The sequence below is a fragment of the Amia ocellicauda genome, chromosome 17 (genome assembly GCF_036373705.1).
Source record: "Amia ocellicauda isolate fAmiCal2 chromosome 17, fAmiCal2.hap1, whole genome shotgun sequence".
Taxonomy (NCBI): domain Eukaryota; kingdom Metazoa; phylum Chordata; class Actinopteri; order Amiiformes; family Amiidae; genus Amia; species Amia ocellicauda.
This window is the reverse complement of record NC_089866.1, coordinates 18,335,553-18,407,641: the sequence shown is the minus strand read 5'-3', so window position 1 is coordinate 18,407,641 and position 72,089 is coordinate 18,335,553.

The following is a 72,089-nucleotide window of genomic DNA, read 5'->3' as shown; positions in this document are numbered from 1 at the left end:
AATTTGTAAAATGTATTATTTTGAATTGCTAAGTTGAATTTGTAATGATTGATGCCTTGTACTTCTCTGTATTTTTGCACTTATGTTGTAAGTTGCCCTGGTTAAGGGCGTCTGCCAAGAAATAAAAATAATAATAATAATATAGCCCTAAACACTTCAGAATTCATCCTGCTGCTTTTGTCAGCAGTCACATCATCAATAAATACAAGGGAACCAGTTCCCTTGGCAGCCATACATGCCCATGCCATAACATGCTTCAGAGATGAGGTGGTATGCTTCGGATCATGAGCAGTTCCTTCCCTTCTCCATACTGGTCTCTTTCCATCATTCTGGTACAAGTTGATCTGTCCATAGGATGTTGTTTCCTGAACTGTACAGGGTTCTTTAGATGTTTTTTGGCAAACTCTAATCTGGACTTCCTGTTTCCTGTTTCCATCTTGTGGTAAACCCTCTGTATTTACTCTGGTGAAATCTTCTCTTGATTGTTGACTTTGACACAGATACGCCTACCTCCTGGATGGTGTTCTTGATCTGGCCAACTGTTGTGAAGGGGTTTTTCATCACCAGGGAAATAATTCTTCTGTCATATACAATACGTTAATGGACAATATGAAACTTGACGAACACAAATTGTGATGAGCAGTTCATGGTCATTCTTGAAAATATTTTGAATTACTTAGGAGGTGTCCTGTAAGAACATGCAGTACATTTCTGATTTTATTTTCCCTGCCTCATGAGTTATTCATGGCTGCTTTGATGAGTGTTCTTGAACTAAATTAGTAAATTCTTCCAAGACATTCATGGAAATGCACGAACCATCCCTAACCTTTTATTAGGGGATTTTCTTTAATGTTTCTATGTTATATATTTATTTAACAATTCAGCTTTGCAAATTACATTACTGCTTTACTGTTACTAATACAATTAATACTTTTTTATAATACTAATTTATACAGCATATTCTGAGAATGCTGGTCTGCCTCTCAGGTTACACTGAGTGTGAATGTATACAAGCTTAAATGGTTCTCCAAAGTCCTGTTGACGACAAACTTATAAAGTACAGAGAGCTTTTTCTCTGTCAGGCAAAAGTAATGATCATCTAAACAGTGCAATTAGGACAGGCAGGGGAAGTTACCCCAGTTGCCTTTTTTGTTAATGAGAGGCATAAGGTGCAATGGTTTTTGCTGCTATCCCACATTACTCACAAAACTATGTCTAAATGAAATGTGACAGGAGGCTATAAGGAAAATTTCCAGTGATCGACATAGATATTGGCCTCCTAGGAAATAGGAAGCTTTTTTGCATTTAAATCAGATTTTATCCATGCATTATTGAGCATGTATAACATATTCTGGATAACATCTGTTAGAAATAATGCAAGTCCTTTTTACTTAAGAACCCATCTTAAGACCTGCCTCTACTGAATTTTTTTGCTAAAGCGTTAAAAAAGAGAACATATACATGGACAATTCTTGCGTTTGCAGAACGGACATGGCTTGAAAGTGTGTTAAGATAATGAGTTTTGAGAATATATTCCTGGCTCCGTTTCCTGTTCTCATGAAGCGAATTAGAATATTGCATTGAGATGTGTTTGATATGTTCATCTAAATGGAGTCTCCTTTTGTATGATAATGATCCTTCACTTTTATGTTCAACATGGGGAGTTTAGTTATCTGGGCACAATGTACACAAATAAATTAGTTTGGAAATATGGGATAGACTTTCTGGTTCCTCTCACCTCGCCTCCAATGTACCGAACAGGCTGAACGCACAGTGGGTTTTGATTTCCTTTTGGGAAGGGCAGCATAAGCATACATTACTGAAGAGTCATTGAGTGTGTGCAATATGTGTCAAACAAAAAGATGATTCCACTGTGAAAAAAGAAACACGGTCTCATTATTTCAGTGACCTTGTTAAAAGTGATAACAAGACAAGGCCAGCGTATATTACATGCTAATCATTCGAGTTTCTTTTGTGCTCTGGTATCAGGGAGCCTGGATACAGATTGTGAGTTTGCCGGCATTTGATGAGGGGATTAGGGTTGCACAGCTGTTGTTCTTGCCTGATCTTTGGGTTGGAAATTGATTTTGATTTTATTTAGTCTTAACTTTTTTCCTTCGTAGTAATATTGTATTTTTAATGATTCCAAAAAGCATCAGTATGTATGTGATTATAGAAATAATTGCATCGTTCAGCAGTAATCCTTGCATATTCCCCAACTACGGTTTTGTTTATATTGTGTAAGTGGGGCGATGAAAGCTTTATTATCATCTTAATTCCAAATTAGTGGATACTGGACTGGTAACTATTAGTTCAAATATTCATACAGATTAAGGTAAGTGTCTGCTTCCAGAGGGGACTGACTGAAGTGCACGGAGAAGCCATGCATGAAATTGACTATGACGTTTTTGTATAGTAGTGATGCAGAAATAGACAGACTTAACTGCATTCACAATAATAATTTATATATAATACAATGGTTTCTGGATTTTGCTGATTAAGTATATATGTATGTATGTGTGTGTGTGTGTGTGTGTGTGTGTGTGTGCATGTGTATGTAGTTTTTTTTTTTGCTTTGTTTCTTCAAAAGCTGGATCTTTGACACAGACATTTCATGACGGATGCTTCTGTCAACTGGTAGATATTCAAATACGTTGCCTAGGTGTTCCCAATTTATGACGAGCTGTAAGCAGAGGAAAGATGACATTGTAATGACATTTAATCTAAAATGTGGTGGTGGGGGGGAGTGCTTGAAACTTAAGGGCTGGATCTGGCAGGTTTTAAGGTAATCCATCACCTTAATCCATTCAGCTTTAATCCATCGCCTGTGTAAAACCCAAGGGATATGGTAATTGGTACCAATGAAATAAATAATAAGTTAAGATAAGTTTTTAAAAAAGAAGGTTGGAATTAAAGTCAGCGTTGCCAACTTGTAACACCAGGTATGCGGGACCACAAACTTAAAGCATCAACGTAAAGTCAACCAGAAACTATTCTTGTTTGAGCAAATATCATTTAGCCATTTTATGCATTCGTTCCACATTGACTATTATAATTACAAAGGGATTGTTATAGAATTAAAAGCAAAATGAATATGAATATACCTGAGATTCAACTGTGAAACTGGAAGTCTTCATGAGCATGTCAGTCTTTGATGTAGGCCACAGCCCCTTTTCTCTCAGGAGTGGGTATCTACATCCAACAGGGGAAGAAAAAAGTATGTATCTATCAACCTCTCTCTGTACTGTGCTTCTGGGTGACACGAAGAATACAATATTAATACACTTAAGATCCTTGAACCTCTTGTGATCATATGAGACTCTCTCCAGACTCACATGTTCTCCATTCTACAACTTAAATACCTAACAAAATAAAACAACACAAATTATTGTAACAATTTTCCAGCAAAAAAAATATATATGTATTTATTTTAAAATAAAGGATAATTGTTAATAACTAGATTAATTACATTTAGAGGAGACTACATGGGGACTTCAAGATCATGAAAGGCATCGACCACATCAAACCAGAGGAGCTTTTCCAGATCAGCAGGGACACACGCACCCGGGGACACAAATTGAAATTGGGCTTCAAGGCATTCAAGACAGAAAACAGGAGACACTTCTTCACACAGAGAGTTGTCACAATCTGAACAAACTCCCCAGCGATGTGGTTGAAGCTGAACATTTGGGAACATTTAAAAATAGACTTGATAGGATCCTTGGATCACTTAGTTATTAATGGACAACAAACGAGCACAATGGGTCAAATGGCTTCCTGTCGTTTGTAAACTTTCTGATGTTCTGATTTAAAAAAGGTCTGGGTTTGGGAAATAGTTTTTATTTACAATTATTTCAGAGGTCACAAAATAGAAAGACCTTATATGACATTTCAATGCAGAAGTGTTGAATTTTCCATCCACTTGTCCTGAAAGCATCCTGGTGTTCAAGCATTCGCTCTTCCTCACAACACAGACATCAAACACAGAAAGCCCATATTCTGTTGACATTTCCAGCAGACATTTTATAATATAAGTCACATAAACTGTAAACCAAGAGTGTGAAACTTCACATTTTCCATTTTGACTTTAAATTGTTGTGAGTGCTGGCTCCAGGCAAGTTGCCTTTTTGCAGTTTTCTAGGAATTCATATTGGAATACATTGACATGCTTGAATAATATATAAACTCCCCCAAAACTTTTAATCTGTGCAGTGGCAGTTAGGAGTGTCTGAAGGCTGCACTTCCAGTGATGGAGAGTTTACCAATCAGAGATGATGATGAATTTCTGGGGCAGCTGATGAGTGGGTTGATTTGCGGCACCTTTGTGGATTATATATTTCCTCTGTATTGAAGCTGTTATCAAGGAGGAATTCCTTACATCTATAACAGTTGTGATCTCCCATTGCACAGAGCCAGAGATACATGGGTACAGAATGATGAGGGAATACCATTATAAGCTTAAAATATCTGTGTTCTTTCAAGCATGATCAAACTGTTTATGAAGTTCTGTGGTTATGTAAGATAATATGTTTACGCATTAAATGTAATTGCTTTTAGTGTTACAATCCCTTATAAACAGTTAATGAAGTAAATTTGCACGTTATTCCATGGTTTTCTCATGTGTACGACGTGCATTTACTTACACCACACGTGTGATGCATTTGCCTCCTTTTGTGTAATGCAGAATTGAAAAGTTCCAATACATCTTGCTTATCGGTCTTAAAAGAAATACAAGTGTGGGATATTCAGGGACATCCTGAAATTATAAAACTCACAACAAATTGCGCGCCATTCAGAATGAGATCACCCACAATGCATTGCCTCTTTATCACGAGGTCAAAACACAAATGACAATAGGAAATTGACAGTCATGTCACGTGCCATGATTGGTGTAAAGCAGGAAAAGGTCTTAAGGTTACCACGACAATGAGGTTTGCAAACTTAGGCACCGCTGAACAGCAGAGTAAAATGCAGAATGGCATGGTTTCAAGGCAGAAGGATAGTAATGACAAGCCATTGAAGTATTAAATTGCTTTTGCTTGGGAGATAACAAAGTAAAACTCTCCAGGCTTTCCGCCTTGGTTAGCCCCACTGTAGGTTTATGGGGAGAATGGAGCATGAAGGGCTTTGGGACTGAATATCAGATCAAGGACCACAGTAGCTCAATTAAATCTCTATCAAATCTTGTGCACCTTTTTTTTTTTGTATTTGTATTTTTTTTTATAACTGATACATCCTTAAATTATTTCTCCACCCCTCTTGGCTGATAAACTTTTTCTTATTTATATATGAGAGAGAAAAATCCAATATATACCTATATATAAGAAGGATCAAGCTAGGTGCGAGATTATAATGATTCTGGGAATGTTACTTTGAAAATAAAATTAAACCTCCTTTGCACTTCTTTACAAAGAAGGTAGGAGAACTCAGGGAGGAATATTTTACTAATGAAAACCCTCAGAAACTATCCAAAAATGTTCACAAGAATACTCTTCTTTTAGACTTTAAAAAAGCTCATTATGCCACAATTACCATATGACAGTTTTACCATCTGAAAACTATACACCTTTTGAAAACATGCAACACTTCTGAGACTCGAAAAGGAGGGAATTAGTCACAAGGTAAAACCTCAGTTCCATGGCAACCCTATTATATACCAGGCCTTAATCATCACTTCAAATGTAACCCTATTAACACATCTTTACAGTTTAAATCAAGGATCAGTAACCACATGAAGACCTGTGGTTCATCTGGGGTCATGGTATGCATCTAAATTTCAGCTAAACGTGGATCTTATAGGGAATGGAAACACATTGTGAAATATTCGTTTCTTAGTTATAAGTTTTCTGTGTTTCATATCAGACACCTTAAGTTGTCCCCAACTCCTTTATAATTTAAGTATTAAATTAAGTATTTCAACACACTTAACCATTAAAGATTGATTGAGCTTATTCGTAAGGAATTCGAAGTGTAACTCTTTTAATGCATTAATTTATTCATAGTTAAATATATGGTACTTGTTATGTCCAGTCCTAGAGGAAACAAACTTGTATTACTATGGTTATTTCTATGATTATTGCCACTACTTTTGCTTCCAACAATTTAATGATTTCACAGAGCAATGTTTTTCATTAAACATTCATAATAAGTAAATATATTCATGATATTATGAAAAAAAACAGCTTTGTTTTGCCATTGGATAAATTACTTTTTCTTTCGATATTAAAAGTAAATTCTAGTATATACATTTCAGGACAAATGATAACTGTTTAGGGTTTACAGTTTTGTAGGCCATGTCCCATATCCCTCAGTCCGCCGTTAATTAAAACACCTGTGTCTACATCTGGGGATTGCTATAGATTATCATGTTTACTTATTATTTTTTAATTTCTTATTTTTCCTAGAAATCTTTGTTCAGGTCAGGCATTACAGGACAAGAATATGCAGTACCCAAACAGAAAAATACATATCTTAATCCAATATGGTTTATTCAGTGTTATCACATAACATAATTTAGTCTCAAATGCACTTTTAATTATGGCAGTTCTTCAGGCCTTATTATGTGTCTAATAAAAAGTATCATATTTTTTCCATATCTGTTTTATCTGTTTTTCTTATATGTTAGAAAAGTATGATTTATTCCATATGTTTCTCCTCACAATAATATAAAAGGCAATTGAGTCTCAATTTCAGTGTTTCAGGAAAAAAAAAAAAAAAAACTAAAAACAACAGTTACTACTACTACTTGTAACGTGCCATGGAGCATGGGAACAGAACACCCAGTTACGATGTTCATTGGGGTGGTTAGACAGACGTAGGTCGGGTACCAGCAGGACAGGGGAGGAGGAGGAGTAGGAGAAGAGGCAGGCTGAGCAGGAGCAGGCGAGGGATCTGACACCACCGGCTTCAGGAGGGAGACGTGGAAAGTGGGGGCGATCCGGTAGTGTGGGGGCAACTGCAGGCGGTAAGTAACCGGATTGACCTGGCACAGAACCGGGAATGGACCGATGTACCGGGGGCTGAGTTTCTTGGAGGGGAGCCTCATCTTGATGTCCTGAGTAGACAGCCAAACCTCCCGTCCCGGTGGATATTGAGGCGCCGGGCAGTGATGACAGTCTGCTGCGGTCTTCTGGCGGCAGATCGCGTGTTGCAGCTGGGTGTGCGCTGCTTGCCAGACCGCAGCACTGCTGCAAAAACAATCATCCAGCGCCGGGACATCTATGGATTCCTCATCCCAGGGGATGAGTGCCCTCCAGCCAATGTCTCCACTCCTCGAAAGCCAGCTTCACGGCGAGGAGCTCACGGTTGCCGATGTCGTAATTGCGCTCCGCAGGTGACAGCTTGCGGGAGAAGAAAGCGCAGGGGTGCAGCTTGGGTGGCTGTCCGTGGTGCTGGGAGAGCACAGCCTCGACTCTGGACTCAGAGGCATCCACCTCCACGATGAACGGCAGAGAGGGGTCCGGGTGCCTGAGGATGGGGACTGTTGTGAACAGGGTCTTGAGGCGGGTGAATGTGACAGAGGCAGCATCAGTCCAGGTGAATATCCGGGGGGATCCCTTTAACAGAGAGGTCAGTGGAGAGGCAACAGTGCTGTAATTGTGGATAAACCGTCGATAAAAGTTGTCAAAGCCCAGGAAGCGCTGCAGCTCCTTCACAGTGTGGGCCTGAGGCCAGTCGGTGACAGCGCTCACCTTCTCCACGTCCATATGCATGCCGCTGGCATCGATGATGTAGCCGAGGAAGCTCACACGCTGGTGGTGGAACTTGCACTTCTCCGCCTTTACGTTGAGTACATTGCGCAGCAGACACTGGAGCACCTGGCACACCTGGGAGACGTGCTCGGAGAGGGAGGAGGAGTAGATCAGGATGTCGTCAATGTAAACGATGACGAAGCGATGCAGGAAAGACCTCAGTGCCTCATTGACGAACGTCTGGAAAACAGAAGGGACATTAGTGAGACCGAATGGCATGACGAGGTACTCATAATGGCCAGTCTGGGTAAGGAACGCCGTCTTCCACTCATCCCCCTCTCTAATCCAGATGAGGTTGTATGCGCTGGGCAGGTCCAGTTTAGTGAAGTAGCGGGCTCCTCTCAGTTGCTCCAGGGAAGCCGGCACTAAGGGCAGCGGGTACCGATACTTAACAGTCACTGCATTGAGCCCCCTGTAATCAATGCAGGGCCGTAGACCGCTGTCCTTCTTGGATACAAAGAAGAAGCTGGCCGTGGCTCGTGACGTGGAAGGACGAATGATTCCCAGGTCCAAAGCCTCCTTGATGTATTCCTCCATTGCCTGTGACTCTGGGAGAGAGAGAGGGTAAATATGGCCCCTTGGGGGAGAGGTGCCCGCAAGGAGGTCAATGGCACAGTCCCCGGATTGGTGCGGTGGTAATCGTGAAGCCCGGGTTTTACTGAACATCGCTGCCAGGTCTGCATATTCGGGAGGAATCGGTGTCTGAACAGAGAGAGGAGGACTTTAAATGTGCGTAGCCCTGCAAGGGGGAGACAGACATTCGGTGAAACAACGCTGCCCCCAGGATATTATGTCTCCGTCAGTTCAGGAGATGACTGGATTATGGTGAGTGAGCCAGCGTAGCCCAAGGATCAGATCTGCTCCAGGAGAGTCGAGAACCACAAAGGACAGTTGTTTGGAGTGCAGCAGACCGACAGACATGGTGAAGGGAATTGTTTTATGGGAAACCGGACCAGAACCAATGGGCTGGTCATTGACTGCATGGACACGAAGAGGAGGTACACACGGTGAGAGTGGGATGCTGAGGTGATTCACCGTATTCCGGTTGATGAAGTTCCCCGAGGATCCAGAATCTAGCAGCGCAAGTACAAACACAGATTTAGAACCGAGCTGAATCCGAGCCTGAACACGACACTGTGCAGGGGTTACTAGAGTACATAGAGTTATACTCACGGAGTCATCAGGGGTAACCGAGGAGGAGCCAGGACGAAGAGAGCAAGCATCGCGGAAGTGCCCAGACTGTCCGCAATAGAGGCATAGGCGTTGCTGCACTCTTCTCTGTCTCTCTTCTGCCGATAGATGGGTCCGACCCAGTTGGATGGAGCTGGATGGATGGCTGAATCCGGACGGTGGAAGGTGGAAATCAGAAGTGGGACGCTGCCGTCTAGTCCAGCCAAAAAAACAGTTGGATGAGTTCTTCCATCCCCAGGACCTCATCTTTGCAGGCAAGTTCCACTTGCAAGTCAGCACGCAACCCCAGGTGGAAAACAGTGATGAGTGACCGCTCATTCCATCCACTATTTGCAGCCAGTGTGCTGAACTTCAGGGCATAATCCACAGCAGATGATGTGCCCTGGCGAAGAGAGAAGAGTCGTTCCCCAGCGTCCCTTCCTGCAGCTGGGTGGTTGAACACCTCCTTAAAGTGAGTGAGGAAGGTAGTCAGGGACTGTGTCACTGCTCCTTGTTGCTCCAATATCTCGGACGCCCACTGGAGCACTTTCCCAGTGAGGAGTGTAATAACAAAGGCAATTTTGACTGCATCAGTGGGGAAGGATGTGGGGAGGTGTGTGAAATAAAGGGAGCACTGGAGGACGAACCCCTTATAGCGGTCCGGGAAGCCATTGTATTTTTCCGGCAGAGTTGGCTGGACAGGACTGACTGGTACTGCAGGAGTGGCAACTGCTGCCGGAGCAGCAACTGTTGTGGGAGCAGCAGCTGACGGAGGTTGGGGAGATTTGTCAGGAAGCCGCTTGAGGATTTGATCCAGGGTGCTCCTGACCTGCTGGAGCATCCTCTCATGCTCACCAAGCATGGTTCCCTGGGTGGTGAGGGCAGTTCTCATCTCCGGGAGATCCGCTGGGTCCATAAAGGTGAAGTTTTCTGTAACGTGCCGCGGGGCACGGGAACAGGGGACCCAGTTGCGGTGTTGTTAGGGGTGGTCAGACAGGCATGGGTCGGGTACCGGCAGGACAGGGCAATCAAGGGCAAGGCAAAGATGTGGTCATGGTCACAAACAAGGGTCGGGCGATCAGGCAAACAGAGTCAAGTGGAGAGTCCAAAGTCATGGTCAGGAGGTCAGGCAAGTAATCCAGGGAACAAGGCAATAAACAAAGTACGGGGAATAATGCTTATAATAATAAAGATGTAGTGCAATACTGACAAAACTTCTTGAAGTGTGATAGACAGTGTGGGGTTTATTTGTGGAGCAGAGGGCAGCAAGTACCAAGTTTGGAGGTGCAGGGCGAATAGGAGCAGAGGGTGATTGAACAAGTGCACATGGTGTTCAGGAATGTTGATTGACTGATTGAAGGGAGCTGGGGGAAGTGAATTGTAAGAAAGGTTAATGGTGACATTTAGTGGGGAAAAGTGGAAGTGCTAGATGGTGCCGTGACACTGCTAATAATGTTATTACTAATAATAATAATGCAGTGAATGTATTACTGGTCTGGACTACTATAACTTTCTTTAGCTATAATGCTTCTAGAAAATATTGTTTCCAATTATTAAAATTGATGTCATCACAAAATGAAAATACAATTTACGTTTTCCTGTTATTATACTCCTCATTATAATTTAACTTAACATTTTAACAGACAGGCTAGGAAGACAGTCCAACATCTTCCTATTTATTACATACACCCACTCTTTGAAGGCAACACTTGAGTTTGCACTATTTGAACAAAACCCAGACAATGGAGTTCTCTTTCGCACAGCTGTACAGGTTAAAGAGGTTATTCGGGCCATTTCTGTCATAAAACCATAGCTTTAGAAGATCATAAATTTAAACATTTGTTTGTGCAACGCCAATGAAGACAAATAAAACAACAAAAAGGCTTATTCTAGCCATACCTCTATTTAGTGGTTTAGATATTTTTTTTGTACTTTACAAACTAAATAGTAAGAATAAGAATTAGAAACAAAACAGATTAGTATATAAGAGATTATGGGCCTGATATGTATGCCGCGCAACATTTATTTATTTATTTTACTTAAGCGTTATTAAATTCAGTGCATATTCGTATGCCCTATTATTATTAATGTATTGTTATAGATTTCTTACATTTAGTTTGGCTGAATATCTAACTGGATATCAATTAGTTAATTTACCTTGCTTTGTCTTACATTTATAGGAGTTCACATTCACCGTTTTATTGAATTAATTAAGAGAAGCTGTGTAAAAGCCTTATTAACTTATAATTGTTCATTCTACTCTGATACCATTTAACTTCTGGAAAAAATAAATATAATAAAAAATATATATATATCATACCCCCCACTTCAGGAATCAAACCCACAACACCAATGTCACAACACTGTTCCTTAACCACTGTGCCAACAGAGATAGGAAGTTAAGTGTGAAACATGTTGTAAGTAGCCTACAGCCACCTCAGCCAACTGTCCTTATTAGTTTCATATGACTCAAGTACTGGAATTAGTCACAAATATATAAAAAAAATAGGAAATAAGAAAAAAATAAGACCTATATATGTATATGTGTATATTCTATGGCTCTATGATAAGTGAATGCACTTGTGGTTACAACATATTAAGGGGCAAATTGTGTTTGTGTGAGGCCCGTCACCCTGCAGCATGTCAGAGTTGCTGTTGCTGGGTGTACATTGCAGCAATACTGTCAATTGGCAATTCAAATGTCCACAGACACACTGCATGATACAAACTATGCTTCCTATATATCTGATGAAGCTTATAGAAGCAGTCTTAACAATGAAGCTATGCAATGATGATGATTAGCAAAGTGCATGAGGTAGCTGTATCATTCAGCCAAAGCAATAATCAATGGCCTGGTATATCTTGATAATAAATGATGTAAAGAATGTTCTAAAATAGTTCAGTCAGGACAACTCATATGATAACGTGATGTTTATTAGCAGTAACAAGCATTTACATAGACATTGGCATTGGCCTCACATTCCAGGGGGCCCTGCCCGCCATTACTTTTGGCAACGCTTACATGCCTGACTGACTTCAGTTTCAGGCAGGGGGTAGTGCAGCTGCCAATCCCCATTGACATGGGAGCCAGGACACAGGTGGAGGCTGGGGAGGGGGTGGGGAATTCAAAGTCACGGCAGGGGACGCTGTTTTAGGTGAGTTTAAATACTTGTTTTCCCCTACTTATTTTCTGAAACAGCCAATAGACTTTTGCCTTCTGTGTACAATTGTGAGTTTCCTGCCTGAACCATCACTTTGCTGAATTTATCAATATTAAGTCACTTAAAAAAATCTAAACTGAGCTCTCCATTTCAATTCTTAACCCCCCCCCCACCACAGCTCAACTTTCAAAGAAAAAAGATCAGTACTTTCTCATAATAAAAACAAACAACATTTTTAAAATTTGAATTATATCCCACACTTTCTTCAATGAAACCAAAATCATGTTTTTTTTCTAGATGGATTCAAACTGGAATGTTGGAGTTGCTGGCAGTCACCTCCGTTGTGCTGTCTAATCATGCTGCTTCATTTGTACCATACTGTGTATAATAGTCATCAGGAGGCTGCTACCTTCACCAAGGGTGACACAAACATACTAACAATACTTTGTTTCCATGAAACAGAGAAATCTGAAGGATCGTGTAATTTGCCATATTCAAAAGGGTCTGTACATCTACATCAAGCCTTCAGTCCTGAATATTGTATACTATCTGATACAGTGTCTCATCGGTTCTTGTCATATTTGTATCATTCGCCTTGTGAGCAGAGTCCTTTGAAGGAATTTGCATGCTCTAATGCTGTTTGCAAGTCAGGGAATGGAAAATAAGGATTTGAAGAGCATCCTCAATCAAACTGACACAGCCAGGTCACAGGATAACCCACTAATCCCAGCAGATGAAAGAGAAAAGCAGATTTCACAGATTCTGGGAGATAAAAGCCACAGGGCAGATACACACATCTCGTCCTGAACAAAAATTCACATCTTCCTTTTTCTTAACCTGCTGCTTAAGACCAAAAATGTGTGAATATGCTGACTGTGTACCTGCTCTTCAGGACTTGTTACTTGTATGTTACTTATGTATTTACTATGCTCATTTTACCTGAGGAAGCTAATGTATAAAACACTTTCCTTGAAAATCATGGACATTGTGTGTGTCTAATATACATACACAAAAGTAAAACATTGTATTTATATTGCTGAAGATTAATTTACAGAACAAATTGCTACATAGCCAATCTGCTTTCAGCTTTCAACACTTTTTGTGCTGTGAGCCAACTGAATTTTATATTAAAGCTTAATCCTTTTTTTTATTTTTCTGTTTGATTCAGCAAGCAGAATTTGCTTCAGGTCTTGAACTTTTCCCTGAGCTGCAAATACCTATCTTCTAAACCCTGCAAAATGGGGAATATGCATTTTCATAAAATCCACAATATAATTTATATTTTACATATGCAATTTATTTACTATTACTTTACTATAACAACAACAATAATATAATAGGTCACACAAGTAACTAATGATATAATTAATCATAATATACATTAAAAAAATCCAAGACTTGTGGAATGATTGTCAGAATCTCGAACATCAAGTTTAAAAGAAGAGGACAATGTTACATAATTAACAATATAATCAATGGATTGTAATGATATAAGAGCCTCAAATAGCCTTGCGCCCCCCTACATCATGTTGCCAAATGGAAAAAACATCCTTATAAGGGGGTGGGAGTCTGAACCCCACCTCAACCCATTTGGTCCAATGATACAACCATTCAATTTACAAGGCAAATAAAAATAAAACATAATTTTACCTATTTCACTTACTGTGTGTGTGGGGGGTGGGGGGTTCGGGGGGGGGAGTTTTATTCATAATGGAGTAGTTTTTCATTTTCTTTTTCTTCTTTTTAAGTGAACTGAACTGCAGGCAGCATTAAGACCTTTCACCAACTGTAATGATTACCAGTGCTGAAAGGTCCAGCAGACAGAGCCTCATTGCGACCAAGTGACTAAGATCTCAGGCACACAGGCAGGTCAACAGCAACATTTCTGAGTCTGAAGAGCTAAGAAAAACAATCCGAAGTGGTGCTCTGGCCATCAACACCGGACCCGAATGCCATTAAATCATTGTGGAAGGAAGGATGCTTTCTGAAGGAAGTTGTGGTTGCCAGGAAACCCACCAGTGTTAATGCACTAGAAATGGCTTGCCTGGAAGAGTGGGAGATGTGGGGAACTCGTCTCAGAGCGGCAAAAGCTTCTCCCTGGTGGAACAGAAACCGCAGGAACACACACTGAACTCTCACTTACAGCGGGTCAATGCTTTTGTCTGTGCATGACGTGCATATTTGTAATGTTGTGTTAATGAACGTAACCCGATCTCTCGTCAACCAGCAGTTACACCAGCTTGAAGACAGGCTGCTGGCAATTACTGCATAATCAGTTTTGTTCCAGCCTTTGTTCTATAAATTACTCAACCTATAGCTTTTTACATAAAGTAATTTACCCAAATATAGTAATCATAGTGTCTTTATAATTATTATTTTAGTGTCTTGGGTGTTAAGTAGAAAGGGAGGCATATAATACAGTGTCACATGGAATTAATGTTGTACTGCAGTGAAGGAACTATTCATGGAGATGTGTCAACAGTCTCTCGGTTTAACAATGCTGCACATAATGACTAGCTTCCTGAAAATGTCATGGAACAAAATCTCTCAGATCTGCCTTTCGTAGTACGTTTGTGCGATTAATTGAGAGTTTCGTTAATTCATCTCAATATAAAGCATTGTCAGTCTTTATTTTATTTTTTGCATGTGTGTTTATGAAAGTCATGAGCTCTTAGTAACAGAACTAAATTTATAACACAAATATTGTGTTAATATGTAGTTTTCCCCTTAGTGCTCGTACTGCCTCACGATCTTGCCTCCTCTGAGTGCCAGACGAGGCAGCCGGTATAAGCTGCAAGGTGACAGAGGATGAAGAATTGTGTGGGTAGCATTTTAAATGATTACACCCACATTGTCTATTAAAATGAGATGGTGAACCGTCACACAGTAAGGTTTCTCAACAAAGTGTGGACACGCTTTCTTTGCAGCTCAGTTATCTTTATAAATGGGGATCATTATAAGGGTTTTCCTTTGGTTTTGGTTGCTTTCTTTAAATTGGTTTCAGAAGCACAACCATGACATTTAACTATTTTTAATTCTCTATTATGCTAACAAATAAAACAAAATAATGTCTTAGTTGTATACAGTAACAGTAGTATACAGCAGGTATAGTAGTTGCCACAGTAAGTAGTCTACATTCATATAAATATATGTGTGTGTATGTGTGTGTGTATATATATATACAGTGAGGGAAAAAAGTATTTGATCCTCTGCTGATTTTGTACGTTTGCCCACTGACAAATCAATTTATAACTTTTTTGAAATGTGTTTTTCTGGATTTTTTTGTTGTTATTCTGTCTCTCACTGTTAAAATACACCTACCATTAAAATTATAGACTGATCATTTCTTAGTCAGTGGGCAAACGTACAAAATCAGCAGGGGATCAAATACATTTTTCCCTCACTGTATATTTATATATATATATATATATATATAAAAATTCCACTGTATTTTTGTTTATTATAGATGACTAATAACAGTGGCTTAACGTGTTGATTTAATAAGCCAAACTGATAAGCTTCCAGGGATATTTTCAATCCGCTTTGCCCTTTAGTTATCACACCATTATATGTTTGTAGATTTAGTAAAAAGGCTAAGTAATGGAAGGATTTTACCATATTAGTGTTTTGAGATAAGTATGATTTCATTAACTTAAATAATGCCTATGTATAATTGAATATGTTGGCCCTTTGTTGCTGAAGATGAGTAGTTTATTTTACCAACATGACAATGCACTTTTGTGGGTCTGTAGAATTGATATATCATCTCCATTCATGATCAACTTAGAGTCCTTCTGAAGGGCATATTTTCATTAGGTCTGACAAGAATCTTAGACACGATGCTCTCATCATCCCCAGCCTTTAAACATACAGATTTTAAAACAAGATCAATTATCCGTTATACCACTCAAGCTTTGGAAAAGAGTTCTGTATGACATTAAACACATTATACTGAGAGGTGTCAGCGAGTGCTAATCAATGAGACGCACTATTCATTGAAATGGAAAGACGTGAACAAGGGAAGTCTTTTACTAGCTTCGCTTCATTGTCTGCCTGGTGACTCCGTCTTTAGTTGGGCATCACATTCTGAAAGTATGACAACTCATGGGTAACCAGACGTATTTCTGATTATACAAAAAATCCCTCCTGAGACGGCAGTAATGAAAGGCATGATCACAACTGAATTCATTCTGATTTAATACGTTACCATCAAATATTCATAATTCAGTACTAATCTACTCACACTTGTAGCCATGTTCCTTTCAGAATGTTACTGATGTCTGGTTAAAAAGCTCTGATGTCATATTGATGTCCAGAACGCTTCCTGTCATTCCTGCACTATGATACGCTTTCTGGCAGTTTGGTCATAAGCTTGGGTTCTCAGTATGGCTTCGGAGGTTTATGCGATAGACTGCTGACTGTCTGCCTCCCATGGGTGCTAATTATTCCTCACATTTGTCCATTGGGCGAGCAAAGAAGGAGACAGATGAATGGAGTTTATGGAATGGCAGAAAAGAAACACTATCCAAATATCTTGCCAGCATGCACTGCAACAACGCCAGCAGAAATTGTCAGGAAAGCATCAGATGCACCAGTTCCTGTTGATGCCGATAGAGTCAGAAGGGGCTGGAATATCAATGGCAGGATACGTATACCATTACTGACAATTCAGTGCAGCAGGCAATCATACACTTACTGTAATAACTCTTGCATTAATTACTATTTTAAGGTACTACCATTGCCTTTTATTTTTGTAATGGCTTGCTTTCTGCTTGCTTCTCAGAAACGTACTTCCCTCCAGGGCTATATTTATCAGTTGTGTGTAAAAACATTGCTGTTAAAACATCGCACTGTTATTAAACTTTAGCTTTTGGAATTTGCATTTAATTTGCCATATGTGGTGAATCACTGTGGCTACATGTGCATGATGCAACTGAGATAGCTATCAAAAGGAAAACAGAATTATTGTAGAGCTATCTGAAGTAGTGGTGAAACAAAAACAAAATACAACTAATATTTGGGTCACTCAAAAGCGGGCTAAACAACCTGGGATAAAAAAAGCTGGCAGGATATAATAGAAAATCACTTTCCTCACAGTTAATAAATGTAATTACTATTTAATTACCCATTATATTTAATGTGCTTAATGTGTAAATGTACACAGGCTTGTATAGCCTTTTCCCGACAAATCCTTTAATTAACTGTTTATAATGAATTTATGAAACATATTTCTTAATTTGGCCTACATGGTCTTATAGCTGGGATGTAATGCTTTTATCTTTTTTAATCTCATTTGTTTACTTTTACCCCAAACCATAGTGATGCTCTCACACTCATAGCATGAGATTCAGTTACCGTGCTTCTTCATAGAAAATGTCTGCTTTGACACCATAAACGAGAACTCCTGACGTGTGAGAGACTGTTGCCCGTTTCTGAACAGCAGCTTGACTTTCCCATTCATGAACCTGTATCCGCACAAGATATCGTTTCTAATTTCTGAGGGGAGCAACTTGCCTCAATGCTGTCCTTTGTCTCAAACACGCTTCCATGCGTCTTTGCAAAGGCTGCTGCTTTGTGTAACAAACCCCATTCAGCTTCTTCACATCCCAGTACCCATGTTTCTACATTCTTAATCTAACACTTAATGCTTGTTGTAAACCCAAGAAAAGCATGGAATTCAATGTGCAATTACCAATTTGCACTTCTCGTTTTAATTAGCATATCCCTTGTCTTAATTAGCAGTCTGCTGTTTGGAATGCTCTATTTGAGGATGGTTTATTTTAATCCAGTGTCTTCTGCTGCCACAATGTAGCTAAATATTAAGTCATTATACAGCCATATATGGCTAAAGTTTTGTAGATATAATGGAAATGATGATTTGTTAGCTGGGTATTTTTAGAATCACCTTGCTATATTGTAAATACTGTAACATGGTGAGTTTAAATCCCACTAGCTGAGGCTTTGCCAAAGCTTTTTACTTGAGCGTGGTGTTTGGCCAATTCATGAAATGTGTTATTGCGTTATAGGAGAAAAAGGAATATCAGGATTTGTCCTTGCTTTTGCAAACTATACAGAGACACAGTGATACTTACCCCAGCTCATCGAGAGCCATGTCCCAGCAGATTTCATCAATCACTTTAAATCCGTGATGTCTGAAGACCTGGAAAGAGTGATTATATACTCTGTGAAAGTCAAAAGGCAATTCAATTAGCTCATTCAAAAACTCAGGTAAGATGAAATCAGAATATTCTCTCTCTTCTGGAGCAGGAGTAAAAGCCTATCGTTTCTACTTTCAAGGGACTAGAGTATTTTAAGTAACTGTACATCCAGTACTGTTTAATAGAGCAACTGTTTTTGAATGATGTTGAACTTGATAGGTGAGCATAACACATCACCACAGAAGTGACACAAGCCTTCAGGAACCACACAAAGGTCTCCTGCTCAATGTACCTGTCTGCTCATAACTGTGATGCATCTAGGTCTACTTGTTAGTCATAAAGTACACTAAATCGGTTCTTCAATTCTAATTTGTACTCCTCTTTACGATTCTGGTAACACTTTAAGTGTCCCTAATTAGTGTGTATTATTCCTATTACACTGTATTGACACTGTAACAAGTAATTACAGTGTAAATACACAGTAATTAGGGGCACTTAATGTAAAGTGTCACCACGATTTCTGAGGTTCATGATGTTGATTGGCTTTCCTTTGTTAGTTTTCTTCTTTTTCCACTTTGGCACTGAGATTAATTCACCACCAAATACACACACACACACACATATATATATATATATATAATTAGAAGTGTATGAAAATATTAAAATGCAACTTTCCTGCTTGCCAGTTCTATCTTTCCCTTATGTGTACTACTTAATATCATAATTGAGCTATACCACACCACTCACTGGGACCTTTTGCACAGTGTTCTGTATTGTGTATTTAATGGACGGGGTACAGAGTGAAGGAAACACAGTAGTAATGTGTTCGAGAGATCACCTTATCAGCTTGAGGAAGCTCGAGTCTTAAAGGTCAGCTTCCCAAAGGCAATTGATACTCAACTCCAGCTCTTTGCTTATCATCATTTTTTGGCAAGATACAGAAGTGGGCAGATCAATCTGTCTAAAGGGCATACCTCACATTGAACTATGACACTTGGATTAAAGAAACTTGCTTCCAAGCAAATACTGTCTGACTTCACAACCTTATTTTTCACATTTTATCTAAATGTGATGATGACATTGAAATGATATCCTGTCATATCCTGTCATCCTTTCATTAATTTAATTGACTTTACTTAGGTTTTACTTCAAACACTGTTTAATGTGTTCTTAATAATCTTACCCAGTCATCATGGTTTAATGTCCATCTTTGAGATTATAGAAATGTTCCTTGATTCAGTAAAGGTTTTTAAGCTATTCTTTTAATTTTAAGTCTCTCTCTCTCTCTCTCTCTCTCTCTATATATATATATATATATATATATATATATATATATATATTCACTCACCTAAAGGATTATTAGGAACACCATACTAATACTGTGTTTGACCCCCTTTCACCTTCAGAACTGCCTTAATTCTACGTGGCATTGATTCAACAAGGTGCTGAAAGCATTCTTTACAAATGTTGGCCCATATTGATAGGATAGCATCTTGCAGCTGATGGAGATTTATGGGATGCACATCCAGGGCACGAAGCTCCCGTTCCACCACATCCCAAAGATGCTCTATTGGGTTGAGATCTGGTGACTGTGGGGGCCAGTTTAGTACAGTGAACTCATTGTCATGTTCAAGAAACCAATTTGAAATGATTCGACCTTTGTGACATGGTGCATTATCCTGCTGGAAGTAGCCATCAGAGGATGGGTACATGGTGGTCATAAAGGGATGGACATGGTCAGAAACAATGCTCAGGTAGGCCGTGGCATTTAAACGATGCCCAATAGGCACTAAGGGGCCTAAAGTGTGCCAAGAAAATATCCCCCACACCATTACACCACCACCACCAGCCTGCACAGTGGTAACAAGGCATGATGGATCCATGTTCTCATTCTGTTTACGCCAAATTCTGACTCTACCATCTGAATGTCTCAACAGAAATCGAGACTCATCAGACCAGGCAACATTTTTCCAGTCTTCAACTGTCCAATTTTGGTGAGCTTGTGCAAATTGTAGCCTCTTTTTCCTATTTGTAGTGGAGATGAGTGGTACCCGGTGGGGTCTTCTGCTGTTATAGCCCATCCGCCTCAAGGTTGTACGTGTTGTGGCTTCACAAATGCTTTGCTGCATACCTCGGTTGTAACGAGTGGTTATTTCAGTCAAAGTTGCTCTTCTATCAGCTTGAATCAGTCGGCCCATTCTCCTCTGACCTCTAGCATCAACAAGGCATTTTCGCCCACAGGACTGCCGCATACTGGATGTTTTTCCCTTTTCACACCATTCTTTGTAAACCCTAGAAATGGTTGTGCGTGAAAATCCCAGTAACTGAGCAGATTGTGAAATACTCAGACCGGCCCGTCTGGCACCAACAACCATGCCACGCTCAAAATTGCTTAAATCACCTTTCTTTCCCATTCAGACATTCAGTTTGGAGTTCAGGAGATTGTCTTGACCAGGACCACACCCCTAAATGCATTGAAGCAACTGCCATGTGATTGGTTGGTTAGATAATTGCATTAATGAGAAATTGAACAGGTGTTCCTAATAATCCTTTAGGTGAGTGTATATATATATATATATATATATATATATATATATATATATACCCCTGAACTGTTAGACAATTAGTTTCTTTGCTGGTTTCCTAATTTGATCTCATCTACCCTTGCTTATGAATAATAATTATATATCTATGTTTGGACCAATAGTAACTCACTATATAATCTTATAAGGGACAACTGTTTCTTAGGAATACCTATTGTGGAATCACAGAAAACATTTCACTGTGATTTACATATAGGATGTTTTTGTTTTGTAGAATGTCAGTACAATTTGCAGGTGACCTCATAATTGTGACCACCTGTGTACATAACCATATGGTTCCAGATTTAAACATATTAATCAGCACTTTCTCTTTTTTTTTCCATCATATTTTCTAGAACATTAACTTTATGATTCTCTAAACAAGACAGGAGTATTAAAAACACTGTTCCGAAATAAACCCCTCTGGCATGCCCTGCGTGTAGACACTGAATGGATCATTGAAAGAAAGCAATTTTTTGTATATCGTTTTTGTAATCAATACGGGGAAGGGAGAGAGAAATGAGACATCACAGCTGAACTGAGCTTGAGCAAATAATAATAATAAAAAAGTCGGGACAGCTTGAGATTAATAATTTTCAGCCCTGCATGCATACAGACAGAACAAGGAATGCCTTCAAGGGGAAATGAGCAGAAAGAATAAATAAATGAAATTGCTGTGTAATATTTCAGCCAGCAACTGAGCAAAGATGTATTAGAATTGTCCCCCTTACGTTCCATCTTAATTTCTGATGATTAATCACTCAATCAGTCCTTTTAACAGGTATGTTGAGGTGAAATAAACCAGTGGCTGGTCAGATTTACTGGGAGGCAGAGGAGGATTTTCAAAGGAATTATTTTCCTCCACTGACAAGTTAGTTCAATACATTGTTCTTTCCTCTGACATAGAAATTATCAACTTCTGAGATGACTAGCACCAAATTAAAATCACAGGAGGCGTGTCATAAACAAGCTACTGTCCCTGACTGTCAAATTAATCATGATTGAATACAATTAAGTAAAAAAATGATTATTTTAACTTAATTCCTTTGCAGAATGTAAACCAGTGTCAACATCTCTCAGTTGAGATTCCAGCATGCAAGGAATCAAATTATAATAGAGAAATGTAATGGGGGTCTTTATTACATAGAGCTTTTCCTGTTAATCCCGAATGAAAAAAGGAGGTTGAAACCAATTACGGCACGTAAAGTGATATGCGAGTCAGGACACCAGTACACATTTGTCGGTGCTTGAATGAACTTAACCACTCAGAAATAATGTTATGGTTCAGAAGGAATTCATGCTAATACTTCTACATTTATCTTGAACCTTTCATGGACTGATGAATTTCAAAGTGCTTTGCATAACCAGGTGAAAGACTGAATTATCTTTCAAAGCTGCATACACAGTGTGTATCGTGCCGTATTTATCTAATCTATGTAAGGATATGTGATGTACACCCCCCACCCCCAGCTTATTTTATATGTGAGTGCTATTCATGAAAATGTGTTGTGCGGTGCAAACCCATGCCCTTAAGCAGCTGACTCAATGACATAATGTAAATAGATGAATGTTTTTCTTGCCTTCATTTATTTCGGCCATCTATTCTTCTTGATTGCAGATGCCTTTCTGTTCTTCATACAATGCTTTATATGTCAACTATAAATAATCAACAGATAGATGATTGCCATTTCCTATTAATACTCTCAGAAGGGTCATAAAAGGAGAAATGTTCATAGAATAGGCCTCCATTTCAAGCTGGATATTAAACCTCCCTCAGATAATTTTGGGCAATGAACTTTCACTTTCACTTTCATATAATCCACTGTTGAGAAGATGCTAAATGGATAAAGACTTATTCTGGTCTTATCTTTTATAATTATTAGTTATTGTTGTTTTCTTAGACAAACCTATATATTCTTAGAGGTTTACTTTAAAAAATAAAATTTGTATATATTATTATTAGATGGTATGGAATCATGAATGGAATGCATTGCTTTATCTGTCATATAATGTCTATGTTTAATTTTCTGTTCTTAATTATTTTATCTTAGTTAGTATTATGACTTTATTGTTTCTCTGCCCAACTTGTATTTCATCTATGCAGCTCACTTGCATGGTTGACATCTCCAAGATATTATATACTGGCCCCACTTCATAGCTTTAATTAGAGGGAAATTCAGTGACCTCTTCTCTTTTATTGTGGTTCACTGCATCTTTTGCTGAGCACAAAAAGGCTGGGAATACATTAGCTGCCACAGAGTTGAATTATTTAGTTTTAAAAGGGCTTAAAGGGCATACTCTCCACACTTACTCTTCCCCAGCGTCATTAGACTTGTTTCTAAATGGCTGTGGGTGGCATTAAAATACTTTTGTATAAGATCTTGAGATGAGATAATTGAGCATGTCTACCTTTGGCTTAAGTGACAGCTAGTGTAACTTGGTACAGAAAAAACAAACAAACAAAGCATGTAATTACAAACATATGTACACATAACCCTTATCAAAACATAATGCATATCCCATATTCATTGGTACAACATGGCATTCAAGTATTGACAGGTAAAGTAAGAGTACAATCACTAAAAATAAAAAATATGTTATTGATGCATACACTTAACTTCTCTTCTCTTACAGATTCCTTGGAAAAAAAATGCTGAGGTTTATGTTGTGAAGCCTTGAATTTAAATAAATTGGCAGTACTGTGCGGCATCGATCAAGAGAAAGGTGAGTGGGTGGGAGAGAGGGGGTGGGTTTCTGATGTTAAAGGTTTGCTGGTATTTTGCATATTTCTTGAGCTCAGCACTTCTTGGGATTTTTAAATGTAACACAATCAATTATTTGGAGAGTTTGTTGGTCAGCGCTGGTTCTGTGCTCAGTAATCCTTCATCAATGCTTTGAAGAGACACGTCAGTGCAGTTTTCAAGGGAAAACACGTTTATATAGAATTTGTTGTCCTCAGTGTTTTGTGTCAGCTCAAGTACTGCAAACCTCTCCCTAGTTACTCCATTCAGGATAAGCATATACCTCTATATATTCTGCCTTCTTATAAAATACATGTATTTGGATGTTGGCTTTCCTACCAGCAAACTTTCTTGATTCAAAGCCAGACTTTTTCAAAATGTAGCCTATGGACATCTGGGGGTCTATATGGTATATAGATTTATACAAGAAGAGAGCAGCAGCAAAGTTCCCAGATCTCATTGAAACCCTGTTGTTGTTGTTTTTTCATATTTGTACATTTGTGTTTAGAGTCATCCAGCTGCAAACACGTTTGTTTTTCTGTAAATTCGGTCTCTCCCTAGCTGCTGAAATCAAGACATTTTATCTTTGGTTGTCACCATCTGGAAAAACATATATATTTCCTGAATAAATAAAAGCTCTTCAATCATTTAAAACTTGAAGCCGTGTAAAATGCTTCATTAATGGCCTAATGAATCACACTATAAAACCTCTGCCATTTTCCTTGTAAGGCTCTATATGGGGATGTCACTTTTATCGATTTGGCAGCAGCATTTTGATATACAGTTCTAATCTAATTGTACTCAGTGAGGATTTTACAGCTGTTGCTGGGAAAGGCATTTATTAGTGAGTGCTTTTGCTTGAATCATGTGACTTCCAGCCATGGAGCTTGAAGATGAAATGCTGTCTTGGTCATTAAAAATAATGGCCGAGGCAAAACCCTGCCAAATAAAGTTGAGGCGTTTGTTCTATTGTGCTCCAAAAACATCCAAGATAAAACAGCAAGCTCCAAGCAAGACAGCATGTGGTACCCTACTGTACTGGGTACACGACTAATTAGAACATCCAATTTCTGCATTTGTCCCATTCCTCTGTACCATGCACAGTTTATCTAAATAAAGAGTTCATGTTGGAAAAAAAAAACAGTTTAGCTCAGGGTCAACTAAATTACTTAACAGGTTCATCCCAGAAGACCTAGACTAAGACTTAGGCAGTCTTTAAAGTCCCTGCTATGATCTTCAAACATGACATTTAGATTGTTGTTTTAGTCAGCCTCCATTCCCCCATTAAGAATTTAATGCTGCGGCATAATCAGAACTGCCACCTGCATCATTAGCAGGTCATCAACATTTAATACCCAGCATCCAGTTAAATTAATCTCTCTCTCTCTCTCCCAAATGAACTGAATATACTTCTTAAATGAACTTTTTGCCTTTTTTTTTAGAATGACTATCAAGTTCAGTCCCTTAGCCCATATTTACTAAACTAAAACACACAGTAATATTAAAATCAAAATGAATCGACTGGTCAAAAAAAACGAGTGGCTTTAACCCTGCTAAAGACCTCCTGTAGCTCTGGGTCTGGCAGTTTTGTTACACAATATGTTCCCATGTTAACGACAATGTCCCAACTCCCTTTGGGTAGTATCATTATCCTAAATTCGAAAGATAACGTTTTACTTGCACGAGTATCATAGCAGATTTTATTTATTTTTATTTGTTCTACTGACTGATCGTGTAACACCATGCTTCTCCTGTCAACCTGGAATAGTTTCATTGTTCTGTTTGTGTCACCCAAATGTCCATGCATGTTAAATGATCTTATAAGCTCTTTGTTGTTTAATCCAAACCTGACACGCGTCATCCTGACAGCTACAGTATTAAAGAATGATGGCTTTTCTGGTATTTATTTTGGAATTGTGTGTGCAGCATAACAATCTGTGTTTTCATATATTTTTTTGTTGTTGTTGTTTTGCTCTTGGCTCTGGAGACAGTGCCGTTTTTTTATTTTTTATTTTGTAATTCTTAAGATGCTCTACCTTGAACAATTACACTGAAAGGGGCATTGTTCTCAATCCTTTGAGTTTTCTTTTCCCTCGCTTGTTTTTCACAAAGCATTTATTTTAAATGTTGTTTTATTTATTAAATATTCAATTTATGGTGGTTAACTGTAGTTTTAAAATAGAATGACTTTGAAAGAGATACTGTTCATCATATTATCAGTTTCACTAGAGTTACCACCTTGCCTTACAATGATACATAGTTTATGGAAAGGATTGACACATAGTTAGGAAGGATTTTAAGAATTTCCCACAAATATTCAGTAAATGGGCAGTGTCTACCAAGTAACAACATGTTCTTCTCTAATTAGAAACAAAAAGCTTAAAAAGGCACTATATTATACTTATTATAGTTTGAAATACAGATCAATTCATATTTAATATGTTTTTATCCAATGCAGTTTGATATCTGAACAATCTGCACATTATGCAAAGCCTGCTCTCTGATTCCACTTGTACACCAAAGGATCAAACTCTCTTCTTATCGACCGCTTAAAGTTGGCTGATGCAGAGATCGTGACGTAGTCCTTCTATGTACCTCGTGTAGTCAGGAGATTCCTCTCTGTGAAGTAATGCCACACTGGCAGACATCATCTCAAACAGTTGGCCTGAACGGGATAAGTAATCTAGTTATGTCATTGTGCCGTAAAATGAAGATATGTGTTCAAGTTTCAAGCAGCTGTCCTCTGTTTAATGTAATCTGCATTTATGTACTATATTTAAAACTATCTTTTAGCATCATCTCATCGAGACATCTAGAAATATGGCACATATTCCAAACACAACAAGCGCATACATCTCTACTCCAGGTGGGGACTGAGTGAAGCCTGCTGATATTTGACTGAGGTGAGCAGTGGGTGGATCAGGCAGTCCTCAGTATTATTTGTTTCCTGTATTGTTACCGTAAGTCCTTGATGGTGTTTTTCACAGTTAAAAGCAGCACAGGTGCATAGCGGAGACACTGCTACAGAAATGTACTGACTGACAGGTTTTGTTTGTTTCTTTTTTATCCTTTTTTTGGACTATGTCTCTCTGGCCATTTTTCTGTAATCTACATCAGACAATGATTAAGATGATTTCTGAAAAAAAATGTAATCACCACTTTTAAAAGTGTTAATCCCTTAATGATTGAATACATCCTCGACTGTGTGCACAATATGAGACAGAGCCATTTTAGGGATTACTGTATTATTTCATTTTAATTTTGTTTTCTGTATATATATATATATATATATGTTGTTTTATATATATTCCCATATCACCATCAGTCCATAAAGTTCTGCCTGGTGCCTTTGCATGTACCAGTATAGCACCATGCAAGCCCCTTAAACTCACAGATATGCAATTATTCTACAGACTGAATACATTCACCACAGTAAAGTGCGATGTGAATGTGTTCCATTTATGAAGGGCGGATTTACCCTTTTATAAACCTATAATTTGTGTTTCTAGAGTAACCATTTTAGTGTATTAATGCACAACTGATCAGGGGAAGTGAAGGGTGGAGGGAGACTTTAATTAAATGCAGAGAATACAGAAGGTAATGTCAAGCAAAGTTATCACTTTTAAACTCCGCATAAAGCATAGGTCCAGGGGGCAGAGAAGGGAGATAAATTCTGAACAGACACAAGTTGCTATTCCTCACCCAGGGAATAATAAATGTATGTATGAATCCACTGTAAAAGCTCCAATACTCGGGTCATCCAAGAAGCAATTAGATGCTACCCTGGAGGGAGAATGAATGGAAAGGGGACAAGCGTGTGAGATGATGGGTTTTTTCTCATTCCCAACATGTCTTTTTCTCTTGACTTGACTTATTCATTATAATAGCACTATACTCAATCCTCTCTGCAGTTTATGTTTTTTCTGATGACACCAGAATGGAAGCATCTATAGGTCTTTTGATAGTAAAGACCATTGCTTCTTCAGAACATGCTTGGACAATCTTTCTATGTAACACAAAGGTAAATGGGGGCGGATCAAAGAGCCAACTCATGGTCATGGAAAAAGGCATTGCTGGATTTAAATATCTAGGGTGGCATTTTTTGTATCTATTTATCAATTTATTAGGGTCTGAAGGATAATTGCAAGATCAAGGGTGTTATTTTTACTCTGTAATGCATTTTTTATTCAGCTAGAGAAAATCCATTTTCCTCTGACTCAGAAATTATATCACAATAGATAAAATACTCTGCGTCGTGATGGTCTACACCTACAGGTATGATAAAGAGGTCTTCAATTAACAAAAAAAAGTCCTTCTGCTGCAAACACCATAAAAAAGTACATTTGACTTGAGAATTTATTTTCCTCTTGGCTCAGTCTACATATGCAACGTACAAATCCATTTCACCCACATACACTTGTGTAAAAGCTGTCTATTAAAATATCATCCAGACTTAAGATAAAGAAAAAACATTATCGTTGCAGTCTGATAAATGATGGGGGAAAGAATGGTCAGAGACTTTTTGTTCTCGGTACGATGAAATGTATGTTTTTCTATATTAAAAGGTCCTTTCATGAGATATTTAATGTTTTTTTTTTCAGACTTGAGAGTTTTCTGTTGATGCTGATTCAACGTTGTGTAATATTAGGTTCTACATAACTGCTGGCCACCAAAGGTTTCATTTTAGCTGAGGAGCAAGCATAACTACCTTCATAACTCCTTTTTACAACTTTCCATTCCCATAAGCAGAAATAAGCTGACAAATGAAAGTTGGAGAAGAAAGTTTATCAGAGCCTTGTGCTTTAATTTTGTGCTCTGCGTGGCCATCTTTTATATCACTGTGCCCAGAATGGTTCACTAGTACAGTTTGGAATCTATCTCAGAAATTAGTTATCAGATGTAGGGCAATCAATTGCGATCAGTTTTGAACAGGGACACTTTTATTAAGCAAACTAATGAATCTGTTTACTTCAAAGCAACTGTTCATAAATGCAGTGAGATGTTTTTGCCCAATCCTGCAGCTAGCTAATTGGTTTAAAACATGGACATTCCTTATTTAGGGTTTTCAGAATATATCACAAAGATTTACAATTGCATTCTTGTCCTAGATTCCCATAAATCAAATGTCTCCTTTACTCAGATAAGCTAAATGAATACTAAAAGGTTTGTCAGTTAATTAGAGCTCAGGTGTCTTTCCCTCTGATGCCTTTAGATATCCATTTCAAATCAGTGCCACCAGGAGGATCTCTGGTGTTCAGCTGAACATTTCACATTGATACCTTGTGAAGATCCAGGGCAATGTGGAGGGCATAAAACAGCATGGCACTGTACTTAAATGCAGAAACACAGCACTGTTCACAAAGAGCACAGCAACTTCCAGCACTAAGTTGTCCTCTTGTGTACAGCTGTGCAGACTTTAATTCAGTACAGATTTTTCACAGTACGTCACACCTTGCCATCTGTCATTTTCTTGTGAAAAAAACAACAACAAAAAAACCTGCAGGCAAAAGTATTTAACGATTGAGATTTAATGTCTGTGAGACCTGTAGTTTAACTGTCCTTGTTTTACATTTGGCATGCTTTCTGGGACTGTGTTGTGCAGCCAAGAGTTAAGAAATGCAAATCACAGAATAAAAACAACGGAAGGAATACATACAATCACATACATACAATCACTACCAATAATGAAAAGTATATATGCACACACACACATATGTATTATACATGTGTGTATGTGTGTTTACTTTATAAATAGTCATGCCTCTCTTCCCAGGGTGGACTGGAATTTACATAGTTTCTCCTGCAGGCCTGAAAATCTGTATCTTTTAACCCACTCCCCACTTAACCACCTGAAGAATCACCTGGTATGAACAGGCCTTCCCTTATGGGGGAATAAAAAGGAGGAAATGTTAAGATATCAGGGGGTGTGAAAGATAGCTGAAGGTTTATGGTCATTTCCCTCAGGATCTTTCAAGATCTTATCTTGCTTTTGAAAGTGGTGCCCACACACACACGCACACATGCACACACAAATATCAAATAGATGTTTACACACTGCACAGGACAATTTCTCCTTCCTATACTGATTTTATCCTTCCTCATATCTGACATAATAATATAGGTGTAACAGAGATTATACAAATTGCTTTTGTGTATACATGTGTACACTGTTCATTTTGACAAAGCTTTGCATGTTAGTTTTGGGCAGTGGGCATCACAATACCATTATTGACCCAGAGTGAGTCGTGGCAGCCTTAATGGTAAGAGACACAGGTGGGTGCTACGTCCACCGCCCACCTAGAACAAGTGTGGACTCCCGTGTCTCCATGGCGTCCCCGCTAGGTCCTAGATTCAATCAGATCACCTAGACCTGACAGGGATTAACTATGTGTGGTATAACTCCTAAAGCCTAGAATAGTGCTTTACTAGTTTGTGTACATGATAATATGTGTGTGCACTAGGGGGGAAAGCACAGGGCAGGAATAAGTTAGCCAGCCACCTGCTATATGCAATATGATGTTATGATTTTAAAGCCTGCAGGCACAGAAGAGAGAAAAACAAAACCCTTGGGGAAAAATACATCTCTGGGGGTCCCATGCCTGTGGCAGCCCCCCCTCCGGGCACTAATTAATTAATATTATTATTTTAACAAAACACAATATAACATATCCACACAGACAAAATTATATTGTACACCTATAGAAAAATGTTGAGGATTAAAGCACAATAAAGTCAAATGACTTATTTCCATTGTGGTCCTCAAAACCATTGGGGCAGAAGTCTGGCGTGTGATTAAAACCCGCACACTGAGCAAGACACGGAACAGTGTCTGGAGAAATGTCTGTTAAACATTTCCAGGTCCAAAACTGACCAGTTTAGTCTTAAAATGTTTTAGGTATAAAACTGCTTTAGCTGAACATGATTTATGATATTCATAAAACAGAGTTCCTCCGTACCTGTTGAGGTCCTAGAGATCAAGAGATTCTTAGAGGCATAGATCACACAGTGTGTTCTAGTGATAAGGAGACCCGCATGGTATCTTGCCTGCCTGGTGCTCAGGTTGCAGATCTCCTAAACTAGTAGACGGGCTGTTGGCCAAAGTCGGGGGGATCCACTGGTCATGGTTCACATTGGAACCAATGACATAGGAAAGGGTAGGACAGAGGTTCTGAAAGACAAATGTAAAGAGTTAGGAACAAAACTAAAAAGCACAATATGGTTAGCTATGGTTACCCTGGAACAGAGGAGACTAGTGCACTAGTTAGAGCTCATCTGGATACTGTGGACAGTTTTGGTCTCCACATTTCAAGAAAGATATTGCTGCTCTAGAGGCAGTTCAGAGGAGAGCAACCAGACTTATTCCAGGTCTAAAGGGAATGTCCTACTGAGAGACTGAGGGACCTGATCCGTTTCACCCTGGATCAGAGGAGACTACGTGGGGACTTGATTCAAGTCTTCAAAATCATGAAAGGCATCGACCACATCAAACCAGAGGAGCTTTTCCAGATCAGCAGGGACACACGCACCCGGGGACACAAATGGAAATTGGGCTTCAAGGCATTCAAGATGGAAAACAGGAGACACTTCTTCACACAGAGAGTTGTCACAATCTGAACAAACTCCCCAGCAATGTGGCTGAAGAGACAATTTGTGAACATTTGAAAATAGACTGGATAGGATCCTTTGGGGTTTGGAATATCAATGGAAAAAGGGGCTTTAAGTAGTCATGGCAGCGGCCATCGAGATATCCTGGGACAAGAGATTCTGGAGCTGCGATTCTGGGGGCTGGGGAATTCCTCCAAAAATACAGACACGGGATCCAGAAGCAGAAGAAAACACAGGGCAAGGCCGCAAGCGAAGAGGCGATCAAACGAAGATCACAAACAGGAGCACAACGAGTCAAAAGCACGGCAGGGGACACTGTTTTCGGTGAGTTTAAATACAATTTTTACCTGTTCATTTTCTGAGGCAGCCAATGGGATTTTACCTGCTGTGTGTAATTAGGTGAGTTTTGCTTTGCTTAATTTAACAAACTTTCTAAAATGAATCAGACAGGATGATCAGTGGGGGTCGGGAACGTCTGGAAAATAGAAAACTGTGAGTGACTACAGTTTAGGACAATTTAGTTGCCTGGTGCTACTCAATTGCCTGCTAAAAATAAGCACCTAACAGTATTTTCGTGCGATAATGTTTCAGGCTATCGTGCAACAACACCAAAAAAACTCTACAGCATTGGAATTATATGTATGTACAGAGCATCTGGAAAGTATTCACAGCGCTTCACTTTTTCCACATTTTGTTGTTACAGCCTTATTCCAAAATTGATTAAATTAATTATTTTCCTCAAAATTCTGCAAAGAATACCCCATAATGACAACGTGAAAGAAGTTTGTTTGAAATCTTTGCAAATGTATTAAAAGTAAAAAACAAAAAAAGCACATGTACATAAGTATTCACAGCCTTTGCCATGACACTCAAAATTGAGCTCAGGTGCATCCTGTTTCCACCGATCATTTTTGAGATGTTTCTACAACTTGATTGGAGTCCACCTGTGGTAAATTCAGTTGATTGGACATGATTTGGAAAGGCACACACCTGTCTATATAAGGTCCCACAGTTAACAGTGCATGTCAGAGTACAAACCAAGCCATGAAGTCCAAGGAATTTTCTGTAGACCTCCGAGACGCAGATCTGGGGAAGGGTACAGAAACATTTCTGCAGCATTGAAGGTCCCAATGAGCACAGTGGCCTCCATCATCTGTAAATGGAAGAAGTTTGGAACCACCAGGACTCTTCCTAGAGCTGGCCGCCCGGCCAAACTGAGCGATCGGGGGAGAAGGGCCTTAGTCAGGGAGGTGACCAAGAACCCGATGGTCACTCTGACAAAGCTCAAGCGTGTCTCTGTGGAGAGAGGAGAACCTTCCAGAAGAACAACCATCTCTGCAGCACTCCACCAATCAGGCCTGTATGGTAGAGTGGCCAGACGGAAGCAACTCCTCAGTAAAAGGCACATGACATCCTGCCTGGAGTTTGCCAAAAGGCACCTGAAGACTCTCAGACCATGAAAAACAAAATTCTCTGGACTGATGAAACAAAGATTGAACTCTTTGGCCTGAATGGCAAGCGTCATGTCTGGAGGAAACCAGGCACCGCTCATCACCTGGCCAATACCATCCCTACAGTGAAGCATGGTGGTGGCAGCATCATGCTGTGGGGATTTCTTTCAGCAGCAGGAACTGGGAGACTAGTCAGGATCGAGGGAAAGATGAATGCAGCAATGTACAGAGACATCCTTGATGAAAACCTGCTCCAGAGCGCTCTGGACCTCAGACTGGGGCGAAGGCTTATCTTCCAACAGGACAACGACCCTAAGCACACAGCCAAGATAACAAAGGAGTGGCTACAGGACAACTCTGTGAATGTCCTTGAGTGGCCCAGCCAGAGCCCAGACATCTCTGGAGAGATCTGAAAATGGCTGTGCACCGACACTCCCCATCCAACCTGATGGAGCTTGAGAGGTCCTGCAAAGAAGAATGGGAGAAACTGCCCAAAAATAGGTGTGCCAAGCTTGTAGCATCACACTCAAAAAGACTTGAGGCTGTAATTGGTGCCAAAGGTGCTTCAACAAAGTATTGAGCAAAGGCTGTGAATACTTATGTACATGTGCTTTTCTTGTTTTTTATTTTTAATAAATTTGCAAAGATTTCAAACAGACTTCTTTCACGTTGTCATAATGGGGTATTGTTTGTAGAATTTTGAGGAAAATAATGAATTTAATCCATTTTGGAATAAGGCTGTAACATAACAAAATGTGTAAATAGTGAAGCGCTGTGAATACTTTCCGGATGCACTGTATATATAGCAAAGTTAAGCAATATTTAGATGGCACCTGTTTGTAAAATAAATACATTTAAATACATGTTCTTAAAAAAACAGCTGCTAAAATATTTTGAATGATTTGAGTCTCTATCTGGTGAGTTTTAGTTTGCCAGAAGTTCTTCGACCTAATGGAAAATTGCTGTTAATCATGTGCTTGTAATTTGTAATTGGTGAGTTGATTTGATTAATTGCAAGCCTTTGTAATTTACCTGCACTAAGTATTTGATAAATGCTTCTTTTTATATTTCTTTATATATGATATTATGATGATTATATATGTGTGTGTGTGTGTGTGTATATATATATATATATATATATATATATATATATATATATATATATAGTAACAACTGTAAGTTGCTCTGGATAAGAGTCTCTGCTAAGAAATATAAATAAATAAAGTTATTAATGGAATATGTTGAATCTACTTCCACCTATATATAGTCTATTAGGAGGTTTTGTCTTCAGCTATCCTCATCCATCTGGCTCCTGCAAACTAAACACCTTAATTTTTCATCTACCATATATCTGTGTCTATGTTTTTGATATCCCTTTCTAATTTTTTATGTATTTATTTATTTATAATTCTGTTTTGCACATTGCCTTTATATTACATTAAAAAGCAGACATTCACTGAAACACATATAAAGCACTGCTAACAAGATAATGTACTTCTAATTGTTCTAAGGGGTCACATTTAAAAATGTAGCCTCATTTTAAATTTCCTTTCAGCTGCCAGGGAAGGTTCTTTTAAATTTTGTTTTGTTTTGTTCTTAAGCCAAATGACATTTTTGTTGGCATCTACAATTTGATATTTTGCAGATTGCAAACAATGGAATACTTTTTTATTTTTAGAACCACAATAATAATAATAACACGCTGTTTACCACCAGGGCAGTGTCTAAATGGTATCCCTGTTTCTAGACTGAAATAAACTACTAGTGCTTATGTCTAGAAATAAATCAATATAATAAGCAATGCCCATGCACTACAGTGTGCAGTCTTTCTGTTTCAGAGATGACCATATGTTTGCAAGCTTTGCTTTACTCCAAGCAACCGAGCGTCTTTTATTTCACAGGGAAAGAAAATAAAAAATAATTTCTCCGCTTAATTGCTGCAGCATACAAGTGAGCATATACGTGGAGAAAATAGAAAACATATAAATCTATTACATGAAATCTTCCTATGTAGATTTACTTTCATATCAGAAAATATAGCAGACATTTAATTTCCATACATTGCTGTATGGTGAATCGATTTTAATTAAAGATGATTCCTGTATTGATTTGTGAAGCTGAAGCCCGAATGTGATGGTACTATTTTCTAATAATTCCCGGTAAGGTGTTATGTGACATTCCCCAAAATTATTTAAACACTGATGAAGCAACACTAATTATTCACAAGGATGGCCAGGATCATAGCAATCACTAATTTAAAAGAATATATATATATATATATATATATATATATATATATATATATATATATTTTTTTTTTTTTTTTTTTTAATTCATCCTCTACACACACCCTCAGTATGTTCAATATGATACACTTGGTGTAACTGTTTGCCTAACTGTTGCAGATTTGTTTTATATTCCACAATAACAGAAACAAACATGTATAACTACAGCTGTTTCATGCATGCAATCTAGTTCAGTTTGGAAGTCCTCCAATCGTTTCATGGCCCCAAGGTGCTAATTAGATTTATGACAAAGTGTGCAGGTCTCTTGGCATGGTTAACAAGATGTTCAAACATGCAACTCCATTTTATTCAGTAATCTGTACACATTGACAACGGCTTAGTCAGCTTCTTCAAATTACTTCCCTTTAACTACCCAGAGCAGCAATTAGTATATTCTTGCATAACCGTAACCAAAAAACGTACACCAAACTGTATTCTGTGAATGCAGTTTGAACAAATCATAAACAACTAAGTTATCCATTGCACGATTACTTGGAGTTCATTATTGTTTAAATTGCTTTAACAAGAGAGGTGGCATGCCCTAAACTCAGCACTCTGAAACTCAGTTGATGTATTTATTTGGGTTTGCAATAGCCATCTTTTAAAGTCAATACATCCATCCAAAATACTGTTGCAGTCGGCTGTGTTGAAACTGTCGCTTGCCTCCCCAGTCAACTAACCTTTTTCAACAGGAAGTTTTATTGAAATACAGTGGTATGATATTTCGATGATAAATGTTTTCTGTAAAATGCCAGTACATTATAACTTCTGCTGCATTTTTGTTTGCAAACATGATTTAGATGTTATTGACTTTTCTTTAGATTTGTTTGAGCTTCACGTGCCATATGAGGAGGGTCAGTAACTGCAAAACTTTCTGAAAGCAGCAGTCAAACATTTGTCTGTTGTTGGACAGAGGTAGAATGACAAGGTTGTTTTTCCCTTGGCAGACGGGAGCATTTTAAAAACAAGCACGATCATACTTCTTTTCTTTATTTATCAGGGGATTTAGCTTCCCTTTTTCTAAATCAAAGAAAAGAACATAAGATCTGAGAGTAAAAAACAACAAAATATAAATTTCAATGTACTTAGCAATTAAAAATAAATGCTGCCATTTTATTTTGCATTAGCATTATTTTAGCACTTGCACTTATATAATTAGATTTGGATTGCTTTCACAAGATGCTACAACAATACAATGCACAGATGGCAGACTCACCTAAATATGAAGATAATACATTCTTAGTTATTAGTATGATGCACATCCTCTGTGATATAATAGACTCTACTCTTTATCTCTACCAATATCCAGGATCTGTCCTCCACAAAATCAAAAACAAAAATGGAGTAAACATTTTAAAAACTAAATACAGATAATGTGTTATGAAAATTGCAAATACATTAAATATACAAAGCATCAGCTAAACACGCTCTATATGCAATTCAGTATGAAATGCAAAGAACAGTGAATTAAATGTTAAAGGATATAAAAATGGGGTAGATCAGAAGATTAATGTGTGTGGTTAATAATAATTGTTACATCCCAATAGATTAGGAGAAGGAAAAGGAAGGGAAAAGAAGTTGACTTATACTGAGTACCAGTGCTTCCTCCCACAGATTGCGGTCTGTGAACTCTTCATAATTAAAAACTTTGAAATGTAAAAATTTTGTTTAAGAAAATGGCGGATGGCTCAAAATAGCTTATTCTGGCATTTAAAGTTGAATTTCTCTATTGCTGAAAAAATAAATAAATAAAACCTCTGAAAACTACTTTGATGATTGCATCAAAGCAAATGATTAATCCAGGAAAAACTGAGAGCTCTTACTCCTCACCTTTTCTTAACCTGTCTGTACTGATTACGTGCAAGAGCTGCATACTGTTAATTGAGAATCTCAAGCAACTCTTTCTTTTCCAATGCCAAAATTGCATTTATGTAACCTGAAAAAACAACACATGCTTGCCCATTCTGTCAATTTTACTACGAGCTATGATCACACACCTTCAGAAATTAAAGATTTCATTTCAGAATTAAGCAGTTGCCCTTGGAATTGAAGATGGAAGCCTTTTTCAAATCGTCTGTCAACATACAAATAAGGCATAATGAAAGGCATAGAGGAAGTTCTCATAAGGATACAATGACTGTGCTTCAGCAGGTAATGAAAAGCAGCGCCTAGGAGCCCCTACAGGAGTTTTATTGGCAAGCACCGCTCCAGGCGTGCTCACGGCAGGGCAAGGACTTTAACACCAAGGCAATATTACAATGCATTGTGGGAACAGGGCTTTATGTTGGACAAGCCTACCAGCTGTTATAATTAACTGCATCCATTGAGTGAGAAGGACTTATTTGAAAACAAACCTTTCAACATTCAGACGAACCGCTCAAAATCAAATATATTAATGTATTCTCCACTTCACCACTCTACATTTTTATATGTAATAAAAAGAACATGTATGTATCTATTTAATATATAACATAAAGGACATATTTCCCCCAAAATAAAAGATATACACATAGTAAACATCATGTTTATGCACAATATGAATAATATCCTTGGTTGTCAAATGGTCTATTTTCATTTAGAGATGTGTTAATCTGTTTTGCGCAATAGTGTTGCCTCATTTAAAAAAGCATTTGTATCGAGTATAAATGTTCTTAAAGCTGGGCTTGAGGCCACCTCTCAGTCAGTCCGCAGAAAGGATCTAATTTATCAAGTGGATATTCTCCACCTACTGAAGTTGCTATGAAAAGTGTATTATTTTCAGAGGGAATGCGAGGATGACAATTCAGTATGCCAACGCAGACAGGTGTAATCAATTTTGGAAACATCGCCTGACACTGTCAGTCTCTGTTTGAGGGGAGTTTGGTGAATGTTTTACCAGCCCGATCTCTTCTTTGTCAGGACTTCTTTGTCAGAATGGATGGCACCTGTTTGCAAAAAAAGAAATCGCATTGAACTTTTCCTTTTTTGTACTGCTTTCATATATAACAATCTGTCAAGAAGGATGTTAAAACCAAGGAGTTAGGTTGGAAGCAAAGCAGTATTGAACTCACTCTACAATTAAGATGACAGCTGTGTTTCATATTTTTGACCTTCTGCCTTTTAAAAGGTTGAAGAAATCGGCACACATCAGAGCAGCTACAATAAAGTGTATGTTAATAATGTCCTTTCCAGCATCATTTATAAATATGTGGTGTAAAAAAAATATATATATATATATATATATATATATATATATATATATATATATATATGTAGGTATATATGTAGGTGCATTACATTTTCCTGTTTAATTTGTTAGGGAACGAGATAATGATTTATGGATATATCAAAATCTAACTAGCTTGGTAAACTTTACTTGTCTGGGTTTCAGACATGTGTTAGCCAGATACATACTTTAAAAAATATATGAAAGTCTTATCTGTAGACCTTACTTTTAACCATTCATGTCTTCTAGAAGGAGCTCTTTTAACCACTGTGTTAGATTCTAAGAAAGTAAAGGCAGGCGAACTGACATTTAGCACACACAAAACAGAGAAAGGTTGAACATGAGCACTGACAGGATTTGCCATGCTTAATTAATAGAACAGATTGGACAGTAATAACGGGCAGTCGGGTTCTTCATTTTGTAATAAACCTGGATTCAGTTATATAACAATATATAGTGGTAGTACATATGTACAGAAGCCCAGAGGTTCTGTGATATGACTGTGAATACTATGCCATGTTACAATTGGCACCTGAAATTAATGAACCCAGCTTTTCAAGTGATATACAACATGCTAGACCTGTTTTGTTGTAGCATTTGTGTTTGTTTGTCTGAGGACCTTGAGATTTGTGTTTAGATCTTGCTTAGGGGTTCAGGAATTTGGCCTTATGATAATACTATATTGAGACAAAGCTACTGAAAAGCAGTGTACTGTACCTTGTTTACATGTGAGCGCGCTTTTCCCAAAACTGTGACCTACTGGATCAATAAACAGGTCGTTTAATTTTATTATTAATATGGGATTTCCAACAATGCAGTGTTTTATTTATTTATGCATGTATTATTATTAAATTTCTTGGCCGACACTCTTATTCAGGTTGACTAACAATTGTTGCAATATATCACATTATGTTTTACATACAATTGCCCATTTTTACTGGAGCAGTCTAGGTAAAGTACCTCACTCAAGGGTACGACACAGCAGTGTTTGTGAGAAATGCTATTTTGTTGTTGTAGACATTCAAAATATAATTCTGGAAATAAAATACATTAGCATTTTAAAGATATTTGGCTCTGACTAGAATACAAATCCAGTAATCCATGTGGACAAATAACCTATAACATGCCTCTGCTATTAGGAAAAAAAAATGTAATCCCATACAATAAAAAAATAAAAAAACAGAATGAAAGAAAAATGGATACATTTCTTTCTGTTCATAAAATATGAGTAATCATTTTCTGAGAAAATTGTGCTGAGATGCAGCATATTATTCTGGAACAGCATCTTTGGTTAAAGAAAGAACCGTAATCCCATCAGGCTGCCCTGTGTGTAAAATTTCAATGCAAAATTGATCTGTATATGTACGTCCCACAACTTGCTGAATCTAGGACACTGCTCGGTTCCCAGTGGGGCACATTATAAATGACTGCATTGGTGTGTTGAGGAAACCATGTGCAACTGGTGACCAGCTGTGAGTGGATAATTAACCACCTTCCTTATGTCAGATTTCCTTCTTCCTATTGAACTAATTTGTACTCACACAACACATGGCATTAGTAACCAAAACAAAAGCTAGAATACATAATTAAATACGATTAACCTGTTTAAAATAGTACAACAGATTTATCTCAACCAGGTAGGAACCGCCTTAAAACTCCACCCATAAATTACAGATCTAGAAAGTAACAGACAATAGTTTAGGATTTGTTTGAAGATCATTACCTTTTCCACAAGATATGTTGAACTTCTGTTTTCTTTTTGAATATATCTTCCTTAAGGATATATAAATGGTACAGCCATTAAAAGAAGTAGCAACGTTTCCATCAAATTAAAAATAATCAGTACATCATTGAAGTATGAAACTGCTGAAGAAATAGGAAATCTTTCTAATGAAGTTGTGGGTAAATGAAGGCCCTCCCTCAGGTATGCAGGGTGTAAATGGAGTGCAGGAAGAACAGCTGGTTATGCCAGGGATGTGCAGCTCTCGTCCCGGAAGGCTTTCATCCAGCAGGTTATATAGGTCTTCTTAAATGGTTACCAGGGAGATGGGTTAAACAGCTTTAAAGGGTGTAAACTATATATATATATATATATATGCAATCATTTAGGGCATAGGAGAGTTGCAATGTAAAAACAGATTATTCAAAACCAACACGTCCAGAATTAATTTTGTAGCCGAATCACCTGCAATATGAATTTACTCTCCCCGGTGTTTGAGATCTTGGAGATCCCCCAAGAGAAGGGATGATGGTTCTTGGCCCACAGAGATGACATCTTCATGAGCCGCAGACACAGATTGTGGTTCTCTCAGAGGTTCCTTGATGTTTGGAAGGCAATGTGGTTTAGAGGGAGCGGACAAATGGTGTCCAGTGACGGGAATGTAACAACAGTTCCAGTGACCAGTCAGTTGGAGGGTGAGCAGGATTGTCTGTTGACTCATGTATGCGGTCACAGCTAAACAGTAAAAGGAAACTATGAAAACAAACAAAAAAAATACTTTACAGGCTGTAAACATATTGCTTAGCATTTCATTGTATAAAAATGAACGAGTCTCTGTGAAAGGCAGGTCCATTTAAAAAAGAATGTGAAATTGAGACATTCGTTGCAGTCCTGGGAGTCCACTTCAGGGGGAAGTACCGCATAACTATAGTTTGAATATGATGCTAGTTCTCGGGAGAGATTTAACTTCTGTAATTACAAAATTTTACTGCAATGAACCTGATCAGTGTAGAATAGCAAATAAACTTGTAAACCTATTTCTAATACTCCGGGGAAGATCCATATTTACTTTTTTTTCTTTTCTTGTCTCGTTATGCATGAAAAGTTATGCTTGTTGTTGATAATAATTGTACCTTCCTATGTTTATCAAGGCTCCTAGATTCTTGTAAACGTCTTTGTAATACTCATGGGGTTCTCAGCCTCTATTGTTATTTTTTTTATTTATGTTCTGATAGTGTCATTAAATATGAAAAGGTGCACTTGCTTTTACTAAAATAATATTGTTCTCAAATATCTTTTTATGTGATCTCTAATAATTATTAAGTTCAGGCTACCTGTCAATTGCTTTAGGACAGCATCTTAAACACAAGCATGCAAACCAATACAACTTTTTTGGTACATCTTAGTGTAGGAGATATAAGGATACAATGGCCTGATATGTTATTGTACAGAAGAACAGTATATTCACATGAGATGATTCTGAGAGTTACAATACAAAAATGTATATATATATATATATATATATATATATATACACACACACACACACACAAAATAAATGGAATAGATAACAAAGAATAAATGCAAATACTTGTGACTTTTTTCCACTTAGCATTGTATGAACTCTTTTAACACAAATACACAAGTTTCACTCTTTGAACTGTCATTTAATACGTATGTTAACAAATCACTTCTCCCTTTATTTTCAAAGTTTTCAAATGGCAAGCCTGTCCCCGCCCTTTCAACTTTACTACCCACAATGCTCCTGGGTCCTTTCCAACTGAGCTACAACACACTGGAAACAAGGTTAGTGGCCTGTAGAAATATCCAAACCCTAAAGCCTGTTGAGTGCTATATGATCTTAATTTAAGAATGTATGTGTTTATTTTAAAGTATTTTTATATGATGACTGATGACAAGAGCATGTATTGCTATGTACCATTGAGTTGATGTTGTTTTTCTTGTTTTTCAAGCTGGGTTCATGGGAGAGAGATTTTGTCAGGTAACATTACTTGGTGTATGTTTTGTGCGACTGGCTTTACTGGAGTTTGTTTTATAATATGGTCTGAAAAGCTTTTGTTAAACTTGGAACTGAGTCCCAAGACTTTATTTTCAGTATTGCTTTAATGCTAGCTTGCTAAAGAATAAATCATTTTTTTATTTTCTTATTTTATTCTCCTATTCTTCAGCATCATCTTCAGGTGAAGAATTTCACAGATGGTTTCCCCCCCTTTAAGTTCAGAAAGCCATCACACTGTAACACAACTGCTTATCAACACTGGTTTGAGATAGAGGGAGCAAAGTTGAATTGAAAGTTTTCAGTGAAGCTGAATTCATAAATTGAAATTTCTACTAGATTCTTGAATTTGTAAGAAACCTTTTAATGTTACAAACTTAGGAAAAACAACAACATATGTGTAATTCAAACAAGGCTGGGGTGTAACTGTGATTACGTTTCTTTAATGAAATACAAAATTAAGAGGAGTCCTGTTGTCTCCTGGAGTGCTTCTCTTCCGCTCAGACTTTTAAACAGCTATGTCATGTTTTACAAAGACACCTTACCGAATAGTTTGTCAGTAAAGATCAAAGCGTATATTTTTTCTCTCTGCAAAAAATGCAAAAGCCATGTTATGTGCAGCTCTTTCATTGTGCATTAATGTGTAATGCTGCTTGTACACACCAGTGTACAGACAATGCAATGAAATTGAGCACCGGAGCAATACATTATTTTCTTTTTCTTTTTGTGAGGTAATTGTGCTCTAAACACAAAGAGTGATTCAGTGACTTAAGCCATTATGATGTCTGAACAAAGCTTTCCTACTTCACATGCAGTTTATTGACTAAACGTACGTTTCAGAAGCGCTCTGTGTGAAAACGGGGCAGTTAAGTGCCCTCGGGATATTCCCCTGGACCCCCTTCCTGCAGGTTTCTAATCCAGCTTGAGGAAGGAGATCAGATGTGGAAATGAGGAGATGGCTGGTGTTGGCCTGTCCTTCCAGGTGAAAGAGCTTACATTGATCGCCTCATGCATTGACATTATAGCTGCAGTGATTAGTCTTAAAACATTGATCATTTCCTCATTACAGTAGAGCCAGGAGATGCGTTTTGATTGGATGGATTTTATTGTTTACTGTGCTGATGACATCATTGAATAAACATGGTCACTGGTGTTGGAGCTACATTGAGCTTGCAATGAATTTTAGGGAACCCCAATATGAGACAGAATAGCATTGGTACAGTTCATTAGGTACAATGTGATTTTAGGTCTCTTATTCCTGGTTTCATAGAAATACTAATGCTCTTCACTGAGCATTTTGCATCTCTGGGGGTTGGATGCTTTCTGTGTATGTCTTTGTTAGATGCTAATTAAGACAAACTAGCAAACCATTGTAATGCTCAACCTAGCTGAAAATAATCCTAGATCATATGTTGTTAACAAGCGACTGATGAGGACAGACCAGTGCTCAATGCAGTTGTTTTCATGTTTTTGAATGGATATAATGTATGTGTGTTTACATGTATGTATAGTGCAGCTGGGTGGAGTAGTGGTCAGGGCTCTGGAAGGTTGTGGGTTCAATCCCAGGTTGTTGGACACTGCTGTTGTACCCTTGAGCAAGGTACTTTACTTAGATTGCTCTAGTAAAACTGAGCTGTATCAATGGGTAATTGTGTGTAAAGAATAATGTGATGTAATGTAAGGGCATCTGTACGAAGTACAATCATGTTTTTTCTTTCGACCAGAATACACGTAAGAACATATTTTCATTTTCTAAAGAAGCCACTTTATCCCTTGTATGGCTTGAAACCTATACAAGTGGAACATATTTCTTTTAAGGAGGCAAATTTGTGTTTTAGCTGCAGAATTCCTCTGACATTGTCCCACTCGTTTCTGGAGGGAACTTGTTCTGATCCATTCTCAGGCTGGCGTTGTTCAGTGAACGGGAAGGACTTTTTTTTTACTTTTTTCTCCCTTAGATTGTATGCTGTTTTGATTCTATTGTCAAACTGTTACCATGCAAGCTGCACAAATATGTATACAATTTTTACTCTGTGGATTCTACAGAGAGTATGGCTCTTATATAATGATTTCTTCCACGGGCTATAAACAAATTATAACACAGGAGACCGTTATACCCTTTTTTCAGATAACTAATTACATTTACTCTCTTTTAATTAATTTTAATGTTTGTTACAGGATTCAAACAAGCTATTGTAAAGTATGGTCTTAATCTTCTTTATTTTGGTACCAATCCATATATATGTGTGTGTTCTTACTGTTTTTTTTTTTGGTTGTTACTGCAGTGTTGATTGATTTCAAGCACATTTGCAAAGATGCAATTTCATACATTAATACATTTTAGAGCTTTAGCACGAAGCAATGCATATCCTATTGCCGATTCCTGAGCTACAGCTTAATTATTCTTAGGTTTCAGCCATTCTTAAATACACACTGAATGTACAGAGGAATAAGCTGATTTTATAATTTACCACAATTATAGCTTCGATTTGTAAGGATGCTGCAAGGCCAGGTATTACACAGCTATAAATCAAAGCTATATAAAAAGTTCCCTTGGGGGACTCATTTCCCTTCCATTGCAAATAAGAGTCCTCCAGAATCCTGAGGACTCGTCTCCTCTGAGAGGGCAGGTAGTGCAGTTAGCTGAAAATCTGTTTTCTATTCTCTGAATCCAGAGTTCAGATTGGGCTAAGGTCAGGAGGTGCGAGTTCCATGTGGGTTTACTTATGATACAATTGCAATTTCTCAGTAATGATTCCCAGGAAACGCCAATAAGCAATCCATTTAAGGGTCTTCAATAAGTAGGATTAGGTATCATTTGCTTTAGTGACCTGACATTGCCAGCCGCCCAGAGTCCAGGTCACACTTCATGTTCCTCAAATCCAGTTTCATTTCAGCACACGACTACAAAAAGCTCCTGGATCAAATGATTTGAGGGTCGCCGTACTCCCCAGTGGGTTTGCTTTTGAGGTTTGTTTTTAAGTTTGTTGGTGTTGGATGTGGATTATCACACCGGAAATGGTACAAGCCATTGGTATGGTTCGTTTAACATGACATGGCGAGTTTTTTTGTAGCCAAATTCACAACTTTTGTGAAATTTTGTGACTGTGTGCAAAGCTGAAAAAAAGGGGTGAGGGAGTACTCTTCTAAAAGTAGGACAGTTTGCATCATAAGATAAATATTTCACTGTACCAGAGGTCATTTTAATTAAAATTATTTTTTGCTAATTACTCGTTTTGTTTATAAATAAATATTCAAAGTGAAATGCTTCCAGCATGCTTTTTATTTTCCCAGAAATTCTGAATTCCATCTTTGAAGCAGCTTATTGGCAGCAAAGAGTCTCTCAGGTGCTGTACATTTATTTTGTGTACAGAAAAGCAGCTTCCATTTGTTTCAAGCATGTGTCGACAGGTTGCCACCGCTTTCTAAGTAACTATTCCATGCAGCATGAAAATTAAACGCTCTGTAATTGCCTAGGTAGATAAAACCGAGAAATAAAAGAAACACTAACATACATAAACAAACTGATCTCTTAAAGAAAAGTACAGAAAGTGCTTTACCCTTCAGTTTTTAGGAACAAAAACGATCAAATGGCATATGTTTACTGTGTGACGTTTAACCGTGTTTGTTTTCTCTGCATATTCAATTCTAGCACCTCTAGCACAGATCAATAGGCTATACAATGGGGCTTTTATTTATTTATATTTTATGTGGGGGGGAGGGGGGTGGTCTGCTTAAGTCATCATGTTGCTGTGCATTAAAATGTTTAATTAGTGCTCACCCGGAGCTCAGAGGGCATGCTGTGTGCGTGATCTGCACCGATGTGAAAACTTAATCCCTGCCCTCTTTAATTCAAGCTCAAGATGAAATTGCAGGTTATACCACTCCGGTTTTAATGCCTCGCCAAGAGAAGTGCCTCTTTAAAATGCGCTCCTTTTTAAAGTCCCGATGGCAACATGGCCCCAGACCCCACCTCTTTTGAAGGACTGACAAAATCACTAGTCAGCACGCTGTGATTGCTTGGCCCAATATCCTAACAATTTGATTTAAGTATTGCCAGCACCTCACGGCCGACCAGACACTGCCAGCACACGTACAACAAAATGATATTGTTCGGAGGGCTACAGAAGAAATGAGAGAGAAGTGCAGGAAAAAGCTTCAGGGGTTCAGCTGACCTGTCTCTATGAGTACGTGTTTTCACACAAAATAATTAATTTAGCTGTGCGTTTGCGATGCATAAAGCATTCTTAATGAGATCTTATTATTCCGTCTGAGGAGACGGGCATTCACAGGTCCAGGTGGAGATATAACAGTAGGTGGTACTGAGGCAGATGAATCATTTAATGAATCATAAAACACATGTTGAAGATGGGGATAATGTTAAAATCCTAGTATATCAGGTATCATTGATGACTCATTGATGAGTTTGGCAGGGCTGCTTTAGAATGAGATTATATTTTGCACTTGTTTGATTCTCCTTGTCTCAGAAGGTAAGGAATACAAGTAACAATACAATAAAATAACAAAGTAATTTATATATTTATTTATTTAGGCTTTTTTGGGGGGGCTGAATTATTCTCTTTACTTGAGGTGGCAGTTAATTGCAATAGGTTGAAGCAAACTAAACCCTCAGCTGTGAAGATGTAATGACCTGGTAAATAATGTACATAATTTACATGGGAGGGTGGAAGGGATTGTGTCAAAATTAGTCACAGGCACATATACCATTAAACATTGTCACATTCAAATGTATATCCAGTCAAATCTTATTGCTTCCTGTTCCATATGAGATATATTTATTCTTTATATTGCAGGAGATAATCAAAGCATATTCCTAAAGGTTGTATGACTATAGCGTAGTACAGAATTCAAATTAACATTGCCCTAGTATATATTGCATTTTCATACCGATCTGAACCCTCGTAACCGACGGGGCCCTCAGGTTAATAGGCAGATGGTTAATTGACATTGATTGGAATAATGAACAAACGGCACATTAATGGTATTTGACTGATAATAAACTGTAGTACATGAAAACAAGAGTAGCTGGCAGATTTGCAATATCAGCTTAGTACTCTGAGGAGAAAATCACCTAAACATAAACATATACACCTAAAGAACTCTCATTTGTTGTGCTTTGAACACTAAAAATATTTGTCAGCACAAACATTACAATGGCAATAGTTTGATAATCTTAAATTGTGCTATCTGAAAAAGAGAACACTACCCAAAGGTTGCAAGGGCTCTTGGGAGTTCAGACTCATGGCAAAGAGGAAGTTCCGGATCGTGCATCACCAGTTATACAAACAGGAAACAGGAAGGGGATGTTTGAGTGACACTTGCACGGGCCTATGGACATGTACCATGGAAACTTGCTTAGCTCCTTCCATTTGGGTAGTGTTCTCAAATTAAAAGATAACCACATTATCATCATTCATCCAAAATGCCCCCAAAAGGGTTTCTTATCAAAATGTATAAAAAGGAAAGGACTCTGTTTTATCTTATATACCTTGTGGCTAAATATAAATTAACTTCACATTGCCATTTAAAAATGTATTGTGTTTGTTTATTTTCTATTTGATATTTGTGTCTCTCAGTTGTTGCAGCATTTTGCTGATTAAATACCCAGTGTTTGGTCGTTGTCCTCAGTTACTGCTGCCACGTTGGCCAGCCTTATTACGTCTCTTCACTCATCCTTGCAGAACCTCCTACCGTTTTCCTGGAATCAGAATCCATGAATGCATGCAGATACATTTCAAGTTAAGAGCCAGCATTCATTCTTGACATGTTTAGTCCACGCTCACATAGAGATTAAGCCTAAAAGATGGACAGATACATATTATTCTTTAAGTTGCACGTCAAAGAAAAGTGGTAGTATACAAATGACTGAACCCCCTGACTGACCGTAGTTAAAATATTATGTTTGTTTCATCACGGTAACATCATTAACTGTGTCTCGTCAATCATGATTTTAAGGATAGGATGTTTTTATCCACCTTGATACCTGCTGGGTGAAAATTGTATTCTCTGACTGTAAGAGGACACCAACCGAGGACCACCGGGCAACTGAAGTGACAAAACACGTCAGACTGTGAAAAGGCGCCACGTTCACCTGCTGACGTCCCTGAGTTATGATGCTGTAACTAGAGCGTACAGAACAGGGCTGCTTTTTCTTGTCTTTTTGTTGCCCCTGTGAGTGAGCTCAAAGACTAACTCTGTCCATTCACTGCTTATTTATTAACCACTGTCCTACTTTTTCCACCCATCTCAGAACTAAATTCCCTCACCTCTGTAAGCAAATCCCAATCCTAAGTGAATGCAGGACACTCCATCAATATACAGTGTTATTAATGGGTCACTGTCAAGTGTTTTTCTTTCACTTATTTATCCCTTCATGCTGAAGACCACTGCACTGAACATCCATACTCTTCCTGTTACAGTCTGTAACATATATATCTATCTGTGTGTGTGTGCAGGAACTTTGACACAGACTTTTCAGACACTGCAAACTATTCATAGCTCTCTTGCAAAGCACATTTATTAGATTGTGCTTTGCTTTCTGTACGATGCAAGGACTTGGACGTTATGCACAGATGAAGGAAAATGTCTGGCTTTAAAAGCAGTATCACTCATGAATTGCAGCTGAAGTCCTTTAATTGAATTTGTTTGATTCCATTAATAAAGAGAATCATTATGATGTAACGTTCTGTTCTCTTTATCAACTTGTCTGTCTGCACTATTGCAAGAGTCCAGAACAGTAGCACGTTCTGTTTCATAAGCAGCAGACATTGCATTCCACCTACACGATACTATACATTATTTTATTTCATAGGAACATGCATTTTATATCTGGGGGGCGGGGGAGACTGTTACCTTGATGTATAGATCCATATTCTGACTAATTGCCTCAAACTGCATGTGTGGAAGAATGCAGGAAAGCGTGCATGTTTTTCACTGTTTATGGCTGACACAGTGCAGAACTCAGGAAAGCAGATTTGTGGGGGATTGCGCTCCTGTTAGGGAGAACCTCCTTCTCTATCTAAGTAATATTCTACCACCTTAGCGTCAGGACAAGACACCCTAGGGGGAGAGAGCTCTGTAATGACACTGAGACGGGGGCCGGTTTGATAAATGAGGAGCAGAGGAGAGCCGACCACCACAGACACGAACGCTGCAGAAGTGTCACACAGACATATCAATACACACTGCAGCAGCAACTCTGGGATTACGAGGGGAAAGATCTGGTGTGAAGTCGATTTCTGCTTCACAATGACAATGCGGGAAAATGTTGCACAAACTATTTACCTTGACCACACAGAGTGTGGTGCACAATAACAGTTTCTGCTCATATCATATGTCCCTCACTGGAATTCTATTACAACAGGTACAAATTCCACCTTCCCACTGAATTATTGCATATTAAGTATTTAGTTTGTTCATTTATTTATAGATTTACTAGAAGATTGTAATTTTGATTTTACTTTAAATACCTCTGTACTTGTTTTGTGTTGTTTTTGATGCATTTTGTGTGTTATTAAAAATGACTTCATAGCTGTTGTGTTGTACCAGCCAGCACCACTTCAGGGTGTGTGTTGTCATGGGATATTATCATTTATTGGGTGGTTGAAGGAATCTGGTTGCTTCACTTGGTTGGAATTCACCCAAGGCATTGTGATATCTCATGATAACACACATGCTGTCATGTATTATTGCTGAAATTGACAATGGTAATATAACAGCAGGGAGGCCTAATCATAATCCAGCTGTTTACAATAACCCACTCCCAGTCCCTGTCCCCTTTGCATATATATGAATCCCAAAGTCATGTTTGCAATCCTTTGCAGGGCAGTCTATACAGATATAACCCTCCCTACTAATCATGAAAAACAAAAGATTAAAAACTAATTCACATTTTTTTTTTTTTAAATGCTTAAATATGACAGAAGAGTAAAATACAAAATGCCGTAGATTTTGGTTTATCTTCATTGCTTATTGATTTATTTTTTATAAAACAAGATCCCTATTCCATGTTTTTTAACTGCAGAAAGTGAAAAATCCTCCTGGTTACTGGGGATGATATCTGACTGATGGCTTGGGTCCTCGAATCACCCAAACCATTTTTGCATTATTGTTATTTTTTTTGCAGTGGCTTTTAAATCCTTCAATTGGGTTTGATATACAGCTTTTTGTGGCCTCAGGACGTCGTCTTACTGTAAACCCTAAGAAAATAGCGTTGACTTCTATTAGAGCAACACGAATCTGTTATTGCATCAACACTAATGTTATTTCAGAGGGCAGGAAATCACATTTGTTTCTTCTCAGGAAACAGTTCTCGTAATCCTCACACTTTCTAACTTAATTTATGTGTTGGGAAAGAAATATGTGTTGGAGAAAGAATCCACATGATAAACAGAAAAACAACCAGGCAGAGCTATTGTGCTCCTGGTTTTTAATGCATTTTTAAAATTACAAGGATCAGGTTAAATGATTAATAGTAATAAAGGGAATGTGGTAATTCACTATTCAATAATCTGTTATTTAAGAGCCTTGTTAATATCCTCTCAAATGAATGGAAGATCTTTTTTTAAATGGAGGGTCTGGCCTGTCACTACCCAGAAATGATATGAATCCTTATCACTTAGTTAACAGAAGAAGTATTGATTTGAAATCTCATATAAATGAACATCTTGGAAATATATTTAATTGATTCCTTCTTTTCCTTTTTAATTAGGAGTATGATAAAATATTCGATCTCAAATGAGCTAATCTCATCACAGAAAGGAAATCCACTTTAATTGTTATATAGGCCCATGGTGCAGTGCTGAACACAGTGACAACAAATACAAATAACAAGCAACTTTGCTCACACAAAAGTTCGACCGTAACCATTAAGAAACTTCACCTGCAGAGCTCAGCGTCTACTGGAATTTCATGATTGCCTTCAGAGCATATCGCTACCAATAAAGGCTCAAAAAGACACCCAGCAGGTCGATTTTTTTTTTTCTCTCTCCTTTCTCTTAAATCGATACTCATGTTATTTAACAAGTTAAAGGCCTGTAAAATGGTTTAAAGTGGGATATAGCACTGGTAACTCTTGACAGCTACTCCTGTAATAATGAGTTGAAATAAAGCACCAAAATTCAAAGGTATTTTACCTTGGGTTGGGCAAAAAACGGACTTCCACCCACCTCACGCACTGCTTTCCTTGCTGCGGTTGCCTGTTGATGAGCAAAGAGGTGCCGTATTCACGCTCGGCTTGGCATTCAATACCCAGTGTTTGCTTACTTTTGGCATATTTCTATGGTCGTTACAACTGCAAAATATACCGCTAAGACTCCAAATGCATGTTGGTTTAGGTTAACAAATGGTTCTTTGTAACAGTGTCATGCAACAGAGATTTCGACGTCTGTTGTGGCATTTGTAGTTAAGATTGAGCAAGGATTAAGATTGGTTTCCATCCCCTACTCTTCAAAGGACAGCAAGTGTGTCCTTTACATATTAATAACTATGCCGTGGAGGAAGAAAAGAACAACACATGAGTTCTAGCTTGCGACTTTAGATCCTTTTGCTGAGCCACAAGTGTCTGTTTCTACTGGACTTGCCATTCCTTTATGCATTGGTTTCCGTCTGACTCTGAGATTGCATTTCACAAGTGGCAAAAATTGTTCAGCCAAAAATCAGCTGAATGCAACCAGCTTTGTTTCTCATATCCATTCTCATCACTGATGATATGAAAGGTAATTTACATGGATTACATCAGATTACTTGCATTATCCTTCACTTTCCGAGAGTATGACAGCAAGACACCGCACTGTTTATAATGCAGACTCATGCCAGTGTGACAATGTATGGTTTTCGGTGTCTTTCAGATAAGAAGGGTGCTCTGGTTTTTTTAAAGCTTGTTTAATATCGTTTCGCAGTGGGAGATGAAACCGAAACCTACGCGTTGGATGTGTACAAACAAGAATACCCACATCTCTATGCTTTGATAACTATTCAGGAAGTTAAGTAGGAAATGTATTTATTTGGAAGGTGTCCGATCATTTTATTTCTTCACAGTACTCTTGTAGGGGAGATTTAAGAAGCGACAAATGCAAAAGAGGATTTTATTAGACCCCCAAGAGTGCTCCTGGAGAGAGGAATTGGGCTGCCAGAGCAGTTCCCACAACACCTACTTATTTCTAAAGCTCCCATTGACACACAGGTGGTATCTTTTCAGTGGATACCCCTGACTCAGCAAACTATAACCATCTGTTTTACACGGAAGTAGCAAACAAAGTGACTGTCATCTTGGCCCAAGTCACAAGGGTCAAACCTCCAGCTGATACCTACATAATACATACATTCTTGTTTCCCACAGAATACAGTGTCAGCCTTTAGCTGTTGCCTTCCTGTTCTGTAGTACATTTCTGTTGAATCTTAACTTTCTATAAATTGCTAATCCTACACTTTTCTTGCTGGTTGTGGTGATGCCGTGAAAATACAGATTTCTAAAGCTGCAAAATGGCCACCCTGAAGGGCACTATATCCCCCCAATAGCCCTGGGGGGTGAATCAACTGGAGGGGGTGGGGACACCTGTCCACAAGGATTGGCCTGGCTCCTGCATAGCCTGGGAGAAAGGAAGAAACACTATAATTAACTGTTGCTTGTGGACCTGGACTGAAAAAAGGGTTTGCGATTGGGCTCCATTTGTCTGTTTATTTCAGAGTTTTGTGTTTATATAGAGGGACCCCACCTATTTAATGAGCACAGAGCCATGGCAACCCCCCCATTCAAAGCAATAATAAAAGCATTAAGGCTAGAAGCATATTTAGGTGTTTTTTTTTTTTCTCTCAGGATGTCAATATTTAAAACAACAGAAACAGAAACTGTAAGAAGGTAGATTTCATTCTTAGGAAACAGGAAGGTTAAGTGGACTGTTTTAATAAGGATAGCAGCACACATTTGTAGGCCTATATTTGTCCTATAGCTTGGGCCCTGTGTTTTGCATGACTGGAGCCAAGACATGCCATACTGTCACGGGTACAGCCCAGCACTCTACACCACTCTAGCATCATTCATTGATTCATTCATTCATTCATTCATTCATTCAATCAATCAATCAATCAATCAATCAATAAATAAACATTCCTGAACACCATGTGCTCTTGTTCAATCACCCTCTGCTCCCATTTGCTCTACACCTCCCAACCTGGTTCCTTGCTTCCCTCTGCTCCACATATAAACCCTTCACTGTCTCTCACACTTTGTGACGTTTTGTTAGTGTAAACTACATTTCTGAGCTGTCTCCCCATACCTTGAGTCTACCTTGAGTCTACCTTGACTTCCCACCCACGACTTTGCTCTTCCCCTGATTGCCTGTTTGCCTGATCGCACGACCTTTGCCCATGACCACGAACAGGTATTTACCTTGCCTTGATTGTACTGTCCTGCCGGTATCCGACCCCCACCTGTCTATACCATCTCACCAGCACCACAACTGGGTTCCCCTGTTCCCGTGCCCGCGGTACATTACACATACCTATAGCATATGGCACATGTCTTTGGTACAATTAAAGGCAATATTTTAGTAACGTATGTTTTCTGAGAGTTGCCTGAGCAAATATGAGGGGAGAGAAATGTGTAGTTGTTTAATATTTTACTGCCATGCTACGCTTCTGAAGGACACACATATAATATTAATGATAAACAAAGACAAATTTGAGAGGAGAATATGAAATCTATTATAATAATCTAACTATTATTATAATATTTAAGGGTCCATTGATTTTAAAGTATAAAAGCTTTATTGTTTGGTGAGATAAATAAGATTGTATTCTGTAGAGTGCCTGGCCAAGTGATACACGCCTGCATGGTTTTATAAAACTTTAACAAGCTTTAGTTTTTCTTATTTTATGCCCTGGGTGTCTGTCTGTAATTGAAATAAATCTCGATACCCTCATCAGACATGGGTCATGTAGTTGCTAAAGCAGTGGGTTGATTTAATCTTTCTCTGCTTTGTAATTAAACTACAGATTATCCCAGGGATGTCTTGTCGAAAGTTTTCCCTGCTTCCACAGCTCCATTTTAATTGTGTTTAAATGTGACACTATTTGGATTCTGTTAAAATCCACTAATCGTTCAAGCCTCAAGCTCATGGTAATCAAATATAACATGAATTTTAAAAAACAACAACAAAAAATAGATAGGTGTTTTCTGTTCTTGACGGGTATTATGAATGGCTATTGAGAATGTCAGGTGTCTCATTGGGATACTTAAGCAAATGTATTTTCATTGACCTTCCAGCAGTTCCGAGTGAATATTAATTTAACTGGGGGGGGCATTATATCAGCTATTGAGGGTAAATGCAGCACTATATATTTAATTTAATTAATCTCTGCCGCTCCTCTCTACTATCACTGTTTGCTTTCTCACTTCAAGAAGGTCTGCATTGACCTTGAATCAGCAGTCTGCATTCGTTTGTGTATTTTCCTCACTAAACTGTCCAGTCCTCTCCAGTCTGGATTAACATAAAACTCCAGAGCTCTTCTTTGATTATTTCTTTTTCGTGTCCTCCCGGCTGCCAATCCATTTTCCTCTCCTCTCTCTCTGGCACGGGGATTGCAGATTCTGCCCCTCCAGTCGTTCCCGCCCTACCTGTGTAGCCTTTGTCTACCCATGATTAAAACTGCATCATCCCTCCCCGTCTTCTGGCAACGCCTCAAAACTCACCTACTTAGACTGCACTGGCTCTCACCTATTGATTGTTTTGCTGCCTGCTACTGCTTATATCCCCTTTCACTGAACATATATTGAATTGTAAGTGTTATGCTCCATTTATCACACTTCTACCCTGTGTTCAGCCTTACATTAACCCCCGTACTATACCGTATCAGCTATTCAATATGCATTTTACTTCCTGAAAAAAGCTGTTTCTTTTATAAATGGACAAAATAAAACTGCTTAGGGAATAGTAAAATGGTGTACAACATGCTTTTGACTGCCCCAGCATGAAATAAATGGAATTACATGTAAAAGTGATTAATGAGCTGGAATGCATTAATGCAATCTTAATTGACTATTAATAATTGCTTTTAACTATCCTGTATTGCGTGATTGCGTAGTGCCAAATTCTAATTTAGCACTGATGGAGAGCTTTTAAGGCAGTAAGCAGTTCTCCAACTCTTGCATTTCTTGGAAAGTACCGTCCGAGATCAAATCGGAAACGACAGGGAAATATCTAGCTTCTCTCCAGTTCAGTCTGCTCAGAGCAGTGCTGGGCAGCTAAAGAGGATAATGCACTTTCAAACAGGTTGACATGGAGGGGCCGAACAGTGAAATCACATTTCCGGCTGTCGTGCTGATATTGGAGTGGCTTGCCGTCGGGCCCGTGAAAGCTTTGGATTTCCTCATTAACGAGCTGACCTTCCGGAAATTGCTGCCGACCTTTCCATGCCAGCTTCACTGCTGGGTCCTGCTGCCAATCCCAGCCGCTGCTGGTTGTCAAGTGACATGCAGCCAAAACTCGAGCATCAGACGCACATTTGCCGGTGCCTTGCTGGGCATCAGCAGGCAAACTGGAAAGAAGAAACTGAACAGTCACAGTTTGGAGCACGGACATTTATTTGTGTTTGATTTTATTTATTTAATTTGCTGAGAAATTCCACTGCAGGCTTAATTCAAACTAAGACAGACATTTTATGATTCAGTGATATCATGGGGCGCGTTGCTGAAAGTTTGCTTAAGGATTGTTTATGCCGGGAAAGCATGTGGTGAATGGATTGGTGAAGCAGCGGCAAGCTGTAATTTATCTGATGGACTCATCAGAATATAATGAGAACACAGTTGATCAGGAATAAGACAGCTTTATTAATGAATGAAAAATGTTGCCTCATGTGATGATCTTTGATATGTATTTTTTTCCCCCCAACTGGTATTTTCTTACAGCAAAAGGGTTAAGCCATCTCTATTCAAAGTCAAACTATTGAATATCTCATGCATTACTGTATGACTGGAAATCCATAAGCAGCTGTCAAACCCAATTTTCAGTAAGTCCTTCTTGTAACATGTGGTCAGTGCCGAAGTGAAGAAGGAAGCAGGAAGGATGGGAAGGTTTTTGCATCAGCGCTGTTGTGACTATTCCTCAGACCTGGATGTGGTCAGAAAGAACATGCACAGGTCAACAAGGCTGTCAGGAAGGTTTTAACTCTATCAATCATACTTGCAATGCACTCTAGATTCCATGAAAGGTCGTTTCATAACTATGTCACTAAAAGCATCTTCAAGTAAAAAATACATGAACAAACTCATGGATGAAAGTTAAATAGGCATAAATAATTATAGTTATTATAATGTGAGTAAGATTTTTGATTTAACTATATGTGGAAATATGGTAGTGGCTTAGCTGATGCAGAATAATTTATCTAGAATTATTGAATATGCAACATCACATCTTTACTGTTGGTCAACTTGATTACTAAGCATTGCATTTTTTGTTTAGCTTTTATTTTACTTGCTGCTTTTACCCCCTACAGATTCTCAAAGCTGTCTTTAAAACATTATACAATGAGCTGCTTACAATAGAGCATCATGCATCTAAAAACTAAAAGTTGTGTGGCAAAGTACAATGAAATAATAGGGTTCTGTAAATAAATAACATACAGATGACAAACCAGTAAGACATTCAAATCAAAGCACTTTATTTTTCAAACATTTGTGGGCAGCTTGTGATTTTTTTTTTCTTCTTTCGAAGCAATGGGTTATGAAAGGTGGGGAAAGCACATGATGGCTTAGAAAAAAAAAATTATCATTGATCAAAAGGTATGTAAGTGAAATCAAAAACCACAGTGACTACAAGAAAGGAAGCTGACTATGGAAAAGCCTGAATAAACAGATGTCTTCAGATATACAGCTCCTTGCAAAAGTATCCTCCCTCCTTTTGATGAATTATAAATAATGTAAATTTACCTTTTTAATTCAAAACTCTTATGATCAAACTTAATATTGTTATATGTTAAGGTTGTTGAATGTCTCTGAAGTCAAGTTAAACCTCCCTCATCACAGAGTCAGAGAGTGTGACACTAATTTTGTAACCTTTCAATCGAATAATTTGCACCTGAACTGATTTAGGTTTGCCATAGCAAAGGGGCTGAATACATATGCAAATGTTCTATGAATATTTAACATATTTGCATATTGACTTTTTTGCAACTTTTTATCTGTTTGAACTACTTTCTGTAGATTCTAAATATAAAGTAAATCTGGCAACAAAATGTGAAAACTTAGCAGGCGGGTGAATACTTTTGCAAGGCACTGTAGATCTTTTAAAGGATAGTGGGGGGGGGCTTTTTGGACTGAATTGGCAGGTAGTTCTAGAGGGTTGAACTGCAGACTGTCTCTCTCACAGGAAGGACATAACCCAATCATCTTGCCTGATGCCTGGAAAAGCAGGGTGATGGTTAATATGAGTGCTTATCAGGACCAGTGCCTGTGGAGAGATTGTGGGCTATTTTTATATCTCATTCAATTCCTGACTGTGCTCATAAGCCAAGTGAGTGGAGTAATGCATTTGTAGAGGAGCAATTAAGATAATCTAGTGCTACTCCACTCCAGTGTACTTGAAACACTGTCCCCAAAAACGTGGATGTGTACGACTGGGCGAGGTTTCGGTTTACAGTTTGGACTACATTGAAAGAGGGACTTGTGGTGAGATTTAATTTGGGATACAGATGAAAGTTGGGATGATCTTACAGTTTATAGTATTTGGCAGAGGAGTTTATTTTAGTAATACCCCAGTAAACAGACTTCTGTCAGGGGTTGAGTTTCTACTAAAGGTCTAATCCAAAGTGGGGTCCGAGACAAACAATATTGAGAGTAACTAGAGGATGCTGATGGGGTATTACAGTTTTGATTTACTCTTGACTGTACCATGTGAATACAAATGATCTTTACAATGAATAATGTTATGGATTTAAAATCATAACTCATCATTTAACAACACAAATAACACCAATGGCATTTGCTTAGAACATCTGATCATAAATGATTAAAGCTTTCCTCAGATGTAAGAGAGCAATGACCCATCACTTGTCAATAACAATTAACTTCATCCAGTGTAAACATACAATGAATGATGCCCATTTTAAATTTTTTGGTCTGTTACCCTTTTAGTTTCCTTTCTGTATGGATGATTTGACCTTCTTTCTATGTAGAAAGCATAAAAGAAAGAAAAGGGACATTTCTTGTTTTTGTCCCCCTATGTTCTGGAACATTCCGGGAATCCAGAATGTTCTCTCAGGTAAAATACGTGTGTGCCTCAAAAGACAATGCACAACAATCTATCCAATTTACCTCTGATGCCTTGTCTAATAATAATAGCACACATTCAGCAAACGACTGGACATATAATTTAGTTTTTCCAGTTTGACCTCTAGTGTCTAGCTGGGTGAACCTTGACAGATTACAGAAAAGAAGACACTAATAGATTTCAGAAAATGGTTAGTTAGGAGTAGTAGTGGTAATATTATTATTATTATTATTTTTATTTCTTGGCAGACGCCCTTATCCAGGGCGTAATAGTGGTGGTAGGAGTAGTATTTATTCTGTTCACCCTGAATGTTTAAACACCTATAGTTGCACTTGCACGGAGGAACATGACCGAAAAATAAGTATTTCAGATTTGTCTTGTTTTGTTGTCAGCTAATTTCTTGTATATTTCCCCTCTCAGCAACTCTTGCTGTCAAAACTATTCCAGCCATCTGAAAACCACATTGGACTAGTAAAGCAATATTGTTTTGGCCCTCTTGCTTACAAGAACAATCTGTTCCCCCTGCCTGTGATGTCTGTGCTCCACTCATCACCACTTTAGTTCTGGAGCGCGTTCAAACGAAGCAGAATTATTTATGAGATCTCTGAATTTCGGATTGTAACGTTTTCGTCTAATATAAGTTGAAGCGCTCACGCTGCACCATTAGAAAAGAAGCATGCTCAAGTGAATCATAAAAGGGACCATAAAATTTAGCAGTTCTACTATCTTTATGAGCGCTTGTAAAGCTTCGTGGCTTTATTGCTGCTGAACAAATGCAATGTTTTCTTTATATTGCAAAATCTGGGTTCCGCAGAGCCTCATTTTCACTTTTTAAAAAGGAAACGCAGAAAAGTTGTCGACAATATGTTGAAAAGTAAATTGTCGAGTATATAAAAGTTCCATTAAATGCCTGACAATGTAAATATGGCAGCAGACTTTGATCATGTTCGACGTGCTTTAAAGAACTTGATGCCTTCAGCACAATTCATTTTATCCTGACAATCACTGGAGATTTTAATTTCATATGTGTTTTCGTGTTATTTTTCAGGAATAACGTATTCATCTTCATAACAAAATGCTTTGGCTTTGAAAATGTAACAAACAGGCATTTGACTAGAATGCACTTGAGTTAAATTATTGGATAAATGAATGATTTGGCTTTTAGTTTGACTTTTGATATACTGGAAACAGATGGTAATAGGTACGCTAAATAAAGCAGCTGTATGGAAGCTGATGAACATGCACTATTTAAACAACCCAGATTCTGTAACACAAAGTATCTCACAGCCTAGTGTTACTCGCAGTGGATGAACCGAGGCATTAGTAGATACTTTAGACCTCTGGCTCTCAGTAATGAGGTCAGATGATCAAGTTTGCTGGCAGCTAATGAATTAGTTCTGGTCACAACAGATAAACTCAGAAGGGACACCGATATAGATGAAATTGTGTAAAGCTATACTGCAAATGTGGGACAGGGACCATCTGCTCTGAGATAGAAAATGATTTTGTTTGTTTTGTTTGAGGTTGACACTGGGATGTACTGGAAGGATGGGAGCAGAGTAACAAAATAAATTGTATTCTGTTCATTCATGAATTTGATAATAAATGCAGTATTATAATGCTGTGACTTCTTGTACTAACGCATTAACCCAGCATTTGAGCTATGACTCTCGGCTCTCAAATGGCTCTGAATTTCTCCAGTGCCACCGCTGTATTGATCAAATGCAAATGGGAAAAGACTGATTTCACTTATTCAGGTCTGAGAAGGATTGTACTGATTTCAGATGGAAAATTAGCCACGGATGCACCTCCTCCTGGGCAGAAGCAACATATTCAGAAGGGAGTGAGGGGCTGAAGTGGGTTATTGGTACGCAATTGTTGACTATACTTCCTAAATTAATCCTTTTTTCTTAAGATGAAACCCCATTATTTTAGTAGACTGCATTATGAGAAGAACAGAATACAATTAAACCCAAACTAAACAAACTTAATAACACATCCGCAGAACCCTGATTCAAAAACTGGTGGGGATCCTTGATTAGTTGCTAAGAGCTTAATCACTTAATTAAAATTGTTTTAAAATGCATCCATCTTAAGGGCCTTCCATAATGGGTCTTGTGAGCCTGTTCCCTCAATCTTGACTGATTTGAATTTCATTTTGATTTGTGAACAACTCCCTCCTAATCCACAGGAAAGTCACTGGCCATGGCTTAAGCCTGGAATATCCTGCCCAAGATCACGCTAAGCACTTAAGAGATAAGTGGATTTACGCTATGCAACTGTCTGCATTAAAGGCTGGTGGACATGCCTAGAAGAAAGTATTGCAATAGTTTCTTAACTGTAGGTGGGTTTAAAGCACAAACACTTTTTTAGCAAACAGGAATTTGCTCTTTATTCAGCTACACAGCTCAGACAAATGCTACAGGCTATAAACAGACACAGGCGCAGGGGAAAGGGAAGGATTGCTGTGATGGTCACTTAACCCCTGAACAACTGTTTACAGGCGGTGCTGACCACTGCTCTGGCCGCATAGTCTGTTCGAAGTCCCAAGGGCCACACCCATAAGCCCTTGCTCTGGGCGCTCCAGCCCTCACTGCTGAATCACACCAGCCTCCGTGGAAATTAATCTTGGCATCTGAAAAAAACTGTTTTTGTGCCGCGCTTTAAATTGACACCCTGAATTTCAATTTATTTTTGGTTATGACAAAGTTATTACCTTTATTGATTTAAGGTGGTCTGTCAGATGACTCAGCTGAGCAAACTCTCTTCCCTCAAAAGACCTCCGACCTGCTTGCATTTTTAACTTATTGGATTTTCCCGTAGGTGATGCCTCATGATAGTGCTTCTTCCCTGACAACCCAGCTTGATTTTTACACTGCGCAACATCCCTTTATGAAATTTTACATGAAAAAAACAACATCCGAGTTTTCTTATAGATCCCATATCGACTTACTTCCCGGGCAGTATTGTTTTCATTAACCTGTGGGAACACAAGAACTGAAGATGTTATTTTGCTTATTTAAAACTTTACTTTAAAGCCTTTGAAACTATACTTGATTAAAATCATTGTCATTTCTCAACACCTGAGCTACTTGGTCTAAACTTGGCCAAGTGACAAACCACCCCAAGGAAGACCTAAAGATGACCACAAAAAAGATATGAAGATGAGATCATAAACTTTCCAGGTGTATCATGGAAAAGAGAAACTGTAGATCCAAGCAAGTGGAAAAATCTTGTGGAAGCCTTCTTCCAGCAGTGATATAGGCTGATAGTGATGGTGACGAACAATATATCCAAGGTTTCAATTTGCATTCAGACAGAAAGCTCTTGTAATTATTCCATATATTAATGTAGCTCTGAATAGAAACTGAATCCATTTTAAATGGTTTCCGATATCCTTGCACTACCAAAGACTTAAGCTTCTCCTCATTGTCATTTCATTTGTATTTTGACCTCCAATGGAAATATGCAGAGAAAAGGGGTCAATTTAACAGATGAAATGCTACATTTTTTGTATCCCTCACATATGAAGGTTTTCATTGTTTTCTTCACTGAGACTGAATTGAAAGTGAGAGTGGGTGATTGGTAATGGTATTATATGTGTGCAGACAAAAAAGGATATGTTCCAAGGCTATTTCTGGTGGGAATAAGCCAAATTAAAGAAGATTAATTTAAACATGCTTAAAAGCACTTTAATCTGCATTTACATCCTGCTCTCTAGTTCCAAAACTGGCAAACCCAATCAGTGTAAATATAAAATACTTTCATTGTAGTGTTTTTCAGGTGAAGGATTTGAATGTCAGTGCTTTCTTAATATTTTAACTGATTTTGCAGCATTGCTCTCTCCTTCATTGCCTTGTTGCATGGGGAATTTTTACTCAGGGTTATAACTTGTCAAAATTCTGAATCTGAAACCCACATGGATTGCAATTGGTTAGGATCAAGATGTGAAACTGTATTTCAGTTTTGAGTGCTTAGCTTAACACAGCTATTTGATCACCTGGGATGACACATAATGAAGGTTCAGTCCAAGGACATGGATGTTCAGAGGACAAAGATATGTAGGGTCCCTCTTAAATAAACAGGGGGGTAAATAAATTCCTCATATATTTGACTTTGTATTTCCTAATGCAATGACAAAAAACTTGCAAGATCAAACTAAACAGTTTTTTTGGTAAACTGAATGTTTTGTTTGTTTGTTTGCATTTGTATGTCTGTAAACCAATTATATCCTCAGGCAAAAGAAAAGAAGGCCTTAATTCCTCCTGAAAACATTAAACTGAAACCTATTCATATTTATAGATTTCTGTGAAATGAATGTTACCCTTTTCTGACTATAAGGATAGTCACAGATTTGGAAAAATAGATTTATGAAAACTGCAGACTTAATTATATTAGTTGGAAAGACGAGAATAGTGTGCAAAGTTATTTAGGAAAAAAAAAAGGTAAACCGACATTATTATAGATTTCTTGAACAATGCTTTCTCAACCAGGCATTAAAAATCATGCGAATACTTGCCAAAGCTTCCTTTAAGTAAATTCCAGATTAGACCTAAATTCATTAAGCAATTCTACACAAACTAATTTCAGAAACAGGACAGTCAATTCTCAAAACAAATATCCAAACATGCCTTGAACTGCGGGGCATCAACACTTTACTGACATATGGTAAAATTTGAGCGCTTTAAAAAGCTTGAAATCCTCTTTGAAAAGTTAAAGCTGATCCGCTTTAATTTGGCCTGTTCTGAATAGGGTGCTCAGATTCATCCTTTCCCTTTAGTCCTTTGTGGAGGATAAAATATACCAGCCACGGCTCCCTCTGGTATCACCGCCGTAACGACAATGACAGCCTTATTGGAAAACCCTGTACTGTCATGTTTTTGCATGTTTATGAGCTATATGGTTTTAATAACGAGACCAGAGATTTTTTCCAATACTGGCCTACTGTTCTTGAGCGCAGGAATATACATGCAAGGTGAACATGGCACAATGTGAAGACAATAGAAGCTCTCATGAAACAGGCTCGTTAAACTGCCAGGAAGCTATGCATTACATACAAAATATAGTCCCCTGCATTGTGGTTTTCAGATTATTTTGCTGGAAGAGAAGGGTGTGAGCACTATATTTTACTCTATCTGTTCCTTAGGTGCTGCCAGCTTCAGGAGATGCAATGTGTCTGATGTTATTAATGATTATGCTCCACTTTTGAACCAATTAATCAATGACTTTCCCAGGAATGGACATATTTTATTGAACTGCTGGAAAAAAAGCATAGGTTGCACAATAAAATGCATTGACATGTAATTAGCCATTAAAAAAGAAAGTCTCATAAAAAATCTCAAGAATATCCATGCTTTTTTTTGCCTCTGTAACACTTACGTGATATTTCTTGCTCGCCATCACCTGATAGTTCATTTGAATCTAATCTTTTCCCTCATAAGGTCAGCTTAGTAATGAGTGTTTAATGTATTTACCAGTGAAAGATCAGTTGAAGAATTTCCTAAACTCAAGTTAATCCCTTTGAATGACTTTCTGAGAAATGCACTACAATTTCCCACTCGACCAAGTAACTCCAAGGCTGTTTTGAAAACATTTCCATTTTCTTGAACAATATCTCGGTTCTTTAAATGTAACAACTCCAGTGCGGGTGACTATTTGGATGTCTGTCTGTGCTTACATTTCTAAATCTGATTTCTCATTTCTCATAAAACTGCAGCTAGGTTTACTATTTGTGTTCTCTTACAGTGAGTGCTGTGTATTAACATTATCATGCTGTTTGTCACATTGCAACTACACAAAGGATGGGGAGATTCCATTGGGCGTTTCTTTCCTCTGCCTTTCTCATAATAGTTCTCTGGAGTACTTGCCTTTAAAGGTCATTGAGTGAAAATTAAATTTGGGATTACATGCATTTTGTGTTCGACTGTGGTTCTCTCAAAGACTCTGGGCTTCCATTATCTGCTGGAACTAGTATACACTGCACTAGATAATAGCATATGGTAATGTTTCACTTCCACCGCCATCGCCTCTGAACGTGAAGGAATTCCAGGCGCCGAGGCCTGCCAAGACAGATTGTCTTTGGATTACAATTGTCTTCTGTATTACAGGAGGGAATATTTTATCCTTAATTCACAGTTACTGTTCTCACAGTCCATTATGAAAAAAAAATATTGAAAGCTTTCTTGAGGGCAAGAATTAATCATATTTAATTTTGGGATATGACATAGATTCTCTGGAGCAGGAGGTTGGACTTTGAAAAGCATATATGTTTCAGGGGATGAGGCCATTAGTTGTTTATCTGAATCATCATCAATTGGTACACCTGAAGTTGACTGGTTTCCACAAATGTGGTCCAAATTCTAACATGCATCACTATCTACATAAAAATGTAGTGTATCTAGACTTAATATTGAATTTATGTGTTGTACACGGTTAACTGTTGACAACTTCAAGTATCTTTTGATCTAGTGGCATCATAACTACTATTATTGTTTTCTTATATATACATACAAATATAAATGTAATTATAAACCAGCAGATTCTGATCATTGTGTATATATATATATATATATATATATATATATATATATATATATATATATATATATATATATATATATATATATATGTGCACTATATACCTGTTATTGATGTTTTCATATGTTTTTCATCCTAACAAGCATCCAGACTTCAGTTGTAAACCTTAATCAATCACTCTCAAGACGTTCATATGCTGGAGAACAAGCCCAGGCAGATATGTGGCTTATATTAACAGAAATGCAACTACAAATAAATAAATCATTTCATTTGTTCAAAGTCCGTCAAACCGTAGGATTTGAAACTTCCTGTTACAAATTCCATTCCCAAATCTCTCTTCAATGGAAATAGCAAATATGCACTTAAGAGTTTTGTCATTTGTTAATGTTTTAATATATTTGGGTCACTGTATGTATGTATATATATATATATATATGGGGGTGTGTGTGTAAGGGTGAATATTTGAAGTTTATGAATAACAGGCCAAAAAAAATGACATTTAAAGCTTTCTTCAGCTTGAAGCCTTTCACTTCCAGATGCATTATTTATGTGACCTCTATGCTAAATGTTAAGGTCAGTCTGGCCACTTGCACTGTCAGGTTTTTGATTTGGAATTCAGAATAGTGGAGGTTTCTCTTGAAAGTGAAAAAAGGGGCAAGAACAGTATTGGCTCAGACACCTGGGTGACACATTCATGGGTCTTTGAAGTTTAAAATTCATGGGAAAATCAGAGAACATTACCAGGACTGGAAGTGCTGGCGGGGGGGAGGGGGGCAAGGGGAGATTGTACTATACAAAATAAAAGTGTTTGATTTCATCAGTTCATTTAAAGTCTTGTAAATAAGTGTTTCAATTACAAAAAATAAAACATAAAAATGTATAGGTCGTATTACATCTTTAGTTAATGATGTGGATTTAAGTATCAACTGTGCTTTGGCTTCTTCCTATGAAGGCATCCGTGTCAGTTTTGTAATAAACTTAGAGAGCGAAAGGGAATTATGGTTGACATTTCAGGATCTTTAAAGGCCTGCTTAGTCTCAGCAGAACGGTTATCTTTCCATATGAAGTTCATCTCTTGTATCAGGTGAGGTAATCAATAAATACATTAATTATTTGACAATACTTAGTTCTGAATCCAAAGATAATGCATGCCTTATTCCAACCAAAGCCTATTGTTCTATCATTAGATTATTAATTCAAGGCATACAGATGGCTTGTAAGAAAAATTATATGATTCTCAATGATGCAAGGAAAATGTATGATTTTTTTCAGCTTGTGCTAAGTCAGACAAAGTTGAAATTCTTTAGGATAGAATTCTTTAGGATAATTTCTCCCCAAACAATAACAAAACCAGTATTTGCATCCTAATTGTGGTTTAAGCCATGCTTTAATCTGTATTACCTATCAAACATTATGCAGAACATGTGTGAGGTTTTAGCATTGTTTTCCTGGATTCAAGTATGACTGGGTATTATATCCAGTAGACAATTTGCATGAGAATTACAACTTTAGCCATTCCATTCTTTCTGCTTTGTTGCTTTTTTCACATGTTTATTTAAATATAGTAACTGGCTATTTTAAAAGCTTGTTTCATTTCCTTGAACTGGCAGAGTGCATATTGCATTACATGAACACAAAACGAAACCCCCCTAATCTGTCTTATTTATTGATTTCTCAGGCCTCGGTTCTCAGGAATCTGAGTTTTTAGATGCAGGGAAGACATCGTTACATCTATGCAAATAATCTGTAAGTTTCAACAGCTCTAGGTGTGTAATAGCCTGGGAAAACCAATGATGCTGTTTATTTGTTTTTGTGTGTTTTTCTCTAGTTAGACAAAGGTCGACCACTGTTGTCTGAATGCAAAGCACTTTCCACCTTACCTTATAAATAATTTCTTCCCTTAGCCTATGATTTCTGAGATGCACTTAGTGGAAATGGCTGGTTCCAGTAACAGACACTGGATAGACCTTTAAAAAATGGCCTTTCACATATGTCTGATACATATTCATATATAAGTGTGAGTGTGTGTATGGATTTATATATACATGCACAACATGAACACAACCTATATTTAAAAACACTCTGTTTCGCTTGAGGTTCAAGTCATGACAGCTCCTTTAAACCTTAACTTTCCTAGACTTGAACGGTGACTCTTTTCCAATACTGCATATATTTCAGATGATGTATAATCCGAGAGCGTGGATTTTCTATACTGAAGGTGTACAGCACAGTAAGGTGTTGTGTGATTAGCATACATATGAAACACACATCCCTTAACAGAGTACTGCACGTCATCCACATTGTCCTACTTAGGTCATTTGTCACGCTAATTAACTATTCCACTATAAATAGCTTCTGTAAAGGCTTCTCTAATGTGATTGGGAGGAGGAACACCAGGAACAGAATACCAATTCCTGTCATTCACCTCACAGAGGTCTTCTCAGAGAGCTCCCCAGCTAAAATAGTTAGCAATAAAAATGACAATCTCTGCAGAAAGAAAGAATCATAAGGAACACCTATAATAGGGCGGAAGAGGTCATTTGTCAACTCGGAGATCTGTTAAAGTGTATCGTTTCTGTGTATCTGTAACATCATGACACTTAGTAGGAATGTAGGGAATTACAACCCAGAACAGTTCATAATCCTTTAACTATCCTCAATCAGAAACATATGAGTTTTAAATAGATACAAATGGATGTAAAATATATTTAAAATATATTTCACTGCTCTGTTTCATGGATCCGTGGATCATGGGCATTAGCAAATATCCTGCAATCCCTCATAAATTTATGAGGGATTGCTTTTAAGACATTAGGGTTAGCCAGCAGGAATTTGCCTTTTCAATGTATATAACAGATTTGTATTATTATAGTTATTGTAAAGCCGACAGTAATGTGATGTCACCTCCCCCCCCCCTCAGTGCTTCTCTCGTGGTAGACAGATCCCGTCTTCTGCAATAAATAAACAAATAAATAAATAATAAAACAAGTAATCTTAATGGCAGTGAAAATTTGTGATTTGTCAAATAACCAAAGTCATGTAGCATAAAAAACACTTTATGGATAAATTAATGTAATTTACATGAAGTTAAATGAGCTCATTTGACAATGTGAAAATAAAACGGATGAGGAATGGCTTCAATAGCTTTTTTATAACTACCACAACTTAATAGGAATTAGTTTTTTGTGTAATTTTCCATATGCTTCTCGTTTTCATTCAGAGGAGTTCTCAAAGAGTCTATTGAAAACGTATGTATACTTCTGATGTTAACTTCATAAGTAGGTGCTTGAGATACGAAATGTACTTGTTATATTTAGGCTTCGGCCTTGGGTTAGACTTTAGGATTGGATAGGGTTAGATTGCCTATAAAACGTTGAACCACATGCTAATGGCAAACTTCCTGTGAATGTGATGACTTGTGAGAACTTATTGGTTGTCAGACTTGCTCCTAAGCAATGGGAAATATGCTTGAATCAGCAAGTGTGTAATTTGCAATTATTAAGTGGGTTGAAGTGTTTATTTAACCCAGGCCTCTGTGTGTTTGCAACCTCAAAAAACCTTAGGTGCATCAATTTTGCGACCGGCTTTTGTAATTTCATTGATTTTCATCAATGGCATATGGTAGTCACTGATTACCACCTATGGCAGCAAACATCGCTAGACTTTTGAATAATCTGAACCTCGTTTTTGGGATCTGGCAACTTAATGAATGATGGTCAAAGCCAAAGCCAGCCAAATTTGTCACTGTAACTGCATCTGCGTCCTTTTCTTGCCTTAATGAAGTCAGATGTAAACCTGTCAGTTGTGCTAGTTAAATCTGATGAATGGTTGAAGTCTACGATAATTGAACATCTGTCACCCCGTTAGTTCCTATAATTATAATAATAACTAAATTAGTGATGCAACTCCCACTTTATTTATTGGTTTGTTAATTTATTTATTTGCCTGTTTTGTACGTACAAATAATTACTCTTTTGGGTTTACACTTTTTATATTTTTCTATAAAATCTATTTTACAGTTTCAAGGGTAGATTAGGAACCGCATATTTACATGCTTTCCCAAATATATCCATTGAGTAAACAATATTGTGTTCAACTAGTTTCTGATGTCAGAAATACAATGTATGTTCCTGCCAAAGTTTTATGACACCTGATTTTGGTGTGCATTAAGTAGAGCTGGGACTTACACAGTTTTACCTACAGAGTACTTGTTCCAAGGTCTCTGTTTTCTTATGCATCACACTATTCACACTTTGGCAGGATTGAAGGATACACTGAAGGCCAGTTGTATACCTTGCCATATTTAGCACACAGAATTGAAATGTAAAATCCTGTCAGTGTGTTAAGGAACAGATTTGTAGCCTACATTTCTTCTTCTTATTTTCTTACTTACTATGTACCAGCACAGTTTGAAAATCTTTCTAAACAGGTGTATCAATATGGTTTAAATCTTTCATTTCAAATGATATTTTTCTGGTCCTGATTAAAGTGATCCTCATCTTACACATAAAAAAGTCACTTCTCTTGAACTTTGTTTGTTCTTCTACTTGAGCTGTAATACAGGTTGCAGAAAGGTCTCTGCGCACAGCTTTTCTACTGCTCATGGTTGAGAACACTGCCTTAATATAGCAGCAGAAATGCCATGAAATGACATTTCTAAGCTTTAATAGCTTACACAGGGAAAGCCATTTAATACCTTCATGAGTACCACAAACGCTGCACTGACATGGTGGTTTAAAGTCCTGTCTTTCATCCCAGAGATGCCTTTTGGAGTCCGGACATGACTTTTTAATGCAAAGGAATGAAAATTTTGGTGCTATTGGTATGACTGTTTTAAATGACATTAGATTCACAGAAATTATATCACAAATAAATACAAAATGTAGTACACTGTTTCTAAATGAGCTGATCATTTCTTGTTATGTACGTAGGTGTTAAATCTGGTTGAGTATTGAGCTAAAAGTGGTGTCTCGGATTCTACCACATGTATTTGTAAATGTGTAATTTGTAATTTGAATATTTATGAATGTTAATTTTCAATTGACTTCATGCGTGTCTGATCCTATTGGGTAGAAAGACTGAAGTGGGTTTGGCCCAGTGCACGATTGACAGTTGGTCTGTTCATCTATCTGTAAGTTTGCATGGAAGTTGTCTGTTTGTCTGGAAGTTCATCGGTTTATTTGGAAGTTTGTCTGTTTATATTAATGAATAGCCACATTCATTAATTACAAAATTGTTAGCAACGTATGTATTTAAGGATGAATTGATACATTAATTAATAAATTACCTGACAGATTCCTGTATGAATTTTCTGCTCTATGGCCAAACTGCCGGCTGAATGGCCAAATTGATGAACTTCCATGAATTCCAAATTGACAGATGAACACTTTTGGCACAAACGGCTCCGTAAGAAACAACAGGAATGAAGAAGCAGCAGTTTGCATACAGTTTGTCTGCAGGGGGAGACAGGCCCCAAAAGCATTGATGTATTGTAGCATAGGAATATTGTATTCCCAAAGAAGGCCGTATTCACTCTGTTTTGTTCATGTCTGTCTTACTGCATCTAACATGACCAACTTCTCTTTTAAAGCCTCAGTAGAATTCCAGGACCTCAGAGGATTCCTCCCAAAGGAGCGGTGGTCTGGTTTAGTTTAGTTTGTTTTATATTTAATGAGCTTCCATGAAAAGGAAAAAGTGAAATGAAGTGAAACGGATATATTTCTCCATCATAATCTGTCAAGAAATGTGATTTTGGGAATTCTTAGTTTTTTCAGCGATCTAAAAAACACCTAAATATTCCAATAATTGGTAAGAATTTAAACCAACATTCGAACATCCCTCGGTTAAAATGACCAGGCTAGTGCATTTCTTCCATTTTACATTTCTGGAGATTTGTGCGGGAGTAAAGAGATTGTGAATGTTCAAAAGGTCAACTCTTTGTGCATATAGATTGTTGCATTCAACACTATATCTCATACCATTATTGTCTATGTATTTATTTTAAATGTAGATGTCACATTCTGTCCTTGAAATAACTTGCAGTGTGATGAGGTTAGCACTGCAATGTATTATTTTTTCCCTTTGGATGGTTTGCAGCAAAATCTATTCTCTCTATAATAGCCTCATGTCTTTATTTGGAGTCCTACCTTTTTGTAGTTGGCCATTATGGAAATGTGGCTTTCTTCGCCTTTGTCTAGTTCTGTCTTATTGTGGCAGACAATTTACTGAAGTGTTACCCTAGTCTTTACTGGAACTTAAGGTAAGCCAGACCTTGCAGCAACCTCTAGTACTACTACAGAAACCTGGTATTGAATTAATTTGCCTGAGAAAAGCTTGACAGATACATGTTTTATTCAAACACATTCCACTTGTGGACTTACAATCATGCTAGCACCCTATCTCTTTTCTTCTTGCTGATGGAAATATGACAGAGGAAAGATAGAGAGGCATATTTTGCCATTGCTGTGCTGCCACACCATTTGCTGGTTTGGAGGAAAAAAAATGTTGAATTAAATATTAATGTTGAAGACTTGTAACACATCAATCCACAAATGAGATTTGTTTCCAACTTAGATTGGAAACCAACTGAGGTCAGTGCACAATGAAAGCAGTTGCATAATAAAAACAAGTATTTTCAATGCATCTCCCCATCCATCTGAGTAGATGTGTGTTATTTGAACTTCCTTGTTCAAAATAGATTTTGTAATCAAAGGTTTTTATACAGTGGGAGAAGTATGTCTTATCAATTGCAATATCTTTTTCCATCTGCTACCAACTTGGTCTTCATCCTCATTGTTTAAGGTCGTTTTTTTGTTGCCGTGTTGGCTGGGCTATATTACTTCTTTTTAAATGCAACCCCCCCAACATATTTTATAAAGTCAATTCCATGATATGAATGGGGTTGATGGAATTAAAGGGATTTTCTTTGGCTTCTACACATTAAATGACAATGTGCTTTAAGGAAGACAGAGGCTGGAACTGATTGTAATATGCACTCATGTAAATATAAGAAAAGGACGCGAGGAATTAAAGGATTTTATTCAGAATGTCTTGTGTTAAGTAGGAGCTGGTTAGCTTAATGATGTTACCTCGGGACAAAGTGATTTCACAGTCCCTCGTTAATTCTTAAAATATGTGCACCATTCTCAGAGTGGATTTGTTTTTAGAGGAATGGTAGCCATCAAAATAAAAAAAGCCAGTTAAACAAATAACTTGCGAAACAACATTGTCTGATTTTATTTTGAGGCCCAGCCTTGTTTCCAAAGGTACTACAAAAATACATGATTATATTCGAATATTCTGTGTGGTTCAGATTGAGACATTAATACGGGATTGGTTACTTCAGCAAACAGATGGCACTAATTATGTAATTAAACCAGCTTTGCATCAACGGATTCATGGAAATAAATCAAGTCCCTTT